Source organism: Canis lupus, chromosome 14 (assembly GCF_011100685.1).
Source record: "Canis lupus familiaris isolate Mischka breed German Shepherd chromosome 14, alternate assembly UU_Cfam_GSD_1.0, whole genome shotgun sequence".
Lineage (NCBI taxonomy): Eukaryota > Metazoa > Chordata > Mammalia > Carnivora > Canidae > Canis > Canis lupus.
In genome coordinates this window covers 102,925-174,361 of record NC_049235.1, presented here as the reverse complement: position 1 = coordinate 174,361, position 71,437 = coordinate 102,925, and the positions used below count along the sequence as shown (strand labels likewise).

General features: G+C 48.9%; 2 protein-coding genes across 5 annotated transcripts; one reads left to right on the top strand and one right to left on the bottom strand.

Annotated features, from left to right (window-relative positions):
• The first annotated feature begins 15,145 nt into the window (after positions 1 to 15,145).
• Positions 15,146 to 23,323, top strand: LOC482199 (butyrophilin-like protein 10). 4 transcript variants are annotated; one of them, XM_038556403.1, is made up of 7 exons: positions 15,146 to 15,485; positions 15,716 to 15,830; positions 16,134 to 16,220; positions 16,423 to 16,776; positions 17,274 to 17,555; positions 19,577 to 21,386; positions 21,994 to 23,323. In XM_038556403.1, exons 2-6 carry the CDS (start codon positions 15,806 to 15,808, stop codon positions 19,696 to 19,698), a joined length of 870 nt encoding a protein of 289 aa, XP_038412331.1. In that variant the 5' UTR covers positions 15,146 to 15,485; positions 15,716 to 15,805; the 3' UTR covers positions 19,699 to 21,386; positions 21,994 to 23,323. The 4 variants fall into 4 exon arrangements, with proteins under 4 accessions (XP_038412331.1, XP_038412330.1, XP_038412329.1 ...); XM_038556402.1 differs by having other exon boundaries at positions 16,131 to 16,220; positions 19,577 to 20,058; XM_038556401.1 differs by having other exon boundaries at positions 16,131 to 16,220.
• Positions 23,324 to 37,475: 14,152 nt separating this feature from the next.
• Positions 37,476 to 55,154, bottom strand: LOC119874502 (synaptosomal-associated protein 47-like). The gene is made up of 4 exons (XM_038556400.1): positions 55,136 to 55,154; positions 48,752 to 48,876; positions 38,255 to 38,418; positions 37,476 to 37,726 (listed from the first exon to the last, which is right to left on the bottom strand). Exons 2-3 carry the CDS (start codon positions 48,863 to 48,865, stop codon positions 38,272 to 38,274), a joined length of 261 nt encoding a protein of 86 aa, XP_038412328.1. The 5' UTR covers positions 48,866 to 48,876; positions 55,136 to 55,154; the 3' UTR covers positions 37,476 to 37,726; positions 38,255 to 38,271.
• Between the last annotated feature and the right edge of the window lie 16,283 nt (positions 55,155 to 71,437).

The following is a 71,437-nucleotide window of genomic DNA, read 5'->3' as shown; positions in this document are numbered from 1 at the left end:
GGTTTATGCATACATGGGATATTACTCAGCCATTAGAAACGACAAATACCCACTATTTGCTTTGACGTGGATGGAACTGGAGGGTATTATGCTGAGTGAAATAAGTCAATCGGAGAAGGACAAACATTATATGGTCTCATTCATTTGGGGAATATAAATAATAGGGAAAGGGAATAAAGGGGAAAGGAGAAAAAATAAGTGGGAAATATCAGAAAGGGAGACAGAACATGGAAGACTCCTAACTCTGGGAAACGAACTAGAGGTGTTGGAAGGGGAGGAGGATGGGGAGTGGGGGTCAGTGGGTGATGGGCACTGAGGGGGACACTTGATGGGATGAGCACTGGGTGTTATTCTGTGTGTTGGTAAATTGAACACCAATAAAAAATAAATTTATAAAAAATACAAAAATAAAAACAAAAGACTCCACCCCAAGATTGCTGGAACTCACACAGCAATTCAGTAATGTGGCAGGATACGAAATCAATACACAGAAATCAGTTGCATTCCAATCCCTATCAAAAAATACCATGGGCTTCCTTCAGAAAGTTGGAAGAAATCATATTAAGTTTTGTGTGGAATTGGAAAAGGCCTTGAATAGCCAGGGGAATATTGAAAAAGCACTCCAGAGCCGGGGGCATCACAATGCCGTATTTCAAGTTGTACTACAAAGCTGTGATCATCAAGACAGTGTGGTATTGGCACAAAAACGGACATATAGATCAATAGAACAGATTAGAGAACCCAGAAATAGGCCCTCAACATTATGGCTAACTAAAATTCGATAATAGTTTTTATTTGCATCATTTGATGCTCCTCATAAGTGCCCTCCTTAATCCCCATCACGTTTCCCCATACCCAGATCCCCTCCCCTCTGGTAACTATCATTTTTGTTCTCTGTAGTTAGGTGTCTGTTTCTTGGTTTTTCTCTTTTTTCTCCCTTGCTCCTTTGTTTTGTTTCTTAAATGGATAGAGATCATTTTATAAAAAACAGGAATGTATGGACAATGAAATATGTGCTATAGTACAGGATCTAAATGCTGAAACTCGTCTAACTAAATCTTGTCATTTTGCAGAAGAGTAAATGGGATCCAGATGTGGCTTTTCCATTAACACATCATTTGATCTCAGACAAACCATTGTATTTTGCACCCTCCAGCTTTGTTTCCTAAATATCTCATATGAGTGAAATCATATAGTATTTGTATTTCTCTGACTTATTTATTCACTTAGCATAGTATGCTGTAGCTCCATACATGTCATTGCAATGGTTAGATTTCATTCTTTGTAATGGTTGAGTAATATTCTATTTTATAAATACATATATCTTGATTAAGTCCCACTTGTTCATTTTTATTTTGTCTCCCTTGCCTTCATAGGTGTTTCTTCCGAGAAGTTGCTGTGGCCAAGTTCAAAAAGGGTGTTGCCTGTGTTCTCCTCTAGGATTTTGATGGAATCTTGACTCACATTTAGTTCTTTCATCCATTTTGAGTTTATCTTTGTGTATGGTGCAGGAGAGTGGTCTAATTTCATTCTTCTGCATGTGGCTGTCCAATTAACCCAACACGATTTATTGAAGAGACTGTGCTTTTTCCAGTGGATATTGTTTCCTGCTTTGTCGAATATCAGTTGACCATAGAGTTGAGGGTCCATTTCTGGATTCTCTATCCTGTTCCATTGATCTTTGTGTCTGTTTTTGTGCCAACACCACACTGTCTTGATGATCACAGCTTTGTAGTACAACCTGAAATCTGGCATTGTGATGCCCCCAGCTATGGATTTCTTTTTAATATTCCCCTGGATATTCGGGGTCTTTTTTTACTCCACACAAAACTTAGGATGATTTGTTCCAACTCTATGAAAAAAGTATATGGAATTTTCATAGGGATTGCATTAAACGTGTAAATTGCCCTGGGTAACATTGACATTTTCACAATATTAATTCTGCCAATCCATGACCATGAAATAATTTTCCATCTCTTTGTGTCTTCCTCAATTTTTTTCAGAAGTGTTCTGTAGTTTTTAGGGTATAGATCCTTTACCTCTCTGGTTAGGTTTATTCCTAGGTATCTTATGCTTTTGGGTGCAAATGTAAATGGGATTGATTCCTTAATTTCTCTTTCTTCAGTCTCATTGTTAGTGTCACGAAATGCCACTGATTTCTGGGCATTGATTTTGTATCTTGCCACACTGCCGAATGGCTGTATAAGTTCTAGGGAGCTGGGGGTGGAGTCTTTGGGTTTTCTATGTACAGTATCATGTCATCTGCAAAGAGAGAGGGTTTGACTCCACTTTTCTTTTTTTTTTTTTTTTTTTTTTTGACTCCACTTTTCTGAACGTGAATGCCTTTTATTTCTTTTTGTTGCCTGATTATTGAGGTTAGGACATCTAGGACTATGTTGAATAGCAGTGGTGAGAGTGGATATCCCTGTCATGTTCCTGAAATTAGGCAAAAAGCTCCCAGTGTTTCCCCTTTGAGAGTGATAATCACTGTGGCCTTTTCATAGATGGCTCTTAAGATATGAGGAATGTTCTGACTACGCCTACACTCTGGAGTTTTGATCAGGAATAGATACTGTAGTTTGTCAAATGCTTTCTCTGAATCTATTGAGAGGATCACATGGTTCTTGTTTCTTCTCTTGTTGATATGATCTATCACATTGATTGCTTTATGAGTATTGAACCATCCTTGCATCCCGGGAATAAATGCCACTTGGTCATGGTGAATAATATTACTTTTTTATTTTTATTTATTTATTTATTTATTTTAATAATAAATTTATTTTTTATTGGTGTTCAATTTGCCAACATACAGAATAACACCCAGTGCTCATCCCGTCAAGTGCCCCCCTCAGTGCCTGTCACCCATTCACCACCAACCTCCACCCTCCTCCCCTTCCACCACCCCTACTTCATTTCCCAGACTTAGGAGTCTTTATGTTCTGTCTCCCTTTCTGATATTTCCCACACATTTCTTCTCCCTTCCCTTCTATTCCCTTTCACTATTATTTATATTCCCCAAATGAATGAGAACATATAATATTTGTCCTTCTCCGATTGACTCATTTCACTCAGCATAATACCCTCCAGTTCCATCCACCTTGAAGCAAATGGTGGGTATTTGTCATTTCTACCGGCTGAGTAATATTCCATTGTATACATAAGCCACATCTTCTTTATCCATTCATCTTTCCATGGACACCAAGGCTCCTTCCACAGTTTGGCTATTGTGGACATTGCTGCTAGAAACATTGGGGTGCAGGTGTCCCGGCGTTTCATTGCATCTGAATCTTTGGAGTAAATCCCCAGCACTGCAATTGCTGGGTCGTAGGGCAGGTCTATTTTTAACTCTTTGAGGAACCTCCACACAGTTTACCAGAGTGGCTGCACCAGGTCATGTTTCCCCGAACAGTGCAAGAGGGGTCCCTTTTCTCCGCATCCTCTCCAACATCTGTTGTTTCCTGCCTTGTTAATTTTCCCCATTCTCACTGGTCTGAGGTGGTATCTCATTGTGGTTTTGATTTGTATTTCCCTGATGGCCAGTGATGCAGAGCATTTTCTCATGTGCATGTTGGCCATGTCTATGTCCTCCTCTGTGAGATTTCTCTTCATATCTTTTGCCCATTTCATGATTGGATTGTTTGTTTCTTTGGTGTTGAGTTTAAGAAGTTCTTGATAGATCTTGGAAACTAGACCTTTATCTGATACGTCATTTGCAAATATCTTCTGCCATTCTGTAGGTTGTCTTTTAGTTTTGTTGACTGTATCTTTTGCTCTGCAAAAGCTTCTTATCTTGAGGAAGTCCCAATAATTCATTTTTGCTTTTGTTTCTTTTGCCTCCGTGGATGTATCATGCAAGAAGTTACTGTGGCCGAGTTCAAAAAGAGTGTTGCCTGTGCTCTCCTCTAGGATTTTCATGGAACCTTGTCTCACATTTAGATCTTTCATCCATTTTGAGTTTATCTTTGTGTATGGTGCAAGGGAGTGGTCTAGATTCATTCTTCTGCATGTGGATGTCCAATAAATGTCCAGGACCATTTATTGAAGAGACTGTCTTTCTTCCAGGGGAAGAAAGTCTTTCCTCCTTTATCGAATATTAGTTGACCATAAAGTTCAGGGTCCACTTCTGGGTTCTCTATTCTGTTCCATTGATCTATGTGTCTGTTTTTGTGCCAGTACCACACTGTCTTGATGACCACAGCTTTGTAGTACAACCTGAAATCTGGCATTGTGATGCCCCCAGATATGGTTTTCTTTTTTAAAATTCCCCTGGCTATTCGGGATCTTTTCTGATTCCACACAAATCTTAAAATAATTTGTTCTAACTGTCTGAAGAAAGTCCATGGTATTTTGATAGGGATTGCATTAAACGTGTAAATTGCCCTGGGTAACATTGACATTTTCACAATATTAATTCTTCCAATCCATGAGCATGGAATATTTTTGCATCTCTTTGTGTCTTCCTCAATTTCTTTCCTAAGTGTTCTATAGTTTTTAGGGTATAGATCCTTTACCTCTTTGGTGAGGTTTATTCCTAGGTATCTTATGCTTTTGGGTGCAATTGTAAATGGGATTGACTCCTTAATTTCTCTTTCTTCAGTCTCATCATTAGTGTCTAGAAATGCCACTGACTTCTGGGCATTGATTTTGTATCCTGCCACGCTGCTAAATTGCTGTATGAGTTCTAGCAATCTTGGGGTGGAGGCTTTTGGGTTTTCTATGTAGAGTATTATGTCATTGGCAAAGAGGGAGAGTTTGACTTCTTCTTTGCCAATTCGAATGCCTTTAATGTCTTTTTGTTGTCTGATTGCAGAGGCTAGGACTTCCAGGACTATGTTGGATAGCAGTGGTGAGAGTGGACATCCCTGTCTTGTTCCTGATCTTAGGGGAAAGGCTCCCAGTGCTTCCCCATTGAGAATGATATTTGCTGTGGGCTTTTCGTAGATGGCTTTTAAGATGTTGAGGAATGTTCCCTCTATCCCTACACTCTGAAGAGGTTTGATCAGGAATGGATGCTGTATTTTGTCAAATGCTTTCTCTGCATCTATTGAGAGGATCCTATGGTTCTTGGTTTTTCTTTTGCGGATATGATGAATCACATTGATTGTTTTACGAATGTTGAACCATCCTTGTGTCCCGGGAATAAATCCTACTTGGTCATGGTGAATACTTTTCTTAATGTACTCTTGGATCCTATTGGCTAGTATCTTGTTGAGAATTTTTGCATCCATGTTCATCAGGGATATTGGTCTATAATTCTCCTTTTGGTGGGGTCTCTGTCTGGTTTTGGAATTAAGGTGATGCTGGCCCCATAGAACAAATTTTCTATCTTTCCAAACAGCTTTAGTAGAATAGGTATGGTTTCTTCTTTAAACGTTTGATAGAATTCCCCTGGGAAGCCATCTGGCCCTGGACTTTTGTGTCTTGGGAGGTTGTTGATGACTGCTTCAATTTCCTCCCTGGTTATTGGCCTGTTCAGGTTTTCTATTTCTTCCTGTTCCAGTTTTGGTAGTTTGTGGCTTTCCAGGAATGCGTCCATTTCTTCTAGATGCCTAATGTATTGGCGTATAGCTGTTCATAATATGTTTTTAAAATCGTTTGTATTTCCTTGGTGTTGGTAGTGATCTCTCCTTTCTCATTCATGATTTTATTAATTTGAGTCTTCTCTCTCTTTTTTTTAATAAAGCTGGCTAATGGTTTATCTATCTTATTAATTCTTTCAAAGAACCAACTCCTGGTTTTGTTGATCTGTTCCACAGTTCTTCTGGTCTCGATTTCATTGAGTTCTGCTCAAATTTTTATTAACTCACTTCTTCTGCTGGGTGTAGGATCTATTTGCCGTTTTTTCTCTAGCTCCTTTATGTGTAAGGTTAGCTCTTGTATTTGAGTTCCTTCCAGTTTTTGGATGGATGCTTGTATTGCGATGTATTTCCCCCTTAGGACTGTTTTTGCTGTATTCCAAAGATTTTGAACGGTTCTATCTCTACTCTCATTAGTTTCCATGAATCTTTTTAATTCTTCCCTCATTTCCTGGTTGACCCTTTCATCTTTTAGCAGGATGGTCTTTAACCTCCACGTGTTTGAAGTCCTTCCAAACTTCTTTTGGTTTAGTTCTAATTTTAAAGCATTATGGTCTGAAAATATGCAGGGGATGATACAACCTTTGGTATCAATTAAGACCTGATTTGTGACCCAGTATGTGGTCTATTCTGGAGAAAGTTCCATGTGCACTTAAGAAGAATACGTATTCCGTTGCGTTTGGATGTAAAGTTTCTTAAATATCCGCGAAATCTATCTTTTCCTGTGTATCATGTAAAGCTCTTGTTGCTTTGGAGATGTGCTGGTTGGTCAATAATTTGTTTTTCCCTTGTCCATCTAACTGGTCTTCTAGGGGAGGGGCCTGCTGTGCTGATTTTCAGGTTTTAGCACTTGGGGGAGCTGCTCAGCCCCCTGCCTGGTGCAGGGCTCAGTGAAAATGTTTAAGCTGTTTATCCAGTGAGACGACTGTGAGGCTCAGTGGGGGTAGTTCATCCTGTGAGGCCCCAGGAGGAACAACAGTAGCAGCTGGAGTCAGTTCCTGCAGTAACTACGGAGCTCTCAGTCTGCAGGGGCCTGGATGCTCCAGGGGCGGGGCCGCTGATCTGCTCAGCTCGGGGCAGGAGCGTCCTTGGGGTCCTGGGCCCTCCTGGCCTCTGCCTGTCCCGGGGGGAGGCAGGATCTTGGGCTGTGTCCCCGGCGCCCTGTGCTCCCGTGTCTGCGTGTTGGATTCCCGCTCCTGGCCGCGCAGCCCCCTCCCCACGGAGCCTCCACCGGATCCGCCTCAGAGCTGCTCCCGGGTCTAGCAGGGTGTGGGCTGCAGCCCTTTAGGGAGCTCGGCCGCGGGGTGTGGCGTGCTCTCCCTGGGGCTCTGGTGCTCTGCTAGTTTCCCAGTTAGCCTGAGGGCATCCCCGCCCCTCCTTTTTTTCTTTTTGACAACAAATTCTTTTATTTGCCAGCAAAGAGCAACGCAGGTATCCAGAGATAGGACGCTACTCTCTAATCTGACCTCCTGGCTGGGGTAATGCCGCAAAGGCTTCGTTGTTCACTGGCTGTAGGCACAGTAGCTTCTCAAGGAAAAATAGGGTTTTTCTACAAAAAAACAAAAACAAAAACAAAAACAAAAAAACTTACGTGAGGTTGACTGGGGAGAGGACAACTAGAATGGAAACAGTACCAGGGCACTCAGCTTCCCTAACCAGGTTCAACATTGACACACATTTCCCACGGTGGAAATAACTGAATATTAGAGTTAAGACTATCTGCCTTTAACTCCTTTTCAATATCAGCAAAATTTGGGGATTCTTTTCAGAAAAGTGTAACTTTTGTTTGAGGCACAGGAGGACGATCCTGCTCCATCTCCCGGGAAGATTGGCGAAACCCCTGCTGCTCCAGGATGAGGCTTTCCTGTCCTAGGGACACTCGCCATGGCCTTAGCCCAGCTCCTGGTGGGGCCCTCCCCCTTGGATGCCTTTTGTTTCTTTATTTCTCCCCACCCCACATCTTCCTACCTTGATAGAAGCATGAACTCTTCTCATTGTAGCATTCCAGCTGTTCTCTCTTTAAATCTCAAGCCCATTGTATCCTTTGCTGTGCAAAATCTTCTTATCTTGATGAAGTCCCAATAATTCATTTTTGCTTTTGTTTCTTTTGCCTTCATGGATGTATCTTGCAAGAAGTTACTGTGGCCGAGTTCAAAAAGGGTGTTGCCTGTGTTCTCCTCTAGGATTTTGATGGAATCTTGTGTCACAAGAAATGTGAAAGATCACATTTAGATCTTTCATCGATTTTGAAATTATCTTTGTGTATGGTGAAAGAGAGTGGTCTGGTTTCATTCTTCTGCATGTGGATGTCCAATTTTCCCAGCACCATCTATTGAAGAGACTCTCTTTCTTCCAATGGATAGTCTTTCCTCCTTTATCGAATATTAGTTGGCCATAAAGTTCAGGGTCCACTTCTGGGTACTATTCTCTTCCAATGATCTATGTGTATGTTTTTGTGCCAGTACCACACTGTCTTGATAACCACAGCTTTGTAGTACAACCTGAAATCTGGCATTGTGATGCCCCCAGATATGGTTTTCTTTTTTAAAATTCCCCTGGCTATTCGGGGTCTTTAAGGATACAATCAACAAAACTAAAAGACAACCTACAGAATGGGAGAAGATATTTGCAAATGACGTATCAGATAAAGGGCTAGTTTCCAAGATCTATAAAGATCTTCTTAAACTCAATACCAAAGAAACAAACAATCCAATCATGAAATGGGCAAAAGACATGAAGAGAAATCTCACAGAGGAGGACATAGACATGGCCAACATGCACATGAGAAAATGCTCTGCATCACTGGCCATCAGGGAAATACAAATCAAAACCACAATGAGATACCACCTCACACCCGTGAGAATGGGGAAAATTAACAAGGCAGGAAACAACAAATGTTGGAGAGGATGCGGAGAAAAGGGAACCCTCTTACACTGTTGGTGGGAATGTGAACTGGTGCAGCCACTCTGGAAAACTGTGGAGGTTCCACAAAGAGTTAAAAATAGACCTGCCCTATGACCCAGCAATTGCACTGCTGGGGATTTACCCCAAAGATTCAGATGCAATGAAACGCCGGGACACCTGCACCCCGATGTTTCTAGCAGCAATGTCCACAATAGCCAAACTGTGGAAGGAGCCTCGGTGTCCATGGAAAGATGAATGGATAAAGAAGATGTGGTTTATGTATACAATGGAATATTACTCAGCCATTAGAAATGACAAATACCCACCATTTGCTTCGATGTGGATGGAACTGGAGGGTATTATGCTGAGTGAAATAAGTCAATCAGAGAAGGACAAACATTATATTGTCTGATTCATTTGGGGAATATAAATAATAGTGAAAGGGAATATAGGGGAAGGGAGAAGAAATGTGTGGGAAATATCAGAAAGGGAGACAGAACATAAAGACTCCTAACTCTGGGAAACGAACTGGGGGTGGTGAAAGGGGAGGAGGGCGGGGGTGGGGGTCAGTGGGTGATGGGCACTGAGGGGGACACTTGATGAGATGAGCACTGGGTGTTATTCTGTATGTTGGTAAGTTGAACACCAATAAAAATTATTTTATTAAATAAATAAATAAATAAATAAATAAATAAATAAATAATAAATCTCAAGCCGAATTTGTAGGTTTTCAGAATGATTTGAAGGTTATCTAGGTAATTTGGTGGGGACAGTTGACTTGGGACCCTACTCTTCTGCCATCTTGACCTTGCCTCCCCCAATCACACTTTTCTGATCCTCTGTCCCATTCTATGCCCTCGTGTACCCCTATTAAACCTAGATTTTTCCTTCTGAGGCTGTCATTTATTTTCCTTAACCTTTCCTCATGATCTTTCAATTGTTTTTCTCTTTTTTCCTCAGCTTCCTTCCTTGCCATCAACCTGTCTTCTATGTCAATCACTCATTCTTCTTCCTCATTAACCCTCTTCTTTAGGAGTTAGGTTTAGATTGCATCTCCTTTATTTGATTTTTAATTTCGGCCTGATTAGGTCTAAATTCTGCAGTCATGGAGTCTCTTGAATCCTTTGTTTTTTTCTAGAGCCACCAGTAGCTTTATAATTGTGCTTCTGAATTGGCTTTCTTACATCGAATTGTAACCCAAATTATGTCATTCTGTGGCAGAGAGCACGGTTTCTGATTCTTTCTTTTGTGGTGAGTTCTTCCTTCTCATCATTTTACTCAGTGCAGAGTGGCTAAAAACAAGTTGTACTGGAAAAAGGAAGGAAAAAGAGACCAAAAAAAGGTGGAGGAAACAAACAAAAAACAAGGAGTGGTATCCTCTGATTCTATATACTGTAAGTCCCTATACTTCCCCTGGAACTTTCCAGTGCTGCTTGGTCAAGAACTTGCTCTTCCCCTGTCCTTCCAACTGATGTTCTGGGGGAGGGTCCTGCTGTGCGGATTCTCAGGTGTGTGCACCTGGGGGAGCTTCCCCACCCCGTTTCAGGTGCATGGTACAGTGGGAGTTGTTTACCCCTTGCTCCTTGGTGGCCCCACTCAGTCCCAGGTACAAGGTGACACCAGGAGGAATAACAACTGTGGTGGCAGCAAGCTCTCCAGCCCTAGAGTCAGCTCCAGCAGTAACTACCACAGTCTCCTAGTCCACAGGGGCCTTCATGCTCCGGGGGTGGCGGTTGCTGATCTGCACAGCTCGGGGCCTCCCAGCGATAGGAGAGTTTTGCTGTTCTGTGTCCTCCCCTCCTCTGCCTGTCCTGTGGGATCGCCCGATCTTGGGCTGTGTCCCCTGTCGCCCTGGACTTCGGGGCCTGCGCTGCTGGAATCCCGGTCCCACGCCGCGAAGCCCCCTCTGTGCGGAGCCACCACCTGAGCCACCGCCTGAGCTGCTCCGGGGCCCTGATGGGGCATGCACTCCATCCCTTTAGGGAACTCAGCCAGTGGTTTTGGCGCGCTCTCCCCCGGGACGCTCTTGCTCTGTTTTTGACCCTGGAACCGTGAGGGTTTCATTGCCCCTCCTGGAATCCTGACCGAGTTCCCTGCGACAGCCTTTTCGACCAGGAAGTCCTGCTTCTCTGGGACTGGGCTTTCCTGTCCTGGAGGCTCTCATCCCCGGCCTTAGCCCGGTTCCTCTCAGGGGCCCCTCCCTCTTGGATGCTTTTTTATTTCTTTATTTTTTCCATCTTCTTACCTTGATAGAAGCACTAACTCTTTTCACTGTAGCATTCGAGCTGTTCTCTCTTTGAATCTCCAGCCGAATTCATAGGTTTTCAGGATGATTTGAAAGTTATCTAGGGAAGTTGGTGGGGACAGTTGACTTGGGGACCCTACTCTTCCGCCATCTTGCCCTGCCTCCCATGTAATTCATTTTTAATTTTGGCCTGATTAGATCTAAATTCTGCAGTCAGGAAGTCTCTTGAATCCTTTTTGCTTTTTTTTCCAGAGCCACCTGTAGCTTTATAATTTTGCTTCTGAATTGGCTTTCTGACATTGAATTGTGATCCAAATTCTGTAACTCTGTGGCAGAGAGCACTGTTTCTGATTCTTTCTTTTGTGGTAAGTTCTTCTTTCTAGTCAATCTCCCAGTGCAGAGTGGCTGTATGAGTGGGCTGTGTCAAGAATATCAACTACAACCTAAGTAAATTTCACCCTAGATGATTCTGCTTAGGTCAGAGACCAGAAATTGAAAACAAAGATCAGGACAAAATAAAACAAAGGAACCCTGAAGTTAAAAAACAAATTTTAAAACAAAGTAGTATAAAATAAAGGCCAGGAATCATAAAGAAGAAGAGAGGGGAAAGAAATAAATGAAAAAGAAAAAAGAAAAAAACAGGAGAAGAAAGAAAAAAGTGGGGCACTGCGAGATGGTGGTGGTGACAAGGTTGTAGTGGAGGGAGAATGTAGTCTACCTGTGGGGTTCTAGAGGGTGATCCTCTTGTTTCTGAGTGTATTAAGTTCTGTATGTTAGAAGATGCTGTCTCAATTTTTTTTTCATTTTTTGATGTCAGTTTATTTATTTTTTTTATTTTTTAATAATTATTTTTATTGGTGTTCAATTTGCCAACATACAGAATAACACCCAGTGCTCATCCCGTCAAGTGCCCCCCTCAGTGCCTGCCACCCATTCACCCCACCCCCCGCCCTCCTCCCCTTACACCACCCCTAGTTCGTTTCCCAGTCAGGAGTCTTTATGTTCTGTCTCCCTTTCTGATATGTCCCACACATTTCTTCTCTCTTCCCTTCTATTCCCTTTCACTATTATTTATATTCCCCAAATGAATGAGACTTTATAATGTTTGTCCTTCTCTGATTGACTTATTTTGCTCCGCATAATACCCTCCTGTTCCATCCACGTTGAAGCAAATGGTGGGTATTTGTCGTTTCTAATGGCTGAGTAATATTCCATTGTATACATAGACCACATCTTCTTTATCCATTCATCTTTCGATGGACACCGAGGCTCCTTCCACAGTTTGGCTATTGTGGACATTGCTGCTAGAAACATCGGGGTGCAGGTGTCCCGGCATTTCATTGCATCTGTATCTTTGGGGTAGATCCCCAACAGTGCAATTGCTGGGTCATAGGAAATACTTGTAGAGGGCCTCAACACTGACCACCAATATAAATGATATAAAAGAATGGGAATGAGGAATCTCACAGAAAGAACCAGCATAGTCTACCACTTGGTTCTGGGTGCATACTTATCATGTTTTAGAAGGTATTCCACCATTGCAGAACAAAATGAGGCAGAGAAATCAAACAACACAACACAAAACAAAACAAAACCATCCTGTGTATCTCCCAAAATTAAGTTGAGTATGTGGAAGGAAATCTAGAAGTGGAAAATATATTTAGGACCTATAATTGTAGAAATATGAAAGTCAAAAGGAGGAATCTTAAAAATGGAGAGGTGGTAAAAGATTGTAGTTAAGGTGGGAAAAGAGAAAAAAATTGGAAATTTACAGTCTGATATAAAAACGAGTTGTGGGGATCCCTGGGTGGCGCAGCGGTTTGGCGCCTGCCTTTGGCCCAGGGCGCGATCCTGGAGACCCGGGATCGAATCCCACGTCGGGCTCCCGGTGCATGGAGCCTGCTTCTCCCTCTGCCTGTGTCTCTGCCTCTCTCTGTCTCTCTGTGACTATCATAGATAAATAAAAATTAAAAAAAAAACGAGTTGTACTGGAAAAAGGAAGGAAAAAAAGGAGAGGTACTCTCTAGTTCTATATACTGTAAATCCCTTGACTTCCCCTGGAGCTTTCCAGCACTGCTTGGTCAAGAACTTGCTCTTCCCCTGTCCTTCCAGTTGGTCTTTTGGGGGAGGGGCCTGCTGTGTTGATTCTCAGGCATGTGCACCTGGGCGAGCTGCCCTACCTCCTGCCAGGTGCCAGGCTCAGTAGGAGCTGTTTATCCCGTGAGGCTTCTGTTCCCTGGCAGCCCCGCCCCTCCCAGGCACACGGTGAAACAAGGATGAACAAGTACACTGGTGGTGGCCAGCTTTCCAGCTCTGGAGTCAGTTTCCCCCGTAACTACTGCAGTCTCCCAGTCTGCACTGGCCTACGTACTCTGGGGCAAGGGGTGCTGATCTGCACAGCTTGGAGGCGCCAAGCAGCAAGAGAGTCCTCGCTGCCCTGTGCCCTCCCCGCCTCTGCCTGTCCCAGGGGGAGTGCAGGATCACCGGCTTTGTCATCCCAGTGCCCTGGGATCCAGGGCCTGTGCTGCTGGAATTGAGCTCTGTGGCTCCCGAAGGCAGCAGGGCGCAGACCTCTCTACCTGACCAGCTTCTCCCAAGTCCCCGCCGGGTGCGGGCTCCAGCCCTTTACTGAACTAGGCCCACAGTCTACAGCGCGCTTCCCCCCGTGGGGAACCTCCTCTATTCGAGACCCTGGAAGCCTGGAGGCTCCACTGCCCCTCTTTTGGTTGTGCCTGAGTTCCCTGCTGAGCCCCTTTCCATCTGGGAAGATTCTGGTGTAGATTTTTTAAAGTTCCTGTGTCTCCAGGACTGGGCTTTCCTGTCCAGGAGGCTTTCCACACCAAGTCTTAGCCCAGCTCCTTGCAGGGCCCTCCCCCACTTGATTCTTTTCTGTTTTTCTTTTTTTTTTTTTTCAGCCTTCCTACCTTGTTAGAAGCAAAAACCCTTCTCTCTGTAGTGTTCCACCTGTTCTCTCTTTAAATCTCAGGTCAAATTCATAGGTTTTCAGGATGATTTGAAAGTAATCTAGGGAAATTGGTGGGGCTGGGTGAGTTGAAGCACCTACTCCTCGGCCATCTTGCCCTCTCTCCACTGCTTTCCATTCTTCATTTCCTATATTGATTTTTTTCACCCCTTACTTTTTTTTCTTCTTTTTTCCTTTTTTCTTTCTTTCTTTCTTTCTTTCTTTCTTTCTTTCTTTCTTATGAATTGGGGTGAAATTCACATAATTTAAATCAATCACATTAAAAGGAACGACTCAGTGACACTTAGAAAATTCACAACCTTGTGCAGTCACTACCTCTGTCTCCCGCCAGAATAAAACCACAAACATGTAGGTGGTTATGATCCATTTCTTCCATCCCCACTGCCTAACACCCACAAATATGCTGTCTCTGGATTTACCTCTTCTGCACATTTCATGGAAATGGAAACCTACACTATATGCGTTCTGTATGTGCCCTTCCACATTGTCTTCTCTTTGCACCTCGGGGAGCCTGACCCCAATGAAGGCTCAACAATGTCCCTGAGGGGCTTGGTTAATGTCCTCTCTAGGTCTTGCTACTCAGATAAAACTCTACAGGCCATGAATGAGCTCATACCTAGTAAAGACTCCTGTCCATCTGAATCCACCTTCAGGATCCTTGCTCCTAGGCTGCCATTACTTCCTGCTTCCATCACCATTGGCAAATCCATAGTCCCCAGTTCTCCATGCTGACTCATAAATACACTGGAGTTGGGTTTTAGCTGATGTCATTATCTGCTTAAGGCAATGCACAGGGAAATGAAAATGAGTGGCAGGCATAATTCTGCATGTTTATGTAAAGAGGAACAACTCACTTACCAAATAGTTTCTGCTCCCCAGGGGAATTAAGGCCAGGGTTTAGGTTGGCAGCATCTGCCCTTGTGTGAGCACTGACTCTGGAGAGGGGCACAAACCCTTATTCCATAATATCTGGGAAATTAAGTTGAACACCCACCTCCAAGAAGGCTGGTCAGCTTTCCCTATACCTCTGTTCCAACCAAAACTCTCCAGAGAATGTCTACCTTTTGAGTCGACTAGAGGGAGGAACAGGGAAGGTTTAGTCAAGGGACTTACTCAGGTGGTAAAGGAAGTGGAGGTTCTGAACCCAAGTCAGACCCCCGTTGAGGGCAGACTACCATGGCCTCAGAGATGAAGGAAGAGGTTGTCTGAGTTCCTGCACAGGAGTCTCCAAAAGAAATGCCAGAATCTGACCAACTTCAACCTGGTCATGAGAAACTTTCCCAAAGAAAGCAGCCAGCCTGTCTAGGACTGGAGGGCTTTGATAATGGAGCAACTTTATCTGAATCCCCAGCTTCTGCCCTTGGCCTGAATCCTAGACCTGGAGAGCCATGTCTCCTCCCCGGGCTCCTGGCATCCCTGGCAAGCATCCCTCCAAGGGCTGCCTTGCTTGGTCTCCCTCTCACACTTTATCTCCTGCTACCAGTCTCTTGCTCCTCAACACTCAGTGTGTCCATTCTGTTGACCACACCTAGTAGGAAGCCCTTGGTTTTTTCCCCTTGCAACTGCCAAAGGGGCACAGTTGTTTTTTTTGTTTTGTTTTGTTTTTACATAAATTAACAGGAGAACGCTACAGAAACCACAGAAGTCAGCTGCTCCTCTCTCCCATCACTCCAAGGAGGCTTATTTTGTGTCCCACATGGAACTTGCCGAGAACTAAATTAATTCCCTTGAGACCATCAGAGGCTTCCTGGGAAGCCAACGGCTGGATTTGGGCCAGGTGAGTGATTCCATTTTCAGGGCACTCATTACATCTTTCCTCTCTACACCCTGTCCCTATTCCTGAGTGACAGGGAGAGCTCAGGGGCTGTCACAAAGGGGGCTTGTGTCCCCCCTCCTCCAGCTGCAGGAGCTTCCTTGGGAGAAACAGGAGACGAGAGGGTTTAAGGGGATGGGCAGATATAGTTCTGACCTCATTTCACTAAAGCAGAGGGTGGATTTTCTCCCCAGGATGCCTGTGTTCATGACAGAACAGAGCCTGACATCAGGCAATACTCTTACAGAAGTAGTTAAGGAGACGGAGCCCATTCACCCTGGAGAATGTGTCCGTGGCATCTGAGGACAGGTGAGGATAAGAGAAAGGATATCCTCAAGTGGACAGACACAAGAGCAGGTGGGGCTGCCATCTCTCTGACTCTAGGATGAATAACTTCTATGGGAGTATGAGGGTCAAGAGAGTTACAAGGGACCTTTCTCTCCCCTGGCCATGTTTCCTTCACTCCCATTACCCTACTGGTGGTGCATGGCCTCCCACCGAGACAGAGACACAAACACAGAATAAGAAAGAGAGACAGAGACAGAGAGATACAGCGACAGAAATGAACTCAGTCTCCTATGCGTGAGGCTCAGGTCTCTCCATCCCCAGCAGGCATGCGTGGTCCAGGCATCTGCCCACCCAGCTGCTCCATCCTCTTCATATTTCTGCAGCTCCTGTCCTGCAGCATCTCTGGAAACGGTAGGAGAGCTCCCCCTTCCCCATGCTAGGAGGATGCCCTGTGCATGGAGATGATGCCAGAAGGGCTGGGCTGGCACCTTCCACCTCAGCTGTCAGCCAAGGGTCCAAGCAGTCCTTCCCAGGGGACCTTGGGGATGGGTGGAAGGGCCCCTGGTCTCCTCACACCAAGCCTGGCTAATGCCTGCCCATCTGCTCTCATTAGGGAAAGCCGACTTCTCTGTCTTTGCACCTGACAAACCTCTTCTGGCCATGGTTGGGGAAGAGGTGGATCTACCATGCCATCTGTCCCTCAATATCAGTGCCGAGGACATGGAGCTGCGGTGGTACAGGGACCAGCCATCCCCAGCCATGCATCTGCATAAGAATGGGATTGATGTGCAGGATGAACAGATGGCAGAGTACCAGGGAAGGACCACCTTCCTGAGCACCAGGCTGGCCCAGGGCCAAGCCGCAGTGAGGATTCACAATGTCACTGCTCTTGATAATGGGACCTTCCACTGCAACTTCAAAGATGGCATCATGTCTGCAGAGACCACACTGTGGCTGAGGGTGGCAGGTGAGGGCCAGCTCCTGGCACTCTTGGTCTCCCCGAGTGCTTGCCCCCAAAGCTCATGCCCAGCTGATGATCACCCCTTTATGGCCAGAGCCTGAGCATGTCCCATAAGAAGCACTAACATGCTTGCAGCAGGGACAGTGTTTCTAGAAAGCACAGTTTCAGGCACCTGGCTTTGTTTTCTACGTTTGCTCCTCTCCCTTACCCAGCCAACTCATAAAGAGGGAAGCAGAGATAGAGAGGGAAGGGCAGAGGCAGAAAGAGAGACAGAGACACAGGAAAAGACACTAATTTTGTAATAGGGATTTTTTTCATTTCTGGGCTTTTTCTGTTTGGTCTTGCGCTTTCTTGGAATGAGGGTAACATATGGCAAAGAAATATTACACAGAGTAAGTAGTCTGTGAGAAACCCCTAATACCGGTGGAATTCTCAGCATCTGTATTCTTCTGATTGGAAGTGGCGGTGGTTGTGGAGACTGGCATGGGTGTCTCTTCCCACAGGGCTGGGCTCAGAGCCCAAAATCCAAGTGGGACCTGGACAGAGTGAAGGTGTCTGGGCACAGTGCACTTCGGAGGGCTGGTACCCAGAGCCCCAAGTGGAGTGGAGAGACCTCGGGGGACAATCCCTACCTTCTGTGACCAACCTGTCTGCCTCTCCAACAACGGGCCTCTTCAGCGTGGTGTCCAATGTGACTCTCCTGGACAGGGATGTGGAGGGCCTCTCCTGCTCCATCATCAGCTCCCTCCTCCAGAGGAGGAAGGTGGCCAAGAGCTACTTGCCTGGTGAGTGTTCTGTTCTGTTCAGGCCTCAAAAGCTTGGGGCACCCCAGACAATAAGTAGCTCATATCCAATACCACACATAGTCACAGGATATTTTTCTTGCAATGAGAACTTTTAAGATCTACTCTCTTACACTTTCCAAGAATGCAGCACTGCATATTAACTTTAGTTGCTATGCTGTACATCACCTCCCCAGAACTTATTTTATAGCTATAAATTTGTACCTTTTGTCTGTCTTCATCCATTACACCCACCCCCATCTCTCACCTCTGGAAAACACCAGTCTTTTCTCTCCATTAAGTACTTGGCTCTCTGGCTTTCTAGGGGTTTGGGTTTTTCTTGTTTTATTTTATCTTAGATTCCATGTATACATAATACCACCCAATATTTTTCCCTCTCTGACTTACTTCATTTAGCAGCATGCCCACAAGATTCATCCATGTTTTTCAAATGGCCCAATTTCCTTATTCCTTATAGGAAATATATGTATTGTATAAATATATTTTTTAATCTATTCATCCATGAATGGACACTTGGACTGTTTCCATATCTTGCGTATTTTAACACTGCAGACTCTGCCTACAATAAACATAGGGGTGCATATATCTTTCTGAGTTAATATTTTTATTTTCTTTGAATAAACAACCAGGAATTGGATTGATGGATCATGTGGTAGTTCAATTTTAATTTTCTGGGAAACCTTCATCCTGCTCTCTACAGTGGCTGTACCAATAGTCCCTTTCTCATTAAAGCTAAACAATATTCCATTGTCCAAATGGACCTTGCCTTCACATTCAGAAGGAGACCTTGAGGGCTTCCCAGTTTCACTTCATAACTTCATCTAAACTTTTCATTTCTAAAAAAAAAAAAACTCAAACGCACAGAAAATTTGCAAGAATATCATGCACAATGCTGTGCAGACACACCCAGGGTTTAACATTCTGCCATTCATCTACCATTTCTCCTGATTTTGCACCTGTCATAATTTGTCTGTACAAACACGAGTAGTGTTCTCTGAGTCATTTCAGGTTAGTTTGAGACATCATGCTCCCTGACTCATGAACCCTGCAGTGGGTGTGTCCTAAGAACACAGGTGCTCTCTTACCCTGATATCTTGCCTTACCAGACTTCCTTTAGCTCTGTTGTCTTGAGGTTTGCCATCAATGACGTGGAGAACTGTGCTGCCTCTGATCCTCACTGTAGCAGGGCTTGCCGTAGCTGGATCTACTGTCTCTTCCAGAAATGTAAGGGGGAGAGGAATAAGGTGGAGTTGGAAAAAGAGAGATGGTACAGAGCAGAGGAGCAGTGCTCCCAAGGTTAGCAGGCCCTGGTAGGGCAGAAGCACCCCTTCCAGCCAGGGCACAGGTGTGGAGCCCTGCATAAAGTCTCTCCTGTGCACACCCTCAAGCATGGGAGGAATGGGAGAGGCCTGCCCAGGACACAGCTCGAGGACTGCCCACTTACCATGTGCCCAGTAAAATCCTCTGACTGTGAGAGGTGTGCAGCTGCTCTTCAGCAGGTGACTTCAGGAACGATGGAGGGTCTCTGTCTTAGAGACAGAGATATCTGACTTTGAGCCCCAGAGGGTCTATCAATCCGGGGTGATGAGAGCATCCTGAGAATTGCTCAAGTGACAAAAGCATCAATGTGCCTGTCATGTGACAGCATCCTGCTGTGGGTGCAGGATTATCAGTTTGCATTGTTGCACTTACCCATCCACTGCCCTCCCTGCCTCCTATGTCCTTGCCCATAGTGTTCAGACCCCAGCCTGGGAACAGATGTCCCCATGACAGAGGTGGGAAGCCTAGACCATCTGGATGTGCTTCACAAAAGCCTTCCTTAAAAAGAAAATGACCCTGGTTATTGCTTTATTGGCCACTGAAGAACCTATATTTGTTCCTGTTTCACAGGATCACAGCTAGAATTCATTAAGTCTTGTTTCACTTAGCTTCCACGAACTTGAACTTTGGCCCCATTGGATCAGCACAATCCCGCAGTTTCACATCTTTCTGTTTTCTTGCAGGCAGGACAGAAGACGTGATCATCAGTGGTGAGGCCCATACTGGGGCCTGGAAGCCTGTGTCCCTGGCCTGTGTGTTTATGTGCACATGTATGTGTGTGCTGTGTGTGCGTGTTGTACCTTAATGTGCATATGTTTGCATCCGTGTGTGTACATACTCATGCATATGCACTGGTGTATGTCTGTGTGCCTGTGTGTATGGTGTGGGCGTGTGTGTGTGTGTGTGTGTGTGTGTGTTCCTTTTTATTCCAGAGTGCTGGAGTGCTGTCCTAAATGCTCTTGAGTGGCAGCCACGTGGCTCTAAACATCAAGTTTTGGCTGTCGTGGGAGACCTTAGCTCCTGTTTATTAGCTGAGGTACAGACCTGCAGAGTGGAGGCAGCAAGACAGCCAGCCACTGGAAGGCAACCTATTACCACAGAGAGTGCAGAACCAGTGACTTTCTACCCCAGGACACTCTCTTGGTGGGAGATTGGGGTAGAGAAGGTACAGTCTGGCCATGGATAAGGAACCCCCAGAACAGGGAAGGGTATAGCTGCAGACCATGAACCAGGCAGATGAGAAGTGTCAGGGCATCTGGAAACACATGTCCTGAGCACAGACACTTGTTGAGGGTCTAGGAGGAAACAGAGAGAAGCCAATCATCCATTCATTCACTCATTCATTCACGTAAAATAGTGACCAGTCACCTCCTATGCCAGCAGTCAGCCATCTATTAGTGAATAAAATGGCTTCCTCCTGACCTCATGGAGCATAGAATGTATGTGAGGATGCAAGCCATCAGCCAGTAGTTTTTCTTTAACTGAAACTAGAATTAATCAGGGTAAATATTGTAGGAACAAACTGGAATACAATAATGAAGTGGCCAGAAGAGTTCACGTGGGATGTCCAGGCCCCTGAGGATGGTGGGATGGTAACACCCAATTGAAGGGCTGGGCGACAGTGGGGTCACCACCTTGGGAGAAAGAGAGGTGGACCCCCAACCATGGCAGGGAGAATGGGGTCTGTGGTATGTGAGAGCTGAGTATGTAGAGGAGGCACCAGGGTTTGTGGGTGTCCACACCTGCAGAGCATGGAAGGCTCAGGCAGGGGTCTGGATGTTATGTGAAGCATGGTTCAAAATGAGTGAGGGGGTTTAAGCAGAGGAGATGTGCTGATGGAGGAGAGGAAACAGCCCCAAAATGGGTCCTGGGGCCACAAGTAACAGGGTCCAGCAAGGGCAAAGCAGAGTGAGGAACCCAAGGTGACCCTAGGCAGCATGAGTTCCTCGGCCCATGGTGGCTCCATCTAACAGAAGGTTTGGGGCAAAACAAGATATATTTAGGCAAAAGAATGAAAATCATCTTAGACCTCTTAAGACTGAAATGTTTTCAATATACAACTGGGGACATCAGATAAATCCTTGGATATTACAAGTCTTGCGCTCCAGGAGAAATGTGGACTGGAGCTAGGAATTTGGAGTCCGTGGCATATATCTGGCATTGAAATTGAGGAAAGTGAACCATGGAGTGCTCCACTTATCTGCACACCTAAAATTACTCTTCAAAAATTTTTCTTGAAAATTAAATAATATCTGAGCACAGTTGGGCAGAGTTGTTGGAGGGCCAGGGGAAGCTTCACTGCTGAAGTCTGCAGATACAGTGTGCTGAGGGAAGAGCTGGTTATGTTCCATGCAAGTGAAAAGTAGAGTAAAAATTAGAATGGGAACATGACCCTGAAAAACTGGCTAGTATGACACATGAAGAGACATGCCTCCTGGAGACAGCTGGGAGGAAAACATCAAAATTATTGTCTGTGCAGCTGAGCCAAAATTGGTGAGTGTGGATCAAGTGAAGTTTTTTTGGGGGGGGGGGTTGTTTTGGTTTTACTTTAAGGTCCTTGGTAGCAGAATATATTGGTTCTCTATCTCTCTATCTCTCTGTGTACTTATCTGTGTTTTCTGTTTCTCCTTGTCTCTCTGTCTCTGTCTCTCACTATCTCTCTCTTCATCTATGCCGGATTCTTTATGTCTTGGTCTCTGTCTCTGTATCTCTCCCTATCTCACCTTGCCTCTCCCTGTCTCTGTCTCTGTCTCTCTGTCTTTGTCTCTCTCTTTCTCTCTCTCTCTCTCTCTCTCTCTCACACACACACACACACACACACACACACACACTGAGACACAGAGCCCCAGGAGGTCAGTAGACCTCACTGTGTGCTAGCTATGTACCCTCTTTAGTAGAAATCCTCCCCTGGTTCCCACCTAGAGCTGCCTCAGCCATTCTGGGTGGCCTATTTGCATGGGGTCCTGGACAGAAAAAGCTGGAAGCACAGGGACACCCAGAAACTGTGGTCACCTCTCCCAGAGGTCCTGGGGTCCCCTCCAAGCAGGAATGTAGGCTAGGGACACAAACCCCCAGACCTGACCCTCTTCTCTTCCCACAGTCAGCCCATCCCTGGACCCTGACACCGCAAGCCCAAAACTAGCTCTGTCTGAGGACGGGAAGAATGTGAAATGGCTATTCTTTGACCAGGAGCTGCCTGACATCCTCTCAGATTCAACCAGGACCCCTGTGAGCCGGCCTGGGAGCAGTTCTCTGCTGGAAGTATTACTGGGTGGGGCACAGGAAGTCCTGGAACTTGGGCATGTGTCTGGACATCTTGGATCCAAAGAGAAGGATTCCCAAGGCCTCCAAGCATCGATTCTGGGCCCTGGAGCTGTAAAAGCAGACATTCTGGGCACTCACCTTCCTGAGGCTTCGCCTGTACCCTTCTGAACCCCTGCATCAGGTGGGCACTCTTCTGGACTGTGATGCTGGCAGAGTCTCTTTCTACAATGTGGGCAGTGGATCCCTAATCCACACATTCTCTGGACTCTCCTTCTCAGTGCCTCTGAGGCAATTTTTCTGCCTTTGGACTCATGATGCCAACCCCCTGACCATTTGTACAGAATGCCAGGACTTAGAGGCATTGGGCTCTCCTCAGAGCCAGGGACAGGAGTAGGTGGGGGGCCTCCTCCATCAAGATCCATGATCTCTCTGCTCTGGCCTGTCATAGATTTGGGGAAACCATATCCATTCTACATCCCAGCTATACCCATACAAGGGTGCACCTTTCTGAATTATCCTGTCTTATATTCCTTTTCCTTCCCTGTTCTATACTAAGAATATATTATGGGCTGAACCATGTCCCCTCAAATTCACATGCCAAAGCCCCAATCCCCAGGACCTCAGAATGGAGCTGTATTTGGAAATGGGGTTTTTACAGAGGTTTTTGAGGCATAAGGAGGTCTGTAGGATGTGCCTTGATCCCATATGATGGGAGTTCTTATCAGAAGAGAGGACTGAGCACAGAGACACACAGGCTGATGACTGCCTGAGGACATGGGGAGGACACAGCATGTACATGCCAGGGAGAGGGGCCTTGGGGGGAACCAGCCCCACCCAGGCTAGGATCTGGGACTTTCAGATCCAAGGATTGAGACACAATCAATATTTGTTGTTTAAACTGCTTGTCCAGTGGTATTTGTTACACAGCCCAGGCTGACTGGGATACCAGATTATTATACAGTGTGGTGCTTTTCTGAAATGTACTTGGGGGCATTTGGAAAGCATTGAACCCAGTGTCAGACGTGAAGAAGTTGCTCAGTAGGGGCAGCCTGGGTGGCTCAGCGGTTTGGTGCCTGCCTTCAGCCCAGGGCATGATCCTGGGGTCCCGGGATTGAGTCCCACGTCCGGCTCCTTGCGTGGAGCCTGCTTCTCCCTCCTCCTGTGTCTCTGCCTCTCTCTCTCTCTATGTCTATCATAAATAAATAAACAAATAAATAAATAAATAAATCTTTAAAAAAAAAAAAGAAGTTGCTCAGTAAATGCCAGCCTTCCTCATCCCTTCCTTCTCTCCTTCCCCTCTTTCAGCCCTTCCCCCTCCTCATTCCACCTTCCCCTTCTCTGACCCCTCCATACCATACTCCCTCTCTCCCAATCCCCTCTCTCTTAATCTCCTTCCTCTGTTCTTCTTCTCACTCTCTTTTTCCCTCTTCCTTTGCTTCTTTTTCTTTCCCTTTCTCTCCTCCAACCCTCCTTCCCTTCCTACTCCTCTTCCCCTCTCCCGTCTTCTGCCTTCCCTCTCCTACCTACCCACGCCTTTGTTTTCCTCTTCCAATTCCACCTCACAACACACTAGACATCTGGTCTACCATGGCACCTCTCTCTTCTCCCCTAACCATGGCAGGTCAACGCAGAGCTACATGGAGGCCAGGCAAAAGATTCCAGGGCTCAAGGTCAGTCATGGAAGAAAATAAAAATGAAAACACTATAATCCAAAACCTTTGGGATGCAGCAAAGGCAATCCTAATAGGGAAGTATATATAGCAATATAGGCCTACCTCAGGTATCAGGAAGTGTCAAATACAAAACCTAAGCCTACACCGAAAGCATCTGGAAAACGAACAGAAAATGAAGCCTAGTATGGGGCAAGTTGGTGAAAGTGTAGGGCCCGCAAGCCACCTGTCCCCACCAACTTACCTAGATAACTTTCAAATCATCCTGAAAACCTACGAATTCAGGCTGAGATTTAAAGAGAGAACAGCTGGAATGCTACAGTGAGAAGACTTCACGGTTCTTTCAGGGTAGAAAGATGGAAAAAAATAAAGAACGAAAGAAGCATCCAATGGGGAGGGGCCCCTCCAAGGACCTCGGCTAAGGCCCCGCGGTGAGTGCCCCCAGGACAGGAAAGCCCCGTCCTGGGGAAGCAGGAACTTTACCAACCTTTCCCAATGGAAAGGTGCTCACAGGGAGCACAGGCAGGATCCCAGGAGAGGAAAGGAAGTGGAGCCCCCAGGTTCCCAGGGTCACTAACAGAGGAAGTGTGCCCCCGGGGGACAGCGGGCCACACACCTCCGGTGGAGCTCCCTAAAGGGCTGGACCACGTGCCCAGCGGGGCCTCGGGAGCAGCTCAGGCGGTAGCTCCATAGAGGGGGCTGCTTGACCCGGGAGTGTGATTCCAGCAGCCCAGGCCCCGGAGCCCAGGGCTCTGGAGGACACAGCCGAGGATCCGATGCTCCCACGGGACAGGCGGAGGCTGGGAGGACACGGAACAGCAAGGATGCTCCTGCTGCCCAGTGGCCCCAAGCTGTGCACATCAGCGACCCCCACCCCCAGAGCATCCAGGCCCCTGCGGACTGGGAGCTGCGGTAGTTCCTGCTGCAGCTGACTCCAGGGCTGGAGAGCTGGCTGCAACCACAGTTGTTGTTCCTCCTGGTGTCACCTTGTACCTGTGACTGAGCAGGGCCGCCAGGGAGCAGGGGCCTCACGGGGTAAACAGTTCACATTGTACCATGCACCTGGCAAGGGTGGGGCAGCTCCCCCAGGTGCACACACCTGAGAATCAGTACAGCACGCCCCTCCCTCCCCCAGAACACCAATTGGAAGGATAGGGGAAGAGCAAGTTCTTGACCAAGCAGCACTGGAAAGTTCCAGGGGAAGTATAGGGACTTACAGTATATAGAATCAGAGGATACCACTCCTTGTTTTTTGTTTGTTTCCCCCACCTTTTTTTTTTTGGTCTCTTTTTCCTTCCTTTTTCCAGTACAACTTGTTTTTAGCCACTCTGCACTGAGCAAAACGACGAGAAGGAAGAACTCACCACAAAAGAAAGAATCAGAAACCGTACTCTCTGCCACAGAATGACATAATTTGGGTTACAATTCGATGTCAGAAAGCCAATTCAGAAGCACAATTATAAAGCTACTTGTGGCTCTAGAAAAAAACATAAAGGATTCAAGAGATGCCATGACTGCAGTATTTAGACCTAATAAGGCTGAAATTAAAAATCAAATAAATGAGATGCAATCCAAACTGGAGGTCCTAACGACAAGGGTTAATGAGGAAGAAGAATGAGTGATTGACATAGAAGACAGGTTGATGGCAAGGAAGGAAGCTGAGGGAAAAAGAGAAAAACAATTGAAAGATCATGAGGAAAGATTAAGGGAAATAAATGACAGCCTCAGAAGGAAAAATCTAGGTTTAATGGGGGTTCCTAAGGATGCCGAAAGGGACAGAGGATCAGAAACTGTATTTGAACAAATCATAGCTGAGAACTTACCTAACTTGGGGAAGGAGACAGGCATTCAGATCTAGGAGATAGAGAGATCTACCCCTAAAGTCAATAAAAACGTTCAACATCCGACATTTCATAGTGACCCTTGCAAATTTGAAAGATAAAGAGAAAATCCTTAAAGCAGCAAGACACGAGAGACCCCTAACCTTTATGGGGAGAGGTATTAGGTTAACAGCAGACCTCTCTACAGAGAGTTGGCAGGCCAAAAAGGGCTAGAAGGATATATTCATGGTCCTAAATGAGAAGAACCCGCAGGCAAAAATACTCTATCCAAGAAGGCTAGATTATTCATTCATTCAGAATAGAAGGAGAGATAAAGAGCTTCCAAGATAGGCAGAAACTGAAAGAATATGTGACCACCAAACCGGTTTTGCAAGAAATATTAAGGGGAACACTGTAAAAGAAAGAGGAAGTCCAAGGAAACAATCCACAAAAACAGGGACTGAATAGGTATCATGATGACACTAAATCCATATCTTTAAATTGTAACTCTGCACGTGAATGGGCTTAATGATCACATTAAAGGTGCAGAGATTCAGACTGGATAAAAAAGCAAGAACCATCTATTTGCCGTCTACAAGAAACTCACTTTAGACCTAAGGACACCTCCAGCCTGAAAATAAAAAGTTGGAGAACCATGTACCACTCAAATAGTCCTCAAAAGAGAGCAGGGGTAGCCATCCTCATATCAGATAAATTAAAGACTGTAGTAAGAGATGAAGAGGGCACTATATCATATTTAAAGGATATAGAACAAAGACCTAACAATCATCAATACTTATGCCTTGAATGTGGGAGGTGCAAGTATATCAATCAATTAATAACCAAAGTAAAGACATACTTAGGTAATAATTCACTTATACTGGGAGACATGGACACAGAGCTTTCTGCAATTGATAGATCTTCTAAGCACACCATCTCCAAAGAGACAAGAGCTTTATTTTTTATGTAAATTTTTTATTTTTTATATAAATTTATTTTTTATTGGTGTTCAATTTGCCAACATATAGAATAACACCCAGTGGTCATCCCATCAAGCGCCCCCCTCAGTTCCTGTCAACCAGAAACCCCCACCCCCACCCCCTGCCCACCTCCCCTTCCACCACTTCTAGTTCATTTCCCAGAGTTAGGAGTCTCTCATGTTCTGTCTCCCTTTCTGATAAGTTACCTAATTCAGTCCCTGTTTTTGTGGATTGTTCCCTTGGACTTCTTCATAAAGAGGAATTTTAAGAGTTCCCCCTTAAAATTTCTTGAAGAGCTGGTTTGGTGGTCACATATTCTTTCACTTCCTGCCTATCTTGGAAGCTCTTTATCTCTCCTTCTATTCTGAATGAGAGCCTTGCTGGATAAAGTATTCTTGGCTGCATGTTCTTCTCATTTAGGACCCTGAATATATCCTGCCAGCCCTTTCTGGCCTGCCAGGTCTCTGTGGAGAGGTCTGCTATTATGCTAATATTTCTCCCCATGAATGTTAGAGATTTCTTATCTCTTGCTGCTTTAAGGATCTTCTCTTTATCTTTGGAATTTACAAGCTTCGCTACTAAATGTTGAGGTGTTGAGCGGTTTTTATTGATTTTAGGGAAGGATCTCTCTATTTCCTGGATCTGAATGCCTGTTTCCCTTCCCAGATTAGGAAAGTTTTCAGCTATGATTTGTTCAATTACATATTCTGGCCCTCTGTGTCTTTTGGCGCCCTCGGGAAACCCAGTTAAACGTAGATTTCTCTTACTAAAGCTGTCATTTAATTCCCTTAATCTATCCAGGACAAACAGTGTATGTTCTCATTCATTTGGGGAATATAAATAATAGTGAAAGGGAATAGAAAGGAAGGGAGAAGAAATGTGTGGGAAATATCAGAAAGGCAGACAGAACATAAAGACTCCTAACTCTGGGAAAGGAACTAGGGGTGGTGGAAGGGGAGGAGGGCAGGGGGTGGGGATTAATGGGTTACGGGCACTGAGGGGGGCACTTGACGGGATGAGCACTGGGTGTTATTCTGTATGTTGGTAAATTGAACACCAATAAAAAATTAATTTATTAAAAAAAATCTATCCTAATGATCTTTTAATTGTTTGTCTCTTTTTTCCAAGGTTTCCCTCTTTGCCATCAACTTGTCTTCTATGTTACTCACTTGTTTTTCTACCTCGTTTAACCCTCGTCGTTGGGACCTCTAGTTTGGACTGCATCTCATTCAATTGATTTTTAATTTATGCCTGATTAGATCTAAATTCAGCAGTCATGAAGTTTCTTGAATCCTTCATGCTATTTTCCAGAGCCACCAGTAGCTTTATAATTGTGTTTCTGAATTGGCATCCTGACATCGAATTGTAACCCAAATTCTGTAACTCTCTGAGAGAGAGGACTTTTTCTGGTTGTTTCTTTTGTAGTGAGTTCTTCCTTCTAGTCATTTTGCTCAGTGCAGAGTGACTGAAAACAATTTGTACTGGAAAAAGAAAGGAAAAAAAGAAAAAAAGGGGGGAAACAGAAAAAAACAAAAACAAACAAAACAAAAAACAAGAAACATTTAAAAAAAATAACAAGGAGGTGTCTCGTCTGATTCTAAATACGGTAAATCCTTCCACTTCCCCTGGAGCTTTCCAGTGCTGCTTGTTTAAGAACCTGCCCTTCCCCTTTCCTTCCAGCTGGTCTTCTGGGGGGCGGGGGCTGCTCTGCTGATTATCAGGTGTGTGCACCTGGGGGAGCTGCCCATCCCCTGCCAGGTGCATGGCTCAGTAGGAGCTATTTATCCTGTGAGGCCCCTACTCCTGGTGGCCCCGCTCCATCCCAGGCACATGGTGACATAGGGAGGAACAACACTGGCAGCAGCCAGCTCTCCAGCCCTAGAGTCAGCTCCCGCAGTAACTCCTGCAGCTCCCAGTCTGCGAGAGCCTGGAGGCTCCAGGTGTGGGGGGCACTGACCTGCACAGCTTGGGGTGCCCGGCAGCAGGAGCATCCTCGCTGTCCTGTGTCCTCCCGGGCCCTGCCTGTCCCAAGGGGATTGCCGGATCCTGGGCTGTGTCCCCTGGGCTCAGGGCTCCAGGGCCTGCGCCACTGGAATTGCTCTCCCAGGGCCGCACATACCCCTCCTCAGGAAGCCGCTGCCAGAGCCACCATTTGAGCTGCTCCGAGCCCGCTGGGTGCGAGCTCCAGCACTTTTTGGAGCTCGGCCCATGGTGTGTGGCGCTCTCCTCACTTCCTCTGTTAGTGACCCTGGGAACCTGGGGGCTCTACTGCCCCTCCTGGGATCCTGCCCGAGTTCCCTGTGAGCGCCTTTCCGTCCAGGAAGGTTGGTGAAGTTCCTGATTCTCCTGGTCTGGGCTTTCCTGTCCTGGAGACTCTCCTGCCCGGCCTTAGTCCAGCTCCTCGTGGGGGCTATCCCCCACTGGAGTCTATTTATTTATTTTTCCATCTTCCTACCTTGATAGAAGCGCAAACTCTTCTCACTGTAGAGTTCCAGATGTTCTCTCTTCAAATCTCAGGCCGAGGTCGAGGAGGGCAAGACGGCGGGAGAGTAGGGTCCCCAAGTCACCTGTCCCCACCAAATTACCTAGATAACCTTCAAATCATCCTGAAAATCTACGAATTCGGCCTGAGATTTAAAAAGAGAACAGCTGGAATGCTAGAGTGAGAAGAGTTTGCGCTTCTATCAAGGTAGGAAGACGGGGAAAAAGAAATAAAGAAACAAGAGCTGCACCAACCTTCCCGGCGGAAAGGCGCCCGCAGGGAGTTAGAGCAGGACCCCAGGAGGGCTGGGATGCCCTCGGGCTCCCTGGGACACTAACAGACACCTGCGCCCCCGGAGAGTGCGCCGAGCTCCCTAAGGGCTGCAGCGCCCACGGTGGACCCGGAGCAGCTCGGGGGGGCTCGGGCGGCGGCTCCGCGGAGGGGGCTGTGGGGCGGGAGCAGCTCTGGGGGCTGCGGGGCAGGAGCACGAATCCAACAGCACAGGCTCCGGAGCACAGGGCGCCGGGACACAGCCCAGGATCCGGCCTCCCCCGGGACAGGCAGAGGCCAGGAGGGCCCAGGACAGCAAGGATGCTCCTGCCCTGAGGTGAGCAGATCAGCGGCCCCGCCCCGGAGCCTCCAGGCCCCTGCAGATGGAGAGCTCTGTAGTTACTGCGGAAGCTGACTCCAGGGCTGCAGAGCTGGCCGCCGCCACTGTGGTTGTTCCTCCTGGGGCCTCACGGGGTAAAAACCCCCACTGAGCCCTGCACCAGGCAGGGGGCTGAGCAGCTCCCCCAAGTGCTAACACCTGAAAATCAGCACAACAGGCCCCTCCCCCACAAGACCAGACAGAGACCCCACCAAAAAGGAGAATTACAGACCAATATCCCTGATGAACATGGATGTAAAAATTCTCAACAAGATACTAGCCAATAGGATCCAACAACACATTAAGAAAATTATTCACCATGACCAAGTAGGATTTATCCCCGGGGGATGCAAGGTTGGTTCAATACATGTAAAACAATCCATGTGATTCATCATATCAGCAAGAGAAAATACAAGAACCATATGATCTTTTCAATAGATGCAGAGAAAGCATTTGACAAAATACAGCATCCATTCCTGATCAAAACTCTTCAGAGTGTAGGGATAGAGGGAACATTCCTCGACATCTTAAAAGCCATCTACGAAAAGCCCACAGCAAATATCATTCTCAATGGGGAAGCACTGGGAGCCTTTCCCTTAAGATCAGGAACAAGACAGGGTTGTCCACTCTCACCACTGCTATTCAACATAGTAGTAGAAGTCCTATCCTCAGCAATCAGACAACAAAAAGACATTAAAGGCATTCAAATTGGCAAAGAAGTCGTCAAACTCTCCCTCTTCGCCGATGACATGATACTCTACATAGAAAGTAGAGTAAAAAGTCTCCACCCCGAGATTGCTAGAACTCATACAGCAATTTGGTAGCGTGGCAGGAAACAAAATCAATGCCCAGAAGTCAGTGGCATTTCTAGACACTAATGATGAGACTGAAGAAAGAGAAATTAAGGAGTCAATCCCATTTACAATTGCACCCAAAAGCATAAGATACCTAGGAATAAACCTCACCAAAGAGGTAAAGGATCTATACCCTAAAAACTACAGAACACTTCTGAAAGAAATTGAGGAAGACACAAAGAGATGGAAAAATATTCCATGCTCATGGACTGGCAGAATTAATATTGTGAAAATGTCAATGTTACCCAGGGCAATTTACACGTTTAATGCAATTCCTATCAAAATACCATGGACTTTCTTCAGACAGAACAAATTATTTTAAGATTTGTGTGGAATCAGAAAAGACCCCGAATAGCCAGGGGAATTTTAAAAAAGAAAACCATATCTGGGGGCATCACAATGCCAGATTTCAGGTTGTACTACAAAGCTGTGATCATCAAGACAGTGTGGTACTGGCACAAAAACAGACACATAGATCAATGGAACAGAATAGAGAACCCAGAAGTGGACCCTGAACTTTATGGTCAACTAATATTCGATAAAGGAGGAAAAGACTATCCATTGGAAGAAAGACTGTCTCTTCAATAAATGGTGCTGGGAAAATTGGACATCCACATGCAGAAGAATGAAACTAGACCACTCTCTTGCACCATACACAAAGATAAACTCAAAATGGATGAAAGATCTAAATGTGAGACAAGATTCCATCAAAATCCTAGAGGAGAACACAGGCAACACCCTTTTTGAACTCGGCCACAGCAACTTCTTGCATGATACATCCACGAAGGCAAAAGAAACAAAAGCAAAAATGAACTATTGGGACTTCATCAAGATAAGAAGCTTTTGCACAGCAAAAGATACAGTCAACAAAACTAAAAGACAACCTACAGAATGGGAGAAGATATTTGCAAATGACGTATCAGATGAAGGGCTAGTTTCCAAGATCTATCAAGAACTTCTTAAACTCAACACCAAAGAAACAAACAATCCAATCATGAAATGGGCAAAAGACATGAACAGAAATCTCACAGAGGAAGACATAGACATGGCCAACATGCACATGAGAAAATGCTCTGCATCACTTGCCATCAGGGAAATACAAATCAAAACCACAATGAGATACCACCTCAGACCAGTGAGAATGGGGAAAATTAACAAGGCAGGAAACCACAAATGTTGGAGAGGATGCGGAGAAAAGGGAACCCTCTTGCAGTGTTGGTGGGAATGTGAACTGGTGCAGCCACTCTGGAAAACTGTGTGGAGGTTCCTCAAAGAGTTAAAAATAGACCTGCCCTATGACCCAGCAATTGCACTCTTGGGGATTTACCCCAAAGATACAGATGCAATGAAATGCCTGGGCACCTGTACCCCGATGTTTCTAGCAGCAATGTCCACAATAGCCAAACTGTGGAAGGAGCCTCGGTGTCCATCGAAAGATGAATGAATAAAGAAGATGCGGCTTATGTATACACTGGAATATTCCTCAGCCTTTAGAAATGACAGATACCCACCATTTGCTTCAATGTGGATGGAACTGGAGGGTATTATGCTGAGTGAAATAAGTCATTTGGAGAAGGTCAAACATTATATTGTCTGATTCATTTGGGGAATATAAATAATAGTGAAAGGGAATTGAGGGGAAGGGAGAAGAAATGGGTAAGAAATATCAGAAAGGGAGACAGAACATGAGAGACTCCAACTCTGGGAAACAAAATAGTGGTGGTGGAAGGGGAGGTGGGTGGGGGTGGGGGGACTGAGTGGTGGGCACTGAGGTGGGCACTTGACGGGATGAGAACTGGGTGTTATTCTGTATGTTGGCAAATGAACACCAGTAAAAGTAAAATTGTTACTTTGTGAGGAAAAACGGGTGTATTCAGGGATAAGAGAAGGGCAATTCAGGACAGTAATGGTTTTTCATTGGCTGGACTGCAGAGGTGGGGAATTTCTGATAGGAGCTGCAATGCACACCTTGTCCTTTTGGGGCCTGTAACTGCTGTAACTGATGCACTTCTCTTGGGGTTTGTAATGACAGCTCTTCGTGTGAGGGACACCCAGAGGTAGGCGTGCCCTTCTGCCTGCCCCCACCCCTCCCAGGGCAAGTGCCCCAGAGCTTCCGAACAAGGGTCAGCCTCACTGACCTCCTGCACCTGCTGCATGGTCAGGCAAGGGTGGGGCAGCCTGGGGCAGTGGTGTTGGGCTTTTGGAGCACTTTCAGGAAAACCTGTGAGGCCCTGACTGTCCCCCACATCCAGCTGGGTTTCTGTACCCTACAACTAGATGGATATTGTGCGCAAGATCGTAAATCCGAGAAACCACCAAGGAGCTGACACGGATGCAAACACACAAAGGTTTATTTACAAGCTCGATCTTGGGTCCAAGTATACGCAACACAGCGGAGCAGGGACTTGGATGCAGAAGGGGGTTACAGCTGGTTTTTTTATAGGGTGGTCTAGGGGATTTTCAGAAGGGGTGGAGGAATTTCTCAAGTTCTGTTTACATTCTGATGTCGGGCTTTCAAGGGCATTGAGCTCTGTTCTTTCTAATATGGGACTTTCTATTATGGGCGTGGGCTCTGTTGTCTTTCTGATATGGGATTCTCTGCCGAGGACATTGAGGACATTCTGCAGTTTTTCCTATAAAGTTCAGCTCTTATTCACCGGGGCCTAAGTTGGCTGTACTTGTGCTAATGCTAAACTTGAGGTGGAATGGCCTTGATTTTTCTCGGCCTCCACAATGGACACAACGGCTTTGCTCCCTTTAGTCAAGATGCCCCTTCTGTAACCTTCCCACCTTCCAAGCAGAAGGGTCAGCTGAGGAAAGCAAGTCACCTGTCCTTCGGCTCACACTTCTCTCCCTAGGGTGCAAGGGAAAGGCAGAGGTGGGGACAGGAGATGCTGAGCAAAATCTGAAGGGCCCTGAGGAACCCAGTGGGGGAAGGTGCCAGAGCGTCTTTGAGGTCCCGTTGCCTGCAGTTGTACGTGATGGGACGCCAACCATGCTTTGAGGACATGCCTGTCCACACCTGCAGGAGCCCCAGACACACAGGCCAGGCTGACAGAGCTGTCTCCACACTCGTCACCCCCGGCTCCTGCAGCAGGAGGGTACAGGGGCTCCCTTCCCTGTACCACAGCCCTCCACTCCTGATAACTGAGAGCCTGGCCCCTGTGTAGCTCTCCAGGGCTGGGAGGAGCCCCTGGATCTGCAAGTCAGTACCTTCCCTGCTGAGGAAACCCAGGGAGGAGCCTGAGGGCCCTTCTGGGAAGCAGGACCACCCTTGCCTCCAACCCTGTGGCTTTTCATTTTCAAAATGAATCAAGGAAATTACCTCCTCAACAGGCTGACTGCTGTTCCAAGTTTCCAGATGGGTGCCAAAAGTCTGAAATATTATGTGGATGTGGAAATCAGTTGCAAATGTGAAAACTGACTACAATTTGTGTGTCTTTCAAGTTTTACTCCAACCTATAGCTAATAATTACACTGGCAGCAGTGAGAATGGAGGGGGTCCTCACAGGTGAGGCTGGTAGTCTTGCGCCAGGGTTGATGCCCTAACCTGCAGAGCTGCCTCCAAGAGAGCATTTTATCAAACTCCAAACCCAACCCAACCCAAAGCCCCAACCCTCACTGACTGCACAGCCAAGTGTTTCTGTGGTGTCTGAAAATGTCTCAAGCATGTTTGTATTTTCCTCTCCTAAAATTTCCATGCATGATAATTTGGAGCCTGTAGAGAAAATCATTTGTAGAAACCATCATCAGTCACCCTCCTCCCCTCTCCTAGCTCTAGGAGGAGACTATGTGCCATTACTGCATCTGTGAACCTGGGGATGGGGTGTGGGCCTCCTGGTGATGACCCTGGACTCAGCTGCAGTCACCTGCAGTACTGCCGTGCTGTTGGCCTCCTGGACAGAAGGCCAGGTATAGCCTCCTAAGGAACACACACCGCCTGTCCTACAGCTTGCATGCATAGAACATGTCTAAAATTCAATTAGTTCAAAGAATAAAATCAAAACAAGAAAAACAGGGACGCCTGGGTGGCTCAGCAGTTGAGCATGTGCCTTTGGCTCAGGGTGTTATCCAGGGGTCCCGGGATCGAGTCCCATGTCAGGTTCCCTGCATGAAGCCTGCTTCTCCCTCTGCCTGTGTCTCTACCTGTGTGTCTCTCATGAATAAATAAAATTAACAAAAAGAAAACAAGAAAAACATTTCCTAACACATGAAATAAATGACACTCAAATGTCACAGGCAACTTTATCTGAAGACATCAAGTCCAGGCTGTGGTCTTGTAAACAGCACACCTCAGATGTTGCAACAGACATCATATGGTTCAAAACAGGAAGCAGTGAATTCTGGGCCTTTTATAGAAGTCCGCCCGTCCCTACCCGAAACAAACTGATTAACCTCAGGATTGTTTTGTCCTGATTGAAAAGCAGCAGTATCATGTCACCACAATGCTGATTTGTGCTGCTCTAAGATTCTTGCATTTTGTCCAGTTATGTTGAGTAAAACTGAATTCGAGACATTTTGTGTTTTAGGAAGCGCAAATACCTCACATGGTGACAACAGACTAACATAATCCAACCCCATCAGTGAAGAGCAAACAGATTTAGGGGCAGGAATAAAGCACATGGTGACCTCAGCCCCCACATGGACTGAACGGCAGTGTCAGAGGTCAAGGCCCATGTTAGGAAACTGAAACAGGAAGGAGGAGATGCCACAGGCTGCCTTCAAACAGCCAGCTGCTACTGACAACGGTTGCAGAATAGGGCCCCTGACACTGTCCAGATAATCTACTCACCTGATGCAGAAGAACCAGGCTCCAGCCATCCCACCACTGCTGGGGCCACCTGAGGAGCACAGGAGAGGTCACTAGCCTGACTACTCACCTACTTCCCCTGGTCCAGCATTCAGGAGAACTCAGTGTGCACTCCCAGTTACATTCTCTACAAGAGTCCAAAATGCAGAGGCAGAGCCCATCCACCCACACTAGGGAGTAGTACGAGGAGGAGTGAATACACAAAAGGGAAGAGTAGTAAGAGATACAGTTAGAGCACCTGGGGTGGGGAGCAGTGGGGGGTAGAGTTAGAGCACCTGGGGTGGGGAGCTGGAGGGGGTGACCTCAGGGCCCTCAGGGGATCAGAAAGGCATCAGCACCCTTGGGGATTCACAACAGCTTCAAGGGTGGGGCACGTTTGATTTCCCCTTGGCTGCTCAGGGCTCTCCACACAGGGATGTGGAGAGAAAGACAACGGGTCTGCGGCCCTCGCTTTGCCTGCTCCTTAGAAATACTTGAGAAGCATGTTTCCCATAGACTTTGAGGAGCCTGGGGTCAGTGTGTGTACACGCACGCATGCACGTACATGTGGGTAGGCACACGTGTGTGCATTTTCTGAGTCCCTAGTGTAAGGCCAGAGCACAGCTGTCACTCAGAACCATATGCTCCATGTCTGGGAATGTCACTCCTGGGGTGCTGTGACAAGTGGCAGCTTCTGGGCACACAGCCTGCCCACCTGCACTTGCCCTGGGCCCAGGGCACGGGCTGCCTTTCCTCCAGCATTCTTCCTCACTCCATAGGATACCATCCAGCCAACACCTCTGGGCAGTACATAACCTCTCAGTGACTGTGCTTGTTGACACATCTACACATCTGCTGTGCCCTCCCTGCCCTCTTCAGCACTGAGCATGAGCAGAAGAACTGCATGGGGCTCAGATCTCTGGAGTGGCTGTGAGCTCTGAAAGCTCCATCCTCATCCTGCCAGGAAAAGTCAGGAGCAACCACTCACACACCAGCATCAGTCAGAAACCTTGACGGGACAGGTGCAGCGGAGGTTGGGAAGTCCAGACCAAATAATGCAGCTAGAGACTAGGAACAGAATTCACCAAGAAGTGAAGAATTAGAAGACCCCTGTGAAGGATACTTTTTGGAAGTGCTACTTCTTGTGTCTTTTTTTTTTTTAAAGATTCTAAAGATTTTAAATATTTTTTAAATATTTTGAAGATTTTATTTATTTATTCATGAGAGACACGAAGACAAGCAGAGACACAGGCAGAGGAACAAGCAGGCTGGAGGGAATACGGGACTTGATCCTGGAACCCCGGGATCATGACCTGAGCCAAAGGCAGGTGCTCAACCACTGGGCCATCCATATGCCCCTTCCTGTGTCTTCTCGAACAGGTCAGCTTCCAGAAGTCACAGCACTCCAAAATTCACATCCACACCACACCTCAGAAATGAGACCTTAGTGGAAATTGTCACACGATGCAAAGGCTGATCCTGGCTCAGGGCGAGCCAGATGTCCTTATGAGAAAAGGAGATTTGAGATGACCATGTGGTGACAGAGGTAGAGACTGGGGAGACATGGTCATGAGCCCAGAATGCCTGGGGCCCCTCCAGGTGGAGAGCACGGCCACGACACCTTGACTGCAGACTCCTGGGCTCCAGACCTGGGAGGGGACAGAGCTTGGTGTCCTGAGACCCTCATTTATGGTATTTCATTAGCATCCCTAGAAAACTAGCACTGTGCCTGCCCATTCACTCTTCAAACCGTCCAGGACCCAGAACGTCAGCACGGGGCCTGCCGTGCAGTCTGATAGGGACACCTTGGCAAGGCCTAAAGGCGTCTCTGTGCACAGCCCTCCTGGATGCTACTGCAAAGCAGTCTGCAGGTGGCCTATTTGGCTGTGATAGGGGAAGGGGTCTCCCACTTCTCCACTTTGGCCTCGTCCTTCCCTGAGGGGCCCTTTCACTAAGACACCCAAAACTAAGCAAAAAGCAGCATGACTGCACATCTTCAAAATATATTCTAAACCATGATTTCTCTTTTGTTTCTGGATAGAAATAGAGCAGTTAAAGAAAAAAAAATCAACACTTTTTAAAAGAGGTGCAGTATGTATTATTTTCACACTTGGCTACAAACTGGACAAGAATATTCTAGGTGTTCACAGAAAGACCTACAGACGTACTGGAGGTCACAGTAAAGCAAAAGACATAGGCCCGTCTTCCAGAGAAGAATGGAACGAAGTGACATGAGAGGGGCCCATGCAGAGCAGCCCACAGAGGTGAGGCAGATTCAAAAATCAGCACATTTCTTTCACAGAGTTTTAAATTGCCCTTTTACACCTAGCAAGAACAGAGAAAGAATGAAAATTCAGCTAGTGGGGATGCTGGCCATGCAAAGCAGCCACTGGGTGCAGCCAGCTGTGCGGGTAAGAGCCTTCCTGTTACTGTGGACCCTCTGAAGGGCTCCAGTAGGAAGGGGGAGCCGAGGCCTGGGGGGAGCAGGGAACTGGGACCTGAGGGGAACGGGGGAGCAGGGGAGCTGGGGCCTGTGGGGAGTAGGGGAACAGGGGAGCAGGGACCTGGGGCCTGGGGGGAGTGGGGGAGCAGGGCCACCATGGCAGGGGCTTGGGGGGACTTGCTGGATCTGCAGGCAGACCTCCCTCTCCTGGAGCTCCCCCTTCCCTGCCTGTATTATGGCAGGAATCACATCACAGCAGCCCTGCACCCTGAGGCAAGCCCACAGCTCCTGGCACAGGGCCTCCAACTACTAACTGGCCCCTGGGACGACTTCCCAGATTTTTATGTAGGAAGCATGCAAGTGTTGAGGACAAAGTCCTCAGGGAAGCCACTGTCATCAGAACCAGTCACCTCTCTGCTTTCCAGTCCTAGGTCAGTTTCTTCGTACGTTGGTTATGCTTGTCAATGGTTAAGGTGGTCCGGTCAATGGCTGCGGTGATGCCGTCCAGGACGTCATCCTGCCTCTCCAGCTCCGTCTCAGTGTCCAGTGCGAGACTCTTCAGCTTCCTCAGGATCTGCAAGAGCAGCATACATGGCAGGAGGGGCTGCCTTCTCTTAAGCTCTCAAAAATAGACACTATTTCTTTCCATCACTTTTGCAGTACTTAGGAAATTCTGTGAGTCAGTGGGGATGACAAACCCTCTGCCCTCCAATCCCGGGTTTGGGTCTCAGCTCTGCTGCTGACCAGCACTGACCCCCAGGGCTGCGGAGCCTGCCCTCTGGCCAGCTCCAGCCCCCTCCCTCCTGACGATGCCCCGGGGCACTGCTGTTCCAGCCACATAGCAGGGGAGGGCTGGCTCAGGGCACAACCAGGCTCCGGCTCTGACCAACCACTGTCTCTATTACCTGTATGCACCCACTAAGCCAAATCCCTTTCTTCCTGTTTGAAACATTTCACAGATACATACAAATAGCCCGAGGCCTGGAGCAGCCTCAAAGCACAGTCCGTGGGGCCCCTGTAAAAAGAGGTGGGCTGGCCTGGAAGCATAGGCCCCAGGGCTCTGGGAGGCCAACATCTTTGGGACTCATGTCACATGTCAAAACGTCTCATACGCTGGTAAGAGCAGCCACTTTACTGCAATCCTACTGAGGCCACTTGCATTGAGAAATGTGCTTTAACTACATGCATGGTGAGCCTGCATTTAAAAATTTAGTATCCTCAAGGTAACAACAAAAAGGAAAGATTTTAAGAGAGATCTTAATGACCAACTACTTGCAATAAATGTTAATACCTCTTTTAGGGAAAGTTTCAGATCACTGGTTAGGTCAGGACAAAGGAACTGCAGAACATGAATCATCAGAGGAGCCCGGGGCCTGTTCCCCATGTCAAAGGCCTCTGTCCCTTAGGGACGGATGTCAGTGTGGGCAGCCTGGGTGAGCATGAGAAGGGCCCCAGATCTAACTTTACTGGCACCACACCACGCCGCACACAGAGATCACTGTCGCAGGCACAGCCAGGGACACTGCAGCCTGAGACCTACGGTCATCATGGAGACCACACAGCACCCCAGGGGAAGGCGTGACACTCCCTATGCATTCACACAAAGTGACCCTGTGCTGCCCACCCTGTGAGAGAGCTGCTTCATCGGATACAGGAGGAATGGAAGGGAGGAGGCAGGGAGGTGGCTTGGAGTGTAGTAAGATCAACTCCTTCCTCAGGAATGGTGAGGCTGCAATGAGCTCACAAATGTGAACAAGCTGTGAAAACTATAAAGTGGGATGTGAGGCGCCCCCGCCAAGTCCTGGAAGGGCTCCGCTGCAGGAGGGACCCGGTGGTGAGGAGCGCTAGGGCCATCTGCAGTCACAGGCGCTCCTGACAGAGGCAGGACTTACCCCCCATATCTCTGCACACAAGCATCATCCCTGGGAGCTCCGTCTAGGCGCGGAGGAACAAATCCTGACCCAAGGTCGCAGGCTCAGACACCAGCCTTTTGCACCCTCTGGGAGCCGCTGAGTCACTGGAAAAACTGGACGGAGCTCTGGAAAGTATACTGTGGGGTCAGTCAGCTCTGAGGGACGGGCTAGATGACCTAATACAGGAGGTCTTTTCCATCGCGTTCCTATGACCTCATATGGCTGAGGCCCAAACAGCATAATAAACAGTCGCTGCTCACCATCACCACCGTGTGAGGCAGGTCCTCGCGCTCCGTCTTCTCTGCTCAATGACCCCTCCCAGTTGGCCTGTACTTTCAGTGTTCTAATGAGGTTGCTCCAGCAGGTACATTCACATTATGGCCCTGAGGAGACTGGCCTTGGCCACATGTTTGGTTATACCTGACTTCACACTCATGAGTGGTACCTCCACCCCCCTGCCTTGTGCTGGGCAATGAGGCCACATGCACTGTCCACCACCTCCATGTCCTTGTCAACCATGTAGTGTCCTTCAGAACCACCTGGCTCTGAACTGTGAGCAGTCACCACCATAGCTGTGTGGATGGCCGGGTGCAGCCTCGCCACAAGGCAACAGATGCTTCCTTCAGAGCGGGGCATCCACTGTCCTGTCCTGTTCCGAGACTCACACCACAGATAGAAAATCAGGACATGGGGCCAGAGAAGAAAGTAAAACCTGTCCTGAGCCTAGATGACAAGCACCACTGGTGATGCTGTGGCACCTGTGTGAATACCCATACCCATACGCTGGCCTGGGGACATGACACTGGGGGTAGAAGTGCATATCCACGCAGCTGTTTCCTGGTTTCTCATCCACAGTCATCCCTAATGAGGGCATGTAATGTCTCTGTGAACCCTTGCACTAACTGTTGCACACACGGGGCTGAGAGACATGTGCAAGACCCCGGGCTCTGCAGCGAGTGTGCACTGTGTGGCCCTGGTGTGATGAGCTCGTGGACGACAGGTGTCACAGTACCAGTGACACTGACAGGAACTCCACACATTCCTTAGAAAGGCAAAAGGGCCCTTGCCAGGGATCAGCAAGCCATTCAAAGAGCCGTGAGAGGAGGGCACCAGCCCCAGGCCTGCTCTTGGAGCCCTGAGACGCTATGGCAAAGGTCCCACATAAGGAGGGCCACACCTGTGACTTTAAATTTTTTAATGCTCACATTTTCAACAGTAGAAACAGTAAGCATTTTTTTATTTAAGTAATCTCTACATCCTGATATGTGGCTTGAATTCACGACCCCAAGATCAAGAGTCACAGGCTCCTCCAACTGAGCCATTCAGGTGCCCTATAAAAAATGGTGCTATTAATTTGAACGCATCCTGTTTAACTCAATTCAATAAAAATATTATCATTTCAAAATAGAATCAATATAACGAATTATTAACAAGATATGGTCTTCTATTATGTGAAGTTGTAGCAAGCTGCTGAGTGGTATCCTCACAGCACATCTCCACACCCTCCCCCTGAGCACCGTCCCCCATGCCAGCCCCTGTGTGGGCATCTCCCCTCCCTATCATGGCAGCAGCAGCGGGAGGAGTCTGTGCCTCCTATGCAGAGATAACAGACACACAACTTACTTCGTGAGCAAGACCAACTGATGTGCCTATGCAAGTTGAGCATTTTATGGAGTCTATTGTGTAAACACGGGCTCGTTCCTGTTGAACTGTCTGATTCTGAAAATGTCTCACCGAGACCCCTCCTCTGTGGCCTGTGGAGAGCCCGGCTGACCCGCCAAAACTGCGCTTGAAATGAATACTACAAAAACACGTGTGATCTGCGTAGCTACCAAGTCTGCAAAGAAAATCACCGAGCAAGTCTTCAAAGTAGGAACCTCAAGTCCTGGTCCAGTGTTTTTCTCTTTAAGGAATGAATGAGAGAAATTAAATGCCATCATGTGCATGCCATATAACACGGGGTGGAAAGAATGGGGAACAGGAAGTCTGGCCAGACCTTCACACAGTTGTTACTTCTGCGGCCCAGGATGACAAGCTGTCTAGTCATCGGTGTGTCTTGCCGCCAGCCTCTGAACTATCAGCTGGCTGTCCCTGGGCTCTGCCTCAAGCCCCTGCCACACCAGTAAGTCAGCCCGGTGACCAGCCATCTCTGCAAGCACGTCCACCCGACACAGAAACTGTCCAACTGAGCTGAGGAGAAAGTGACTTTTATAAACTCCAAAGAAATACACAGGCACAGGTGAGACACAAATGTGTGCCGGCATGGTCCGGAATACTCAGCGATCTGCAGCCCGGAGGGGCAGAGGTGCTCAACTGTGTCTGCACAGCAAGCTCCGTTCTCCACGGGCAGGGTGCAGGTGTGTCCGTGACCCGGGCTGGCAGTAGGAGGCACCACGTGCTCCCCAGGACACAGCAGACATCACTACGTTCTCCTCTGCTCTGGCCACATGCCCTGACAGCTTCTACCTCCTGGCACCACAGATCTTGGGACAGCAGCACAGATACGAGCAGAGACGGACATGTTTCCACCTTGTTTATAAAAACGGAAAAACAGCTCATCCAGCAGAGGAGGTCCGCTGACCAAAGCAGATGCATCTCCATGTATGCACCTCACAGCAGCCATCAAGATGTGGGAAGCAGGGGGTCGGAGGCCCAGCTCTGCTGCGAGCTGTGCCACCAGGACCCCAGGGCGCCCAGCCTTGTGGAATCACTGCATAATGGCAGCAGGGGAGTGGCGGTGCACGGAAGCATGGGCCTTGATGTGTCCAAAACATCTTTTATGTACTGGTGGCCTCATGTAGGGTCTGAAAAAAAAGAATGTTTGGTTGTTCTTCATGATAAAGCTCCAGGATTCTGAGTATTACTGTATTAATACGAAGCACCTAAAGTGAGGTTAGTATTAGCTAGACTGTCTGCCCTGATCTTGTTATTAAGCTGACTCACTGAAAAACTGTGAATTTTCTTGCAGTGAGAAATTAGCAACCATTTAAGAACAGAGCTGGGATAAATCAAGCTGTCTGCAACTCCAAATAGTTCTTCCAGTTGGGGCCATTAATATGCTATAGAGAAGGTAAAGAGGGAAAAATTGGCTTCCAGCACAGCCAAAGCTCTGGAGGCTGTAAAGAACATTCTAGGCTACAATCTGTCACATTCAGCACATACAGACCACCCCCACGTCCCACCCTGTCCCTTCTGCTGCATTCCTTGAGGCCCCAAGGGCTATCTGTGGATAGCAGCACAGGATTCTTTTCTAGGGAGGCCCCCACCACGGTCCCTACCTCAAGATCTGCAGCCTAACTGCGAGACCCTGAGAGCCCTCACTCACAGTTGGCTGATCAGCCTCCAGGGGCCTCTCTAACTCAAGGTCCAGTCAGGGCACATGCACGTGAGGACCCACAGTGCTGTAGGGGGACCCTGGAAACCAGCCCACTATCAGGTCACGATGGGATCCAAATAGGGCTCAGCCCAGAACACAAGCAAATAGAGGTAAAGGCCTAAAACCCACACATCGCATTGAAAGAAATTAAAGACAACCTAAATAATGAGGGATGTGCTGTGCTCCTGGATGGCAGGACAACAAGACGCCCCTAAGTTACCTACACATTCAATGCAGTATCAAATTTCCAGCAGCCTTTTATTCCCCCAGAAACAGAAAAACGGATGCTCAAATCCATATGGAATTGCATGGAGCCCTGAAGAGCCAGAGCAATCCTGAAAAAGAAGAATGAAGCTAGAGGACTCACTTCCCCACATCCGTGCCGTCAGGAGCATAAAATGGTATGGCCGTTATGGAAAAGAGTTTGGCAGCTCATCAAAAATCTACACCTAGAATTATCCCGTGACCGAGCAATTGCACGCCTAGCTAGCATATGCCCCCAAGGAGCAGACACAGACCCACACAGATTCTTGTGTGAATGTTCAGAGCAGCACCACGTACTGCAGGCACAGATGAATGGACACACAAACTGTCGGCCATCCACTCAGCTGTGAAAAGGAAACACAGATGAGCTCTGAAAACACAGTGCAAAGCGAGGGGGGCCAGCATGGAAGGACACACACATGACAGAGCAAGGACTGGAGGGGCCAGCACGGGGCTGGCGCTGCAGGGGACTGTCTGGGGGCAGTGGCACTGCAGGGCACTCTGCGCATGATCAGTGCCACTGAACTACACACTGAGAGTGGGCGAGATGGCAACGTTTACACCATATACATTCCCTACAATAAAAAACAGCCAGGCAACTCAGTAATAAACGACCAAACCCCCTAACACGGCAGGGGCACGTCTAGGCTGACTGAGAAGACGGGAAAGCGTCTGCCCCTGGCCCTGGTGCTCCTCTGTCTGCACAGCACAGCAGCTGCCCTGGGAGATGCTCACTCAGACGCTGGCACGTCTGGAATCCTGTCAATGGACAAGACCCCGGGTTCCTTATCCGGCATTCCCGCCCTGTTCATGTTTCCGAGACAGCGGAGGGGGCAGAAAGCATCTGCACCGCCCAGGTCTGTCTTTTCTGAGTGCGGGTGAGGGGCCCTGCCAGCCCCACCTGAGCCACCACTGCCACAGACAGCATGGGCCAGCTCTTGACTGGGGCCACAGCCAACGTGTGAGAGCGCAATGGGCTGTCTAGGATCCCAGAGGAGAGCACGAAGGGCACGTGAAGCCACAGAGAGGCTGGGGAGGGGGTCCACAGTGGCAGCTCATGTTTGCCAGTGATGCAGTTCACCAGCAGAGTGTACAGAAAACCCATGGATAATACATAAGGTGGGGCATGACATTCTCCTGTGAGTCAGCTTTCCTGTCACTGTGCTCATTTGTGCAGCAGGTGGAGGGTTCTAGGGTCCCTCCTGCCCAGAGCCCTTGCTGTCCAGAGGCGGGGGCCAGGGCCAGGGCAGGCGTGCAGCCCACCCGGGACTGTGGGGCCAAGAGCAGGGCCGCACCAGTGCCAGGACCAGACGGCCCAGCTAGGGCAGGTCCCCTGATAGACGTTTGCTCCCCGAAATGTCACCTGCCATGGATGTGAGAAGTTACTCAGCACCTCTTTCCTGGTACCAAGTCCCTTCTGCTGGTTTAACAGATGACATAGGCTTGATGTATTCAGGAAGCTTTGTTAATAATTTACAAAGTAACAGATGCCCAACTGGGCCTAAGTGATGGCCAGTGTTTGCACTGGTATCAGGCCAGGAAAACAATAGCATATAACCCCCCCGCTGTGGGAACCCTGACCTGCACCCCAGTCCACACTCTGCACGCCCTGCTGTGGGAACTGTAACCTGTGCCCCAGTCCACACGGGGCACCCCCACTGTGGGAACCGTGACCTGTGCCCCAGTCCACACGGGGCACCCCCACTGTGGGAACCGTGACCTGCACCCCAGTCCACACAGGGTACTCCCACTGTGGGAACCGCGGTCCACATGCTGCACCCCCCTGCTGTGGGAACCGTGACCTAAGTCCCACCCAGTTCACACACTGCACCCCCTGCTGTGGGAACTGTGACCTGCGCCCCAGTCCACACGCCGCACCCCCACTATGGAAAAGGTCAGCAGCCCCTAAGGGGAGCCCCTTGGCAGTGCTCACTATTCATCCTGGTCTTGGGTGGGGAGAGGGGGGAAAGGTCAGGATGGACAGTCTGGGGAGCAGGGTGACTGACGGAACCTCAAACTGCATGGACCTGGCAGTGGACACAGATCTGGTGACAAACAAGCAGCAGCTCGAGCGAGGAGAGGTCAGCACCTCAGATGGGAGCCACGGTTCAGGGCGCTCTGCCAAACCTATCCCAGTGAATCTGCTTCCTGGCCTGGCTGCTGCCACCACAGGCCCTCCCCATGGACAGTGGACGCCGCAGTGAGGGCTGCTCCGGGGCCCACGTGCAGTGGTAGTTGGCACAGGGTGCAGAACCCTTCTGTCCTGGGGCAACCACACCAGCCGCGTCTCTCAGCATCCACTGTGGGCTAAGTCACCGAGACCCATTTCCACGTAAGGACGGTAATCGCATCTGCCACAGAAACCACAGCTGAACGGGAGGAGTGGTTCTCACATTTCTGTTTTCCCCAGAAATTTACCTCATTCCTACTTACGCTGGGGCTTCAGCTACACAGCTAAGAATTCTCTAAATAGGAAACATGTGTTTTACCTCCAGAAAACGTTCTCTGGTGGACCCAGGGTGCCTGCAGGGAGGAGGACCGGTGGCTGGTGTGAAGCCCTGCTCTTCCGCAGCGGCTCTCCCCAGGCTCACCACTCAAGGGTCACCACGTCCCCACCCTGTGGCCAACGTCCTGACTCAGCACAGCAGCTGCTGTTCCCAGCACGGACACCACAGGGCTCACTAAGCTGCTGATGATGCTCAGGACCAACCCCACAGACATGCTCTCACGTGGAAGGTGGGTGAGGAAGCTCATTCCATTCCCAGCTGCTGGCATCTTCATCATGACCTCTACCATCTTGGCTTCTAGGGCAGAGGCTGCTGGTGTGAAACTGGAAGGGCCTTCTCACACTACATGGCCATCACCAGAATTAACATAAAATCCCTACATTTCCCATCAAAAAGCTGTGTCCCTGTCTTGGTCTTGACACAGCGGCAGGACAGCTTCACACGAGGGTGGGAGAAGGGTCTCAGATCCCAGCAGCCTGAGGTGTGTGGGCTCGCATCCATTCTCAAGAGAATGGGAGTGTTTCCTTATAGGATGGGGGTTTCTCAAGTCCTGAAGCCATATTCTGGAGTCAATATGTGCATCAAAAACCTCAGTCGGTAACCTGCAGCATTTGCTGGTCGCAGCTAGAAAGCAGCATTTCCGTGGTCATTACTCAAAGTGACTAAGTTAGACCCAGGGAAAGAGTGACAAATCATGCATATTTAAAATATCCCATAGCAAAGATGAGCACTTTTTTTCCAGAAAGGAAATGGCCAAGTTTAAAGGAGGCTATGCCTAGGCTGACATGTCAGTAAGCCTTTTTCTTTATTTTTTTTATTTTTTTATTTTTTTTAATTCTTTTTATTTTATTTATTTTTTATTTTTTTTTAAATTTTATTTATTATTTATGATAGTCACACACACACAGAGAGAGAGAGAGAGAGGCAAAGACATAGGCAGAGGGAGAAGCAGGCTCCATGCACCGGGAGCCCGACGTGGGATTCGATCCCGGGTCTCCAGGATCGCGCCCTGGGCCAAAGGCAGGCGCCAAACCGCTGCGCCACCCAGGGATCCCAGCCTTTTTCTTTAAAAACAGGTTTGAAAGACAAATGGTCTTCCTATGTGCCCTGGTGGAAGTGTGTGGTGCCAGGGATGACACAACCTCTTTAGACCAGAGCCTGGATATGACTAAATTTCGAGCTATGAACCAGGGAAACTGAGTCAGGAAGAAGCAAACCAAAATCTCCACAGAGAAACAACTGAGTTTTTGCTACAAAAAGACTGTGAAGGTAACGGAAAGGACAGAGGGAAGCTATGTAGTGAGAAGCACTTTGCTGAGCAGCTGGAACAGGCCTCATACGGTTGTGAGCTGAACACACACACACACACACACACATTCTCTCTCTCACAAACCAACAAGCACATCTCCCTGAATGAGACAATGGATTCTGACAAACCAAGGCTAGCGCAGCATAGCATGAGGGCTTTTAACAGCTTTTATGTTCTAAAGAAGTGCACTGAGATGCTGATGAACAAGGTGACACTCGGTATCTGCTTCAAAACTACTCAAAAATAAAAGGAAAAAACACTGTACTGTCCAGCAATAACACAGGAAGACAATTTAAAAGTATTTCTAGCAAATGTTGTTTAAATTTCTACTTCCCGGACAAAAAGTGGCAAGAATCTGGTGGCAAGCCCTTGAGAGCATTGGGATGAGTGAGTACTCTCAGTTGTATGTGCACCTGTGGAGTCATGCACACGCTGACATGTACAGACACACACAGACACACGCACACACAGCACACAGACACATGCACAGGATGTGCACATGCAGACATGCACACACGCAGACATGCACACACAGCACATAGACACACGCACAGGACAGGCACACACAGAAATGCAGACACGCAAACACTGCACACAGACACACACATAGGACGTGCACACAGATGCATAGACATGTACACACAGCACACACATGCACAAGACACAGATGCAGGCATGCACAGACACATGCAAACAGCACACAAACATGCACAGGATATGCACACAGACATGCTCAGACAAGCACAGTACACACACGGCACACACAAACACAGTACATGCACACATGGCACATAGACACAACACACACACACACAGAAAAACATGCACACGTGGCACACACAACATACATACACACAGTACATGCACACACTGGGACACCCAGTACATTCACACACCAGCAGACACATAGATACATGCAGAATACACGCACACATGAAGACATAGATAAGCACACCAATAGCACACACGTGTATACATGGATGGTATCATAGCACACATGAACACACAGTACATGTACACAGAGCACATGTACATAAAATGCACTTATAAGTCACAACACACAAATGTACACAGATGGGTCTCATAGCACATACACAGTACATGTACATCTCATGTACACATCTCAGGCACAGTACATCTCATAACACATACAGGGCACCACACGCACAGCACACACATGTACACACGAGTACATGTACCACACATATGCACGCATGTATATGCACAGAAAGCCCATATGAGCTTGCATATCCTGCACACACACACAGCCCACATGTATACTTGCACGTGTACATGTACAACAGGCAGAGCAGCCAGCAGGCGGGCTGTGCGCACGGAGTGTCTGTGTGCCACGGAACACAGGGACTCAGAATGGGCACCGCTCTTTCCTTTCTCCAGCTACTGGAGCAGACAGAGCTCGGGGGCACAGTGACAGGCCCCTGCAGAAGAGAGGCCAGCATCACCCAGCGAGGAGCTATGGGCAGGCAGAGGAAGCATGTCACATGCAGGGACCACGTGGTGCCGGGAGTGCACATTACCTGTCTCAGTTCCTGGGCGTCCCCCTCAGAGACGAGCGGCTCGCTCCTCTGCAGCTGAAGTGACGGGCCCTCCTGGCTCCCTGAGCAGGGCTCGTGGGGCATGGCACGGTCCATCAGTCCAGACGCTGGAATGGAAAGTCAAACAGCAGTGACATCTTCCAGGAGGTGCGAACAACGCACGAACATGCAGAACCTCACAGGGAGTGATGTTTAAGACCATCAGCTCTCTCTGGGCTGGCAGCTGTGGTGGGTCCATCTTCCTGAGCTCTGCTGTGTGGAGCTGGGCTGGGGGCTGCCTGGGCTCACTGGGACCCTGGCCCAAGCTGCCTCCTTACCCTGCTCTGGTTAGAGAGTGCACCACTGACAATGTCCCAGGTCTGGCTGTGTATTTGGTCTCTCAGGAAAGGGCTACACATGGGGAGTATCCAACAGGCCACTTGCGGAACCTGGTGAAACGCACATAAAACATGGTCCTGGAAACTGCGGCACCATCTCGTCAGCCCACAGAGCGCTGCGGTTCCCCAGAGCACAGGAAATGGCCGGCTGGCTCGGCCAAGCAAAGCTGGTGGTGTGGCCACTTTGGGGTGGGGGTGGGGGGGTGAGTCAGAGTGCTAAACGTGGCTGGGCCCTGCTCAGGGGTGTTCCCAGCACCCGCACCTGGGCAGGCTCCTGGAAGAGCAGAAGGGCAGCCTGGAGATGCAGTGATATTCAAGAGGCCCTGCATGCCCCCCACTGCATGCCACCGTCCTTTATTTAGAGAGCTGACATTCACCAAACCCTGGCACCACAGGGTCCAGGGAAGGGCATCAGTTAGGTCTACTGCCTGTTCTTCCCCATATTACAAGGCCCCTCGGATACACAGCATGGTCACGTTCATGTATCAGGATGCTGGAAAGCAGACAGCATTTGGATGAGAATCCACTGTTTGGATGCCAGCACCAACTCCTCAGAACGCGTCTCCGCTTCTGTGGAACAGGAGGCACAGAAGGGCCAACAGGATCCTGGACGTGGGGACCCTGGAGGCGGTGAGCAGAGGCTCCTTCGAGCAGAGCAGCCTGATGAATGCACTGTCAGGAAGGGAAGGGGCCCAGCTAGCCATCCCCAGCATATACCAACTGCACAAGCCCCTCCTTCTGGGGCACAGACCAGCCACCTCCAACACATACAGAAATACCCTCTCTTCTCAGTCCTCGAAGTAATCCTTACGAAGTGATACTCCCCAAGGGGTGCCTGGCTAAGCAAAGGGAGCGTGGCCTCACCCAGGATAAACGCAGGCTGCTGTGGGGACGAGAGAGGCTTCTCAAGGTCCTGCAGAGGAGAGCATTCGGGAAGCAGTGGGCGGGCACCCACGCAGAGCGCCTGTGAGGACTGCACCCCACGGAGACCCGCCACACCCGCAGCTGCATCCAGGAGCCCTACCTGTCTTACCAAAGCCCTTACTGTATACCATGCACACAGATGTCTGCTTTTCTCGTTCATTCTTCAAAAACAATAAAAGCTGGTTGCAACCAATCAAACTGATCTCACAACCTGTGTTCTAAAATCTCCAAAGTCTCATCCTATTCCAGCTTCTAAGGGATTTAATTAGTAAGGAACTTTCCACAGCATGCAACTGTTTGGCCTTACGTGATCTAAAGTGTCACAACTAAAATGTTACATAAGGAAAGGTACCGCAGAAGTTCCGCCTGCAGTAGAAGCCGTCAGAGCTAGCTGGAAGCTATGACGGCAGAAATAGCAAACATGTGCCACCAGCTATTATTAGTCTTACAGGCCAATCCATGCACACGTTAGCAAGTCATTGGTGCTGATGTGATGACAAACAGTGGTCTCCTCACTCAGCCCAGAACCTCCTCCTTCCTTGGTGTCCACTCCACTCCACTGTCTCGTGGACTCCTGTTCTACCACCCTGGCACGCTGTCCCCAGCCAACTGGCTCTGCCCACTCTGCACCCCGCCCCCCGGAATACATCACATACACGGATGTCCTCCACTCTGCCATTCCATCAGCAGCAACTTTCGCTCACATGTCCTGGCATCATTTAGCTTGCACAGCTTTGGTATCAACGTGTTGCACCCCACAGCTTCTCTGACGCCAGCGCCCACCCTTGTGCTCCTTCAGCACCGCTCTGGTTTCCATTCCAATACCCCTATGTTCGGGAGGGACATACTGACATTTTTTAAATGTTAAACAAACGGGGTTTTACTTAACTAGAAAGCCAAAATAGCGAATTTCTCAGTACGGAACACACTAAGTCAGGGGTGTCGGTTATGACATGTTGCAGGGTCAGCAGGATCACGCCTAGCACAGAGCTCGGCACCCTGGGTGCTCTGTGTTGAGCCCTGACCCACTGACTCAGTTTCTTCAATGCCTTGAAATATCTTCGAAAAAGAATCAACTTCAGTATACAATGGTTCTGCCTCTAAAGTCATCACTTACCACAGTTAAACAAAATCAGCACAAATTGTTCCAGCTTCAAGGGAACTTAGGGATGATTTCACTTTCCAGGAACGACAGCTGGGCTGGTATGGGCAGCTGCGGACTCCAGCCCCCTGACGTACAGACGCAGACCCTGGCCTCAGATCCCGGCCTCACTGGGGATTCAGAGCAAGAACCACCGGCCCTGCCCCAAGAACAGAAGAACCCCTCCAAGCCCATCTGGCCACGGGCAGATTTTCCTCCTTGTCCCTGGGACCCAAAAGCCTCATCAGTGACACAGGGAAGGAAACACCTACTCTACACAGGGACAGCCCCAGAAGCATACACAACTGGGGTGGGAAGCCCTACAAACATCACAAAATGCCCACGCCCTTCACAGAGCTGAGAGCTGAAACGGAGAGCAAGTAAGCAATCCCAACTGCCTACAGCCAAAGCCACTTACTGGCAAATGTTCAAACCTACACAGTGCACAGCATGGACCTGGGGCTCCTGGAAAGAGATCAAGTGTGTGAGAGCCACACAGCTCCCAGGGGGTCGGCTGGGGTCAAGGGGTGCCCATTTCTAAGTACCCAATGGAGGTCTGCGAGTGGTCAGTGTGGTGCCTGCGTCCTAGTGACCATGCGGGTGGGGGGTGTGCCTGTGGTCAGTGTGGTGCCACGTCCTGGCACTGAACTCCACTGTCTGAAGCCCAAGTCTTCAATGAGTAGTCCTGCACTGGGTATCAGTGCCCCAGACATGTATTACTGTCTCACAGACGTGTGGCCCTGGATGCCCGGGCCTCTTCTGGGTGCTGGAGACGTGGTCATGAAGAGACAACTTGTGTCTGGTGAGGACAGAGCGCATGCCCCAGTGTGAAAGCACAACAGCCAACCAGAGGGTAGCAGTGCCGAGAGCAAGTGTAGGGCAGGTAACTGGAGGTCTCTTAATCAGGGGGCCAGAGAAGGCTTCTCTCAGCATATGGCAGTCAGCAAACAACAGAGACAAAAATAAGTACCAAAAAGATAAAAGGCCACGCGTGGGCTATGCTCTGAAGTCATCTTCCTGAAACCCATTACCCCAGGACCCTGAGAAAACACGGGTGAAGCACAACTGGGAGACATAGGAAACCTCGGCAGCACTCCTACAGGCCGTCAAGACCGTCAGGGCCAGGGGGGGCCCAGGGAGTCGCCCCCCAGCACGAGGGTTCCAGATGCGGTTCTGGACAGTGAGTGCGAGAGAACCTGGACAGAACTGAGACTTCACAGAGTGATGCTGTATGCACACATGCGTGTGCGCTGTGACGATGAGAATGGCAAGGCAGGGGAATATCGGGGTCTGTACCAGCCTCCTAGCTCCTCCTCATGTCTGAAATACTCCAGGACGTAAAGAGTCCTTTAAAGATGCTGTGTGAACACACATGGACTCTGCATGGCTTCGCCCCAGGGGGCATTCCCTGTGTCATTCCCCACCCCCGAAGCCCAGGAGACCGCTGTGGCTGGCTGCTGGCTGGGCCACCGGCACTTCACATGACTGTGGAGGTCTCTGGAAAGTTCTTCCAGACAGGGACTCCAGGCAAACATGGGTGCTGTGGTGACGCTGCCACCTGCTGGTCACCCGTTCTACCAACACTGCTCCTGGAGAAGAGGAGTACATTTCTGAGATGTCAAGTCATGGTTTCCACCTCCACTGCTTCTGTACTTTCCACCCTGGGACAGTGAAAACACAGGTGCTGGCAAACACCATCAGGGGCGACAGAGAGGGCTGCCCAGGCCTCCTGCAGAGGTCCCAGCAAGCCAGACATGGTGCTGCTCACAAGCCCACATGCTGGCCTCTTCCCCAGCTCCCCTCTGCATAAACTCCTTGGGATGGGGTGGCCTCACCACGGGAGGACGGCCCCTCTTGCTCCGTGCAGACGCAGACCTCCTGCGGGAACCCAGCCAGAGGCTGAAGTGGGCTGAGCGCAGGATGAAAACCCATATGTCATCCTGGTTGTGGTTCCACTCATTCCACACACACAGTCCCTGACTGTGACAGGCGAGGCCACACACCCCGTCATGCGAGCCACCCCGAATCTAGGTGTTGCTGGGAAGGTGTCTGCAGAGGTGGTGGAGGCCCAGCCCCAGCTGACTTTAGGTGAGGGAAACTGTCTGTGGCTTCCCTGAGGAAGAAGACATTCGGCCTGTGGTCAGCAGCCTTGGCCTGTACCCTTCCTGAGGGCGGGCCCTGCGGAGTCTGTACTCACCTAGCTTCCTGCAGCCAGACGACGGCCACAGAGGCCCTGGCATGCACCTCCTTTTCCCCTCCAGCCCTGTCTGCACCTGGACACGTGGGGTCAGGGCCCAGCAAGCCTCTTCTCCCCTGCACAGTGCCACACTCTGTGCCACGTGTGCTCACAGCTGCCCCCTACATGGGACATTCTGTGCCATGCCCCTTCTCTGAAACCACCAGGCGGAGCTCCATGAGAACAGGGACTGTGGGTGCCTGGCACTACGCCTGGCGCAGGGAGTTCTGGTTCAGCAGCAGCAGAAGCAATGGCTGGAGGCACTCTGCATTGGGACCCAGAAGCCCTGAGTCTCTTCCTCCCACTGCCTGGCCCCTCCCACAGGAAAACAGCAGTGTGGGGGCAAGGGGTGGCCAACGGCCTGACCTGCTCAGAGTCTTAGGCTCGTGGCATTGCCCACCCTTCTCAGTCCTGCCTTGAGAGAGGGGCCAAAGAAAAATCTGGAAATGCTAAGGAAATAAGTTTTTTAAATGAAGTTTTACATTTTGGTGCTTATGGGGACCAGATCTATCTTCAGGTATATTTCTTTTGAAACTTGAAGCCATCTAGAAATGTTCATGTGTTAGGGAAACAGGTTACATATTAGTGCTGAAATCAATCACTTCAGAGCAAAAAGAAACCAGAACCGTAACAAACACTTCTCTAACTGTAACAGATGTCCGGCAATCAAAGTTAATAAGAAGAGACTACTAGGCTGTTAGAAAAATCATTATAATGCAGACACAGGTCACCTATAATGCTAGCATTAAGAAATATGGTATTTTATGACTTTGGGATTTCTTTAGCTGGGCTCTAAAACAAACTTAATAGGAAAAATGCTAGATTAGACCATAGCAAAATTAAGGATTTCTGTAACGGAGAATGACGGTCTGGCAGAGGTACTGGTAGCCTCTAGAGCCAAGAAAGGATGCAAACCTACATGTGAGGAGCTCCTACAAATCACAAAAATAAACAGCACAGTAGAAAACAACAACAACAACAACAACAACAAAGCCACACAATCCACAGAGAAAAATGTGTGAAGCCAGAAGCAAATAAGGAGCGTCAGATGTTCCACATCACAATCAATGATAGACATGAAAATAAAGGCACCAGCGAGATGCTACCTGACACCATCTGGATGGCAAACTGACAAGTCAGATGACCCCAGGCTGCCCCAGGCAAGGCTGGGGCTTGGACCTGGGACTCTCTCAACCTCCAGGGCCACGCCCAATGCCACACACTCCCCACTAGGGGAGGCCTGCAAACCTACAAAAACTATGCTGCAGTTCTCAGAGATTCTGATTTCTTAAACAGGTACCCAGAAGGCAGGCTGAGATGACCCTGATTGAGGCTGAGGTCAGGGGTGGAGGGACTGGATGCCTGCCAGGGCAGGCCGGTCACACAGAGGAAAGGGGGGAAATGCCTAACTTGGAGCCTGCCTCTGATCTGAAAGGGCCATCAAGCCCTCCTGCCTCCGGGGAAACCACATAGCACTCAGTGGTGATAAACCTGAGCTCTGGGATTTACACACTCTGAGATGGCAAGTACTAAGTTGTTTTCATTCACAAACACATGGACAGTCCACTGCTGCAGAGAAATCAGCAGCTGCTCCAAGTGACACAAGTGAACAGTGTACCCCAGGCATGCTACGTTCTGACTGCAAGTTTGGAGAAGGAGGCACACTCCAAATGCCAACGCTCACTTACCCGCCTGCCAGGACTGAGCAGCCCTTCTCTATTGGGGAAGACGATCTGGCACTTCTGGGCATCAAGGCATCTTCTAACAGCTCCATCTTCTTGCTGAACTGCACCTCCCAAAATGGGGATAGCCCTCTGACATCTTGGCAGATATCAGGCGATAAGCTATGTCTGGCCTCCAATGAACCGCTGTCGGATGCTAATCTCATAAGGCGTGTGAACCTTAATGTCATCTATATCTTCTTCTTTCGAATCTGTGCATGAGCAAAGAACAGGAGTCATGGATTTCCAACCCAGACACAAGGATGGTGAGACTTCCTGCTTTAACATGAGATGCATTCCCCTGGGAGATAACAGCAGGAATTCGGACCACTACCCCTTCTTTTCCAAGAACTTTGGGACTAGCCATTGAGGTGCTTTTCCTTGGGGTTTGTTTCTGCTGGCATCTTCCAAAGCTTGGAACTAAATGGCCACCAAGAAGGGGACTTCCAGCTCCGTCAGCAACCTAAAAGACCAAACGAAACACAGTTAACTGAGTTTGGAATGTTTTCTTCAAAACTGCCTTAGGGTTCATAAAGCAGCTACCATTTTATAGTGTTCTTTTCCACAAGCACACCATGAAGCAAAGAGCAGGAATTACTACCTGCGTGTTTTAGAAAAGAAAACTGAGGCTAAGAGCAGATCTCTTAGGCTTTACAGACTACAAAGCCGTCAATAGTAAACACACAACAGAAACACACATCTTCTGACTAGAAATGTTGCCCCTTTCACCCTGGACCCTAGCTAATTCTGACTCAAAATAAATCCTGACCTCAATCTGCAGGGATCTGTCTGATGGATCTTTTTGCGGGAATCTGTCCTGTCCAATGTGGTAACAAGCACATGTGGCTACTGGGTCCCTGGAGTGTGGCTGATATAATGAGGGACTGATTTTAAACTTAACTACATGTGGCTAGTGGCTACCACAGTGGATGGCAACACTATAAAATAACTGCAAATAACACCAAGAGATCTACCTTGTGCTGAAAAAAATGGAAGCAGGGAAAAGCAAAGGAACAAGTATCAAATGGTATAAACAAAAAATAATATCAAGATGGTAGAGTTAGACTCAGCCATATTAGCAATTATACTAAACATAAATAGACTAAATCCTCTATATTTAAAGGTGTATTGTCATCCTGGATTAAAGACATAAACCAACAAACTACAGCTATATCTTGTTCACAAGAGACGCTGAAATATAAGGACAAAGACACATCAAAAGCAAATGGATTGGAAAAAAGATAGATTGTGCAAAAGTAAACTCTAAGATAAGGGGTGTTATCAGGAATAAAGACAGGCAATGCATAATAGTAAGAGAGTCATTTTGAAAAAAAAAAAAGACAATTCTAAACATATATCTAACAAAATTTCAAAATTCATTAAGCAAAATTAACAAACTAAAAGGAGAAATAGACAGTCACAGTTGTAGATTTAATATATTTCTCTCCATAATTAACACAGCAAGAAGACAAAGTGATTATTAAGGATATTTACACTATTTAATCCACTCAGCCTGACTGATATTATTGAAACATCACCCAACTGCCTGAATGTACACCCTTTTAAAGTGTACTCAGAAGATTAAGAAAAAAGACTATAACACATCTCAATAAATTTCAAGTATTGAAATCCTACAGAGCGTACCCTCTGTCCCCAAAGAAATGAAATTAATAACAGAAAATTAGTAGAAAATCCTCAAATATTTGGAGATTAAGCACAATTCTAAATAAAGGGAATCAGAAAATATCTGAAATGAATGAAACCAAATAATACGCAGGAAATGGCTGGATGCAAATGGAGCAGTCTTGAGTAAAATTTATGGCTCTCAAAGCATGCATTTGAAAACTTCTTAGGTTTAAAATAAGTGACTTAAGCTTCTGCAAAAAGTTATAAATTAAACTCAAAGTAGAAGCAAAAGCAGAAGAAATCAATGAAATTGAAAAAAGAAAAAAATGAACAAAGCGCAAAAGTTGGTTCTTTGAAGTAATTTATTATTTTTTAAGATTTTATTTATTCATGAGGGCAGCCCGGTGGCTCAGCGGTTTACCCTTCCTGGGAGCTCCCCTTCCTGCCTGGATTATGGCGGAATCACCATCACAGCACCCTGCACACCTGAGGCAAGCCCACAGCTCCTGGCACAGGGCCATCCAACATAACTGGCCCCTGGGACGACTTCCCATGATTTTTATGTAGCCAGCATGCAAGTGTTGAGGCCAAGTCTCAGTGAAGCACTGTCATCAGAACCAGTCACCTCTTGCTTCCAGTTTCCTAGTTCAGTTTCTTCGTACGTTGGTTTATTCTTGTCAATGGTTAAGGTGGTCCGGTCTCAATGGCTGCGGGATGCCGTCCAGCGTCATCCCTGATCCTCCAGTCCGTCTCAGGGTCCCAGTGCTAGACTCTTCCAGCTTCCCTCCGGACTGCAAGAGCAGCATACCATGGCAGGAGGGGCTGCCTTCTCTTATCTCTCAAAAAAGAACACTATTTTCTTCCTCACTTTTGCAGTACTTAGGAAAATTCTGTGAGTCATGGTGGATGACAAACCCTCTGCCCTCCAATCCCGGGTTGGGTCTCAGCTCTGCTGCTTGACCAGCACTGACCCACAGGGCTGCGGACGCTGCCATCTGGCCGGCTCCAGCCCCCCTCCCTCCTGACGATGCCCCGGGCACTGCTGTTCCATCCACATCGCAAGGGGAAAGGGTGGCTCAGGGCACAACCAGGCTCGCGCTCTGACCAACCACTGTCTCTATTACCTGTATGTCACCACATAAGCCACAAGCCTTTGCTTCCTGTTTGAAACATTCACCAGATCATACAAATAGCCGGGCCTGTAGAGCTCAAAGCACAGTCCGTGGGCCCCTGTAAAATAGAGGTGGGCTGGCCTGGAAGCATAGGCCCAGGGCTCGGGAGGCCAACTCTTTGGGACTCATGTCAATTATCAAAAGTCTCATACGCTGTAAGAGCAGCCCACTTTACTGCAATCCTACTGAGGCCACTGCATTGAGAAATGTTCTTAACTACATCCGCAATGGTGAGCCTGCATTTAAAAAATTAGTATCTAAGGTAACAACAAAAAGAAAGATTTTAAGAGAGATCTAATGACCAACTACTTGCAATAAATGTTCAATACCTCTTTAGGGAAAGGTTTCCGATTCATGTTAAGGTCAGGACAAGAGGAACTGCAGAAAATGAACATCAGAGGAGACCGGGGCCTGTTCCCCATGTCAAAGGCCTCTGTCCCCTTAGGTGACGGATGTCAGTGTGGGCAGCCTGGGTGAGCATGAGAAGGGCACCAGATCTAAATCTTTACTGGCACCACACCCAGCCGCACACAAGATCACTGTCTCGGCACAGCCAGGGACCCTGAGCCTGAGACCTACCGAGTCATCATGGGGACCACACGCACCAGCGGAAGGCGTGACCTCCCTAGTGCATGTCACCCACAAGTGACCCTGTGCTGCCCACCCTGTGTTGAGACTGCTTCATCGGATATACCGAGTGAATGTAAGGGAGGAGACAGGGAGTTGGCTTGCGAGTTGTAGAGATCAACTCCTTCTCGGAAGTGAGGCTGCAGGCTTGCCAATGAGCTCACAAATGTGAAAACAAGCTGTGAAATATAAAAGTGGGATTGTGAGGCCCCCGCGCACAAGTTCCTGGGAAGGGCTCATGCTGCCAGGAGGGTGGACCGGTGGTGAGGAACGTAGGGCCATCTTCAGTCACAGGCGCGCTTGCCAATGACATAGGCAGGCTTACCAAAACCCATATCCTCGCACACAAGCATATCCTGGGAGCCCGCTAGGCGGCGGAGGAACAAATCCTGACCCAAGGTCGCAGGACTCAGACACCCCAGCTTTGCACCCTCTGGAGCCGCTGAGTCCACGGAAAAACTTGGACGGAGCTCGGAAAGGTATACTGTGGGGTCAGTCGCTCTGAGGGACGGGCTATATGACCCTAATACAGGAGGCTTTTCCATCGCGTTCTATGAACCTTACATATGGCTGAGGCCCAACAGCAATAATAAACAGTCGCTGCTTCACCATCACCACACGTTGTAGGCAGGTCCGCGCGCTCCGTCTTCTTGCTCAATTACCCATCCAGTTGGCCTGTACTTTCAGTGTCTAATGAGGTTGTCCCAGCAGGTTACATTCACATTATGGCCCTGAGTGAGACTGGCTTGGCCACATGTTTTGGTTATACCTGACTTCACACTCATGAGTGGTACTACTCACCCCCCCCTGCCTTGTGTGGGTCAATTGAGGCCACATGCATGTCCACCACCTCCCATGTCCGTTGTCAACCATTAGTGTTCCTTCAGAACCAACCTGGCTCTGAACTGTGAGCAGTCACCACCATGTCTGTGTGGATGGCCGGGTTGCAGCCTGCCACAGGCAACGATGCTCCGACTTCGTTCATCGCGGGGCATCACCTGTCCTGTCCTGGTTCTCGAGACCACACCACAGATAGAAAATCAGGAACATGGGGCCAGAGAAGAAAGTAAAACATTCTGAGCCTAGAACGACAGCCCACTGGGATGCTGTGACACCTGTGTGAATACCATACCCATACAGCTGGCCTGGTGACATGACACTGGGGGTAGATAAGTTGCATATCCCGCAGCTGTTTATCCCTGAGTTTCTCATCCAAAGTCATCCCTAATTGGGCATGTCATGTCTCGTGAACACTTGCACTAAATGTTTCACCACCGGGGTTGAGAGCATTGTGCAAGACCACGGGCTCTCGACGATCCTCCCCCGAGTGTGCACGGTGTGCCCTGGTGTGTGAGCTCCGTTGACGACAGGTGTCCAGTACACGTGACCACGACAGAGAATCCAAACATCCTTAAAATGCAAAAAAGGGCCCTTGCCAGGGACGTCAGCAAGCCATTCAAAGAGCGTTGAGAGGAGGGCAACCAGCCCCAGCGCTCTTGGCAGCCCTTGACGCTTATGGCAAAGGGTTCCCACATAAGGTGAGGGCCACACACTGTGACTTTTAAAATTTTTTAATGCTCACATTTTCAACAGTAGAAACAGTAAGCATTTTTTTATTTATAACTCTACATCTGATTGTGGCTTAATTCACGCCACAAGATTCAGAGAGTCACAGGCTCCTCCAACTGAGCCATTCAGGTGCCCTTATAAAAATGGGCTATAATTTGAACGCAATCCTGTTTAACTCACTCAATCAAAAAATATTATCATTCAAAATAGACTACCATAAACGATATTATTAACAAGATATGGTCTCTATTCTGTGAATTGTAGCAAGCTGCTGAGTGGTATCCACCCCCCCCCTCACAGCACATCTCCACAACCCTCCCCCTCGATCACCGTCCCCCATGCCAGCCCCTGTGTGGCATTCCCCTCCCTATCTGGCAGCAGCAAGCGGGGAGGAGTCTGTGCCTTCCTATGCAGAGTAACAGACACACAACTTACTTCGTGATCACGACCAACTGATGTGCCAGCAAGTTGAATGCATTTTATGGAGTCCTTTGTTTGTAAACACGGGCTCGATTCTCTGTTGGAAGCTTCTATCGGAAAATGTACTCAACCCGAGACCCTCCTCTGTGGCTGTGGAGCACGCCCACGCGACCCGCCAAAAACTGCGCTTGAAATTAATACTAACAAAAACAACGTGTGTGAGCTGCTAGCTACACGCATCGCAAAGAAAATCACCGAGCAAGTCTTCAAAGTAAGGAACTCAAGTCCTGGTCCGGTTTTCTCTTTAAGCGATGAATGGAGAAATTAAAGGCAATCATTTGCAGCCATATACACGGGGTGGAAAGAATGGGGAACAGGAAGTTGGCCAGACCTCACCAACAGTTTTGTTACTTCGCGTGCCGCAGTATGACAAGCCTGTACTAGTCTCGGTGTGTCTTGCCGCCAGCCTCAGAACTATCAGCTGGCTGTCCTGGGACTCTGCCTCAAAGCCATGCCACACCAGTAAGTCAGCCGGTTGAACCAGCATCTCTTCACAGCCACCCGACACAGGAACTGTCTCAAACTGAGACTGAAGAGAAAGTTACTTTTATAAAATCCAAAAGAATCCACAGGCACAGGTGGACACAAATGTGTGCCGGCATGGCCGGAATACTCATGCGATCTGCAGTCACGGAGGGGCAGAGTGTCAATCTTGTCTGCACAGCAAGACTCCGTTCTCACGGGCAGGTTGCATGTGTGTCGTGACCCGGGCTGGAGTAGGGAGGGGCACCACGGCTCCCAGGACACAGCAGCGAACATCACTAGTGTCCTCTGCTCTGGCCACAAATGCCCTGACAGCTTTACATTACCTCCTGGCACCACAGATCTGGGACAGCAGCCCGATACGCGCAGAGAACGACAGTTTTTTCCACCTGTTATAAAAACGGAAAACACGCATCTCCAGCAGAGGGGTCCGCTGACCAAGCAAGATGCATCCCCATGTATGCACCTCACGCAGCCATCAAGATGTGGGGAAGCAGGGGGTCGGAGGCCCAGCTCTGCTGCGAGCTGTCCAACACAGGTACCACAGGGCCGCCAAGCCTTGTGGAACACTGCATAATGGCAGCAGGGATGGAGGTTGCCGAAGCATGGCTCTTGTGTGTCCAAAACCATCTTTTATGTACGGTGGCCTCATTTAGGGTCCTGAAGAAAAAAAGAAGTTTGTTTGGTTGTTTCCATGTACAAGCTCCAGGATTTCTGAGTATTACGTATTAATACGAAGCACCTAAAGTGCGGTTGTATTAGTCTAGCTGTCTGCCCTGATCGTTATTAAGCACCACGAAAAACTGTGGAATTTCTTGCAGTGAGAACTTAGCAACCATTTAAGACAGAAGCTGGGATCAATCAAGCTGTTGCCACCCAAATGATTCTCCAGTTGGCGGCCAGTAATATGCTATAGAGAAGGTAAAGAGGAAAAATTGGCTTCCAGCACAGCCACAGCTCTGGAGGCTGTAAAGAACATTCTAGGCTACAATACTGTCCACATTACAGCCATACAGACCACCCCCCGCGTCCCACCTCTCCTTCTGCGATTCCTTGAGCCCCATGGGCTATCTGTGGATCGCAGCACAGGATTCTGTTCTAGGAGGCCCCACCACGGTCCCTACCTCAAGATTGCAGCTATAACTGCGAGACCCCTGAGAGCACCCTCACTCACAGTTTGATGATCAGCCTCCAGGGGCTCTCTAAATCAAGGTTCCAGTCAGGGCCCTGCACCGTGAGGACCCACAGTGCTTGGGGAACCCTGGAAACCAGCCCACTTTCAGGTCCGATGGGATCAAAATAGGGCTCACCAGAACACAAGCAAATAGGGTAACGGCCAAAAACCAACACACATCGCATTGAAAAATTAAAGACAACTAAATAATGAGGGATGTGCTGTGACTCCTGGATGGCAGGACAACAAGACGCCCCTAAGATTACCTACACTTCAATGCAGTATCAAATTTCCAGCAGCCTTTTTTCCCCCAGAAACAGAAAACGGATGCTCAAATCCATATGGAATTGCATGGAGCCACTGAGAGCTCAGAGCAATCCTGAAAAGAAAGAATGGGAAGCTAGAGACTCACTTCCCCACATCCGTTGCCGTCGAGATCAAAAATGGTATGGCCGTTATGGAAAAGGTTTTGGCAGCTCATCACAAAATCTACACACTAGAATAATCCCGTGAACCGAGCAATTGCCACGCCTATCTAGCATATGCCCCCAAGGAGCAGACACAGGAACCACCAGATCTTGTGTGAATGTTCAGAGCAGCCCACGACTGAAGGCACAGATGAATGGACACACAAACTGTCGGCCATCCACTCATTGTGAAAATGAACAAGATGAGCCTTGAACCCACAGTGCAAAGCGAGGGTGGCCAGCTCTGAAATGACAACACAGTGACAGGAGCAAGGACTGAGGGCCGCAAGCGGTTTGCGACTTGCGGGGACTGTCTGGGGGCAGTGGCACTGCAGGGCACTCTGCGCAATGATCAGTGCCAGCTGAACTACACCCTGAGAGTGGGCGAGATGGCAAACGTGTTAAACCACTACATTCCCTACGATTTAAAAAAACAGCCAGCAACTCAGTAATAAACGACCAAACCCCTAACAACGCAGGGCAACGTCTAGGCTGACTGAGAAGACGGGGGGAAATGCGCGTTCTGCACCCTGGCCCTGGTGCTCCTCCTGTCTGCCCAGCACGCATCTCCACTGGGCGATCTCACTCAGACGCTGGCACGTCTGGAATCCTGTCACTGGGACAAGACCCCGGGTTTCTTATCCGGCATTCCCCGCCTGTCATGTTCCGATGTTCTAACCGGAGGGGAGAAGATAAAGCATCTGCACCGCCCAGGTGGTCTCTTTCTGAGTCGCGGGTGAGGGGCCCTGCCAGCCCCACCTGAGCCACCACTGCCCACAACGCATGGCCAGCTCTTGACTGGGCCAAGCAAAGTTGTGGAGCGCAATGGGCTGTCTAGGATCCAGAGGAGAGCACGAACTGGCACGTTAAGCCATCAGAGAGGTGGGAGGGGGGTCCCAAGTGGCACGCTCCATGTTTGCCAGTGATTGCAGTTCACCAGCAGAGTGTACAGAAAAACCATGGATAAACATAACGGTGGGCATGAACTTCTCCTGTGAGTAGCTTTCCTGTCACTGTGAGCTACATTTGGTGCAGCAGGAGGTTTCTAGGGTCTCCTTCATCCAAAGGAGCCTTGCTGTCCAGAGGCGTTCGTGTGGCCAGGGCCCAGGGCCAAGGGGCCCAGCGCAGACCACCCTGTGGACTGGGGGCCAAGAGCAGTGCCGCCGCACAGTGCCAGGACCAGACGGCCAGCTAGGCAGGTCCCTCGATAGACGCTGTATGCTCCCCGAAATGTCACCTGCATGGATGTGAAATTACTCCAGCTACACCATCTTTCTGTACCAAGTCCCTTCTGCTGGTTTAACAGATGACATAGGCTTGATGTATTTTTCAGGAAGCTTTGTGTATAATTTACCAACATGTAACAGATGCCCACTGGGCCTACGATGATGGGCATGTGTTTGCACTGGTAATCAGGCCCAGGAAACAATAGCATATAACCACCCCGCTTGTGGGAACCCTGACTGGCAGCCACTCGCACCCTGCCTGAAATTACCGCCCCCAGTCCACATTCTTCGGGGCCCGCCCACTGATGGGAACTCGTTTGTTATCTGGGGTCCCCTGCGACAGTCCCACACGTTCTGGGTCTTATTCCCCCACTGTGACCGCGATGCAACTCACTATTCCAATGTCCACACTTAGTATTTTCGGTACTCCACTGTGGGAACCCGTCTCCAACCTGACCTGCACCCCCTTGTTCTGTGGTAACCGATCGATCTAGATTCAATGCCGACACACAGTTCACCAGTGCACCCCTGCTGTGGAACGTGTACCTGGCCCCAGTCACACGCCGCATCCCCACCTTAGTGAAAAGGTCAGCACCCCTAAGGGGGCCGCCTTTGCATGCCACTCACCCTGGGCTGGGGGGGGAAGTCGTACAGCGATCGACAACAACCCCTCTCCAGTGGACAGACTGGGCACAGCTCAGCTCAGCAAGAGTCTCACGCTCAGATACCATCGCTCACGGGCGTTGCAGGACGCGGCCGGGATCTCTCCTTGCTCTGCTGCTGTGATTATCACCCGTCCAGGTTTGTGACATGTTGGACGGGTCCGAGTGAGCACGTTGCTGCTCCGGGGACCCACGCTGCATTGGTATTGGCACTCAGGTCCAAGAACCGTTGCCGGCAACCGCACTACCAGAGCACCCTCCTCCACCACTGGCTTCCGGACCATTTCCCTAAGCGTTGACACCCACATGCACACAGAAACGCCACAAGGACTGAAAAAGGGATTGATTGAGGATTGCTCTACGGATTTCATGGTTTCTTGCAAAAACCTAACCCAGAATGTTACCATGCGCCTTGCTGCTTGCTCACCACTAAGGAAACTTTTTTCCTCCCATGAAAACGTCCGCTGGTGACTCCGGGGCCCTGCAGGGAGTGAGACAGGTTGGCAGAACCCTGCTCTGTTCCGGCGGCCTCCCACCTCAACACTCAGGTCACACGTCCCCACCCTGTGGTGCCAACGTCCACTCCGCACGACCATGTTCTGTCCAAGACGGACAATCGCATCCTGCGACTGAGTCGACAACCCACAGACTGACTACGGGGAGTGGTTGATTTTGTTACGACTCAATTTCCATAGTGTCCTCTTCACGACCCTGCTCCCTCTTGGCTTCTAGCACACGAGCTCTAGTGAAGAATCTCTACACACATGGCAAACATTAATCTAATCTACATCCAGAGAAAACGTGTCTCCCTGGGCCCGTGGTCTGACAGGCACGCAAGGACAGTTCAAAGGGTGGTGAGAAGATCTCGTCCAGCCGTCGTGTGCCGCACGGCATCTCAAAGGCAAGTCCAGGAGGTTCTCAACCGAAGCTCATTTAGGATTGTGCAGCCACGCTCAGTCGAACCTGTCTTTGGCCACCGCCACATAGACAGCAGCATGTTCGTGGCATTCCTCCAAGCCTGACTAGTTAGACACACAGGGTCATAGAGTGATCATGCATGAGCTTTCAAATATCCCATACACAGACTGCAGCCACGTTCGCAGTGTGACGGAAATGTCATTCATTCCAGAGGATGGATCCTCATGACCTTACCTCTGGCTGACAGTGTCAGAAGGCTTTAACTGTTTTTATTTTAAGCCTTTTCTACCAACTTCATGGCATGATACATATATATATTATTTCATCTTTTTTAAAAAGTGTTGTTGTTATTATGAATCACACACACGCATAGATGAAAGAGGTCACAACTGCAGGTGGCGACGCAGCTCCATGCAATCCAGGAGCCGAGCGTGTGTGATCCGGGTCGATCCATTGTCCCGAGGCAAGGAGTCGTTCCAACCGGATGCGGTTTCCAAGGTCCAAGCCATTTCTGTCTAAAAACAGGTGACAAAAAATCCATGTCATCTGGTACTGAGATTCTGGTGCAGTAGAAGCTAGCATACCTCATTGTGACCATGTACTCTAGAAGTGACTAAATTCGAGTCTATGAACCAGGGAACTTAGTAGAAACGAAGAACAACATCTCGAGAAACAACTGAGTTTTGCTAAAAACTAGTAACGAAGTAAGAAGGAGAGAGTTGGAAGCAACTTTTTGCTGCAGCTGAAAGCAACAGGCCCAACGGTTTTTAAGTGAGGCTAGATGCCTAGGCGACAGTCATCACAGCACACTAACTTCTCTATCTCTCTCCTTTCTAACTTTACAACATCAACTTCCTATTTGACAGATTGTCCTAACAACAAGTATGCTGCATGTTTAGTTCTTTTTAAATTTAAATTTTTAAGAAGGCTATGTATGAAGTTCACTCGTCTTCACTGTTCAACAAAACTACTCCAAAGGAGAGAAACAGGTACGCAGCCACGGGCTAAAGTTTAGCATGTTTCGCTATCCCACTCCTTCCCTCTCAAGCAGAAAGTGCCAGCTCGGGTGGCAAAAGACGAGCCGCTGGGCGAACATCTCTTGGGTCGAGTTCGTTCTTCTTCGCTTGTTTATGTCTCTGTCGGGAGTCTGCACCAACGCTGCAGTCGAGCACACAACATTCAGCACGCACGGGTAGGACTTACTCACAGCATCTTCCCTATAAAACCCAAAGCCGTGTGCCCTTATGTCAAGCGAGACAATGCACACACCTGTCCGAGTCGACATCGCACACCAGCACATAGCACTCAGCAGTCCTGAACACCATAACGACAGTACATTCTTGTGCAAACTGTGGTCGGAGAACCGACAAACCTCTTCAGCACCCAGAGACCATGATAATGACTACTCAGATGCATATGAACAGGTAAACCAGCCAGCCTTCAAGGACAGAAGGCCAAAACCAACCTTTCCCAGATAACCTTCAACTGAGGTGCTACTCCACTTTGCACGCTCACCCACATATCACTGTGCATTAGACAGCGTGTGCGCACAGGGAAGCCTAACGTGCCTCACGCCTGTCAGACAGCACCTTATCGAGTCAGGCCCTCGAAACAGGCCGCATCAAGGGAGGCGTGGGGGGGAGATCGCGGGGAGGAGGCGTATCACACACACCGAAGAGGCTCACACAACACGACAAAGCCGAGAGACTGTCTCGCCGACGCAATCGGACAGAGTGCACAATATCCATCTACCCTTGAACGGAAAATCGCCCGAGGGGTTGAGAACTCAAGAGCTGGGACCGAGGCGGAGGCGACACAGTAAGCATGGGGGGCGTTGCGCGGCCGGTCTTTCATCACGTGTCGTGAATAGAAGTTCACCTGTGCGAGTCTGGGGGCAACCTTCGCTACCCCAGCAACGGTGGACATTCATCCTGGGTTATGCGTAACCCTACTGATGTTCAAGACACCAAACGACACCCACGTAGAAGGGACGAAAATGCAACCTACATGTAACCTTCCTCAATACCACGTGATGACATTAAAAGGGGCGTGATTGGAGCACTGTTGTTTCTACAACATAGAGGTCTTAGTGGCCCGCAGTCAAACTACTGTGGAGGAGGCATTCTCGAGGATGGCTCCAGCCTTCCAGGAGTGGGGGCAGATGGTGGAAGCTGAGGCTGGCCTCTAACCGTTAGGTCATGTGCACATTGAGGTCCATGGCCACAGTATGGGTCTGGCACAGAAACACACACGCCCCAGCGCCACCGCAGGATGGTGCCTGGAAGAAAAGCGAGACTGCCACCACGGCCTATAACACGACGTGAGGCACAACAGAAGGGGCGCAACTAAAGCCAATAGGCAGATCCCGTGCATAATTGGGTAAAAAGCACCATTCCAGACGAGTGGCTGTGCCTGACTGAAATGATGAACTGCGAACAAATCTCACTGACAGGAGTGACAAGCTATGCGTAGAAGCAGTACGAACACGAGTCGATTCCCACAACCCAGGTACTTTCACCTTGGCCCATAGAGCACACACCACACATGTAAGAGGGAGACAGCACGTGCACACATGTAAACATACATGAGGTCGCCCGGTCAGGTGCACCATGCTGCGGGATCACAGTAGATCCTCCCGACCAGAGAGGCACTCTAGAGGGCATTCTCTCTTCTTTCCACTCGCAGCGTAACTAATCATCTGCATCACGCAGTTCGATCTAGTTTTAAGATGTCCAATCCCTGTCGCACACGGCACCTGACTAGGTGCTGCGTCTGGGAGGGAGAGGGGGCTCTCCACCTTGGCGCATGCCCCCGTCGGGAGTGGTGGAGATCACTCTGTCTCCTCTCTTGAGGGTTACCCAATAGCCACTTACAGTGGTATCTAGCATAACACACAGTACATGTACACAGAGCACATGTACATAAATATGCACTTAAAGTCACAACACAACAAAGGTACACATATGGGATCTCATACACATACAACGTACATGTACATCTCATGTACACATTCACTCAGGCACGTAATTCATAACACAACGGGCAACCACACGCACAGCACACACATGTACACACAACGTACATTGTACCACACAATGCACCACTTATATGCCACAGAAGCCATAGAGCTTGCATATCCTGCACACACACACAGCCCACATGTATACTTGCACGTGTACAGTAAAATCAAAGGCGAGCAGCCAAGCAGGCGGGCACAACTGGCGCAAGCTGTTTCCTGGTGCCAGGAACACAGGACTCGATGGGCCAGCGCTCTTTTCCTTCTCACCAGCTACTCTGGGCAGACAGAGGCTCGGGGCCAGTGAAGGCCCGGAGATTAAAGAGAGGAAAAAACCCTTTCAGTTTTCCTATCTCACCCAGCGAGGAGCTATGGCATGCAGAGGAAGATGTCACATTCAGGGACCAGTGGTGCCGGAGAAGAGTGCACTTACCTGCCTCAGTTCCTGGGCGTCCCCTCAGACGCTAGCGGCTCGCTCCTCGCACTGAAGTGACGGGGCCACAGGGTCCTGGGCCCTGATCATGCTCGTGGAGCCTAGGCACGGTCATCAGCTCCAGACGCTGATGGAAAGTCAACAGCAGTGACATTCTTCCAGGAGGAGGTGCGAACAACGCACGAACATGCAGAACCTCACATGAGTTGATGTTTAAGACAATCAGTCTCTCTCTGGTCTGGCGACTTGGTGGTCCTCTTCCTGAGCTCTGCTGTGGTGGAGCTTGGGCTGGGGGCTGCAGCCTGGGCTCACTGGGGACCTGGCCCCAGCTCACTCCTTACCCTGCCTGTTTAGAGAGTGCACACTGACAATGTCCCAGGTCTGGCTGTTGGTATTTGGTCCTCTCAGGAAGGGCTACACCATGGGAGTATCCCAACAGTGCCACTTTGCGGAACCTGTGAAACTCCATAAAACTGCGCCTGGAAACGCGGCACCATCTCGTCAGCACCCCCAGACGCTTGCGGTTTCCCCAGAGCACAGGGAAATGGCCGGCTGGCTCGGCCAAGCAAAGCTGGTGGTGTGGCCCCCACTTTGGTGTGTGGGTGGGCGGGGTGAGCAGAGTAGTAAACGTGGCTCGGGCCCTGCTCAGGGGTGTTCCCAGCACCCCAGCACCTGGGCGGCTCCGGAAGCAGCAGAAAGGCAGCATGGAGATTGCAGTGATATTCAAGACCGGCCTGCATGCCCCCCACTGCAATGCCACCGTCCCCTTTATTTAGAGAGCTGACATTCTACCAAACCCTGGCACACCACAGGGTCACAGGAAGGGCATCAGTTAGGTCTACTGCATGTTCTCCCCATATTACAAGGCCCCTCGGTACACAGCATGGTCACGTCTCATGTCAGGATGTCGGACAAGCGACAGCATTTGGATGAGAATCCACTGTTTGGATCCCACCAAACCCCCTCAGAAACGTATCCGCTTCTGATTGGAACAGAAGGCACAGAAGGGCCAACAGGATCTGGACGTGGGGACCTAGGCGTGAGCAAGAGGCTCATTCGAGCAGAGCCAGTCCTGTGAATGCACTGCAGGAGAGGGAAGGGCCCAGCTAGCCATCCCCAGCAATTTATTACCATGCACAAGCCCCTCCTCTGGGGCACAGACCAGCCACCTCACAACACATACAGAACATACCCTCTCCTTCTCATTCCTCGACGTATCCTTACGAAGTGATTAACGCACTCCAGGGTGCCTGCGCTAAGCAAAGGAGCGTGGCTCTCACCAAGGATAAACGCAGGACTGTTGGGGACGAGAGGGCTTCTCAAGGTGCATGCAGAGGAGGAGCATTCGGGAAGCAGTGGGCGGGCACCCACGCAGAGAGCCTGTGAGGACTGCACCCCCACGAGACCGCCACACCAGCCCTGCATCCAGAGCCCTAACCTGTCTTACCAAAGCCCTTACTGTATACCATGCACACAGATGTCTGCTTTCTTTCTCGTTCATCTCAAAACAATAAAAAGCTGGTGACCAACAAACTGATCTCACAACACGGGTTTCTAAAATCTCCAAAGTCTCATCACTATTCCAGCCTTCTAAAGGGGATTATTGTAAGGAACTTTCCAACCGCATGCAACGGTTTTTGGCCTTACGTGATCTAAAGTGTCACAACTAAAATGTTACATAAGGAAAAGGTAACCGCAGAAGTTCCGCTGCAGTAAAGCCGTCAGAGCTGTGGACCTATGACGGCAGAAATAGCAAACATGTGGCCACCAGAGTATTATTAGTCTTACAGTGCCAAATCCATGCACACGTTACAATCATTGTGCTGATGTTGATGACAAAAACAGTTGGTCTCCTCACTCAGCCAGAACCTCCTTCTCCTTCCTTTGGTGTCCACTCCTCCACCTGTCCGTGACTCCCTGTTTACCACCCTGGCACGCATGTCCCCAGCCAAGTGGCTTTGCCCACTCTGCACCCCGCCCCACCGAATACAATACATACACGGAGTTCCTACCACTACTTCCATTCACACCAGCACAACTTTCGATCACATGTCCTGGCATCAATTAGCTTGCACAGTCTTTGGGTATCAAGGTTGCACCGCCACAGCTTCTTCGAGCCCAGGCGCCCACCCTTGTGCTCCTTCAGCACCGCTTGGTTTCCATTCAAAGCAATACCCCTATGTTCGAGGGGTACTTACTGACATTTTTTAAATGTTAAACAAACCGGGTTTTACTTAACTAGAAGCCACAAAATGCGAATTTCTCAGTACGGAACACACTAAGTCAGGGGGTGTACGTTTATGACAGTGTTGCAGGGTCAGCAGGATCACGCCTAGCACAGAGCTCGGCACCCTGGGTGCTCTGTGTATTGACCCTGACCCACTGACTCAGTTTCTTCAATATGCCTGAAAATTTC

Excerpts from the sequence above, each read along its gene's own strand:
- LOC482199 (XM_038556402.1), top strand. The coding sequence starts at position 15,806 with ATGTGTCCGTGGCATCTGAGGACAG. Across the intron at positions 15,831-16,130 it reads TCCGTGGCATCTGAGGACAG|CAGGCATGCGTGGTCCAGGC; the intron begins GTGAGGATAAGA and ends CTCCATCCCCAG. Across the intron at positions 17,556-19,576 it reads GGCCAAGAGCTACTTGCCTG|GCAGGACAGAAGACGTGATC; the intron begins GTGAGTGTTCTG and ends GTTTTCTTGCAG.
- LOC119874502 (XM_038556400.1), bottom strand. The coding sequence starts at position 48,865 with ATGGACCGTGCCATGCCCCACGAGCCCTGCTCAGGGAGCCAGGAGGGC. Across the intron at positions 38,419-48,751 it reads ACGCCCAGGAACTGAGACAG|ATCCTGAGGAAGCTGAAGAG; the intron begins GTAATGTGCACT and ends CTGCTCTTGCAG.